The sequence below is a fragment of the Triticum urartu genome, chromosome 1 (genome assembly GCF_003073215.2).
Source record: "Triticum urartu cultivar G1812 chromosome 1, Tu2.1, whole genome shotgun sequence".
In the NCBI taxonomy this organism is placed as follows: domain Eukaryota; kingdom Viridiplantae; phylum Streptophyta; class Magnoliopsida; order Poales; family Poaceae; genus Triticum; species Triticum urartu.
The window spans coordinates 89,592,397-89,648,468 of record NC_053022.1 but is presented as its reverse complement, the minus strand read 5'-3'; the positions used below and the strand labels follow the sequence as shown (position 1 = coordinate 89,648,468).

At 45.8% G+C, this 56,072-nt stretch overlaps 2 pseudogenes; both read right to left on the bottom strand.

Annotated features, from left to right (window-relative positions):
• Positions 1 to 3,156: 3,156 nt before the first annotated feature.
• On the bottom strand, positions 3,157 to 4,932 carry LOC125512503 (annotated as a pseudogene).
• A 4,393-nt stretch (positions 4,933 to 9,325) lies between these two features.
• Positions 9,326 to 24,673, bottom strand: LOC125532736 (annotated as a pseudogene).
• Positions 24,674 to 56,072: the final 31,399 nt, after the last annotated feature.

The following is a 56,072-nucleotide window of genomic DNA, read 5'->3' as shown; positions in this document are numbered from 1 at the left end:
GGTTGACGAATAAATAAAAAAACTAACTAAAAATGCATCAAGTAAGTTCTGAGAGGGATTAATATTCATGCAAGTCTTCTTTGCCCAATTTTCTACCTGGCCTCGCCGCATCACCGCAAAATTCAGGTCAAACCCTACTATTCGCCGTCGATGGTGAGCCGCCTGCGATGGCTGGCGGCGGCGCTGGATCCGTGGTGAATTGGTCGCTGCGCAGGCACGACCGTGCCACCGTCCCCGCCCCCTCCCTGACGAGGATCACTGATGGATCACTAGCCAACCTATACTAAGTAGTTTAGGATAAACAGGCAAGGTACAATAGTAGGTTACAAAAGTAGACTATGCATCATAATATGAGTAATCAATTATAGTAGCAAAAATCTAATGAAAGCATGGGAGAGAAGGAACTGGACGATATCGGGATGATCAAGGAGGGTTTGCTTGCCTGGAAGCTCTGCTGAAAGGGAAGGAGGGTCGGCGGTGACGTTGTCGATCACAGTTGCATTAGCAGTGGTCTCGGGGTCTACCGGAGGAGAAGAGGGGGAAGAAACAGTAAATATAAAGCACACAGTTGCATCACTAAGCCTGACATGACGAAACATGGTGCTAGGGGTGTTCTAACGTAGTCTTACACGATACCGGCAAAGGGGGAAAACATCCGGGAATGTTTTCCTGAAGTTTGCCATTTTTGGACAGATGAAACGGAGGGGCGGTTCCATGTTAGCTATACTAGGGACGTGTGACAGATGAATGGAGGGCGTATTCGGATTCGTCATATTTTTCTGAGCAACTTTCATGTATAAAACTTTTTCATCCGAGTTACGGTTTATTTTCTACGAATTTTCAAAGTTTTAGCAATTTTTTGAAATCATTATTAATTCGAAAATTAAATAGCTAAATGCTAGGGGTACCTAGAAATGTACCCATCATTGTGTATAAGAGGCTGACAGTGGGTCCAGGAGGTCCCAGTTGACCAGTCAAAGTTTGATTGGTCAACAAGGGGTGGGGCCCCTTGTCATTGTCTCATCTAACTAATTACAGATTAAATAGTTAATTAGCAGGTTAACTACTGTTAAGTTAATTAAGCAAACTGTATTTAAGTTAATTAACTGATTAATTAATCAATTAATTTTATTTATTTTTAATCTCTTTTTTTTGTTCTGTGGGCAGGGCCTCACTTCCCGGGGGGCATAACGGGTGGCGGGCAAACGGGCGCTGGGCACCAGCCCGCTTGGGCGCATGCCCAAGGGCGTGACAGCGGCCACAACAGGGGTGGCCGGCGAGGACGGCCGTCGGCACGGGGCAAACGGCGGACGGGCGCGACCAGTGATGAGTGCGCGCGTGGGGCCGGCGTGCAGCCGCACGGCGAGGGGAGCAGGGAGCGCGGGCGACGGGGCGGCGCGAGGGCCGGCGAGTGCGGCAGGGCGCCGCCGGGGGCAGGCGAGCCGCGGGGCGAGCGAGGTGCAGCGACAGCGCAGGCGAGGGCCGAGCAGCGGTGGGGCACATCGTGCAGCTGGCGAGGTCTGCGGCGACGAGGCTCGGGCGCAGGCGAGCATCGGCGCGCGGCAGCCGACGAGCGTGGGAGCAAGCGAGCGCGCGAACGAGAGTGGTCGCGGCAAGCAGGGGCTCGTGCGGGCGGCTGCGTGCGACGATGGCACGACGGTGGTGCGGCCAAGCGCGGGCGGCACATGCTGAGGGAAAAGGGGCTCGACCAGGGGAGCAAGGGGCAGCGACGGCGCAGGTGTTAAGCAGCGAGCAGCAGGAGATAGGCAGCAACAACAGGAAAAAGTTGGAGCAGTAGGGGCGCGAAGCAGCAGCAGCGCGCGCGACATGAGTCAAGCCCGGGCGAGCTTCGGCTGCGGTGGCGTGGCCACGGTGGTGCGGAGCTCGCGGGAAAAGGCAGCTACGGCACGAGATTGAGCAAATGAGGACGCGGGAAGGGGGGTGGGGGAGGACAAGAGCTCATAGTGGGGCACACGAAAGTCCGGCGACAAATTAGGAGCAGCAGGACGGTCGCAGCGGACGGAGCTAGCCGGCGATCGCGGGTGGGGGAAAAAGCTCGATCCCGACGATGGAGGGGGGGTCCGAGCTCGATCTTGTGGACGGGGAAGACGCAATCGACGATGTCGGAGCGTCTTGACACCAAGAGGCGGCGAGAGGAGCTCGGTGGTCGTGCCTACGGCGGGGGCATGGTGACGGTGGGTGCGGGTGCGGGCGGATCTGAGCGAGGGGGATGAGGGGGAGGGGAATGGGGCAGCTATGGTTCGGGGCGCGGACCGACGTGGTTTTGTAGTTGAGGGCGGAGCCGGCCGATGGCTGCCACCGCGGCAAGGCGCCATGGATGGCTGCCACGGCCCCCTCCCCGTGAACAGGAGGTGGGAGGAGGGTGGCTGGGCTTGGCCTTTTCGGCTAAATGGGCCAAGTGGCCGGAGGTCTTCTCCTGTTCTTTTTATTTCTCTGTTTTATTTTTTAAACTTTTCTGTTTATTGCTTTCTATTTAATTTTCATTTTATTTTAGTTTTATAAAATACAAAACAATTCCTAAATTAGTATTATTAAATATACCTCTTCCACAAAAGTTTGGTACTCAAATAAAATAGCTCAACATTTTATAAACTATAAAAGGCATTTAATTAATTATTAAAGCCACTGTTTTATTTATTCGAGTGTATTTAAATATTTTATAAAAGTGTGGTTTCTTCACCAATATTATCTATGAATTATTTGTCACAGTGTGCACTTTTTAGTTTTAATATTTTGAAAACTTTAAATTTTTACTTTAGTTTAAATTGATTTTGAATCGGTTTTGAACCCAAACGAGATTAGCAACAGTAATAGTGGTGACATGATACTATTAACAAGAGATTACTGTAGCTTAAATTATCCGGGCGTTACAATACCGATCAGCCGCAGCGAGTAGATCCTGAAACATCTCAGCGGAATAGTCCTCAAGATCGTTTTCTCCTGGCAATTCATCTGTGTAAATGAACCTAAGCATAATGTTGCAGGTTCGAGGTCGTGTAGCCTGATGGATGACGTATTGATCATATAGCACCATGGAGTTAACATTACATATAGCTGGAGAGTTGTGCACAAACATGCAAAACTGAATACATTAAAAGGTTCATGACACCACATGTACAAAAGAACAAAGAGAAAAACAGAGAAATGAATTGCTAATTTGACCATTATATGATTTATCGGTATCAATACTCGATAGCAACTAAGCCCAACACTTCATGAATAAGATTCTACAGTTTCTAGCTTCCAGGCTCCCTCCTCAGCAAATACAGATTATATGCTTCACAAGATGTCAGACACCACTCACTAAATCCAAAACACCATACTAAAACTATGCTTAAACGCCTGAAGTATACATGTGCTTATGCCCGAATCCTCCTTTTGAGCTCAGCGGTAATCGATGGGAATTTTAGAAGCAACAATGCATAACCATCAGTGAACATGGCCTCCTTAAAATTTGCTTCCACCGCGAAGAAGTCAATGCAGTTGTTCTTCAACTCCTGACAGTTATAGGTTTCGGCACAAGCTAACATTGTTGCAACTGTATCTACTGAAACTTTATCCCATAACTTGTGGGCACAAATAACCTTCAGCCGATCAAATGCGTATAGATCGGCCGCGGCGAGTAGATTCTACACTCGTCTTCTCCGGGCAGTTCATCCATGTATATGAACCCAAGCATAACTTTGAACGTTGCAGGCGCGATGTCGTGCAACCTGATGGATAGCATTGTAGCCTCGGACATGGAACCGAAGAGCTGTGCTCTGAAGACCGGTGAGCATGGAATGTCTCATCGCCAACGATGAATGACACATCTGTCCCGTCAGTATGATCAAGCAGGCGGCCGAGATGAGCCCCTATATCTGAAGGCGGGACAAGAATAGCAGGTTTGTCATCAATGAGTATGATGGTGCATACAAACGTGACGTTCCTCTCTGCTAAGAAAATTTTCTCCAGAATAGTCCCCTTGGCAAACCGATTCCGTCCCCAGGAGTCACGGCGGCCTTTATCTCCGTTGATTTCAAAGGTTTGAAATGTCCTTTGCAGTATGTCCGGCGAAGATGGTTTACCGTCGCTACCAATGACGAAGGCCTCGATGATGGCTCTGATCCTTCTGGTTTTGCTCATGTGCCTGAAGAAGATGGAGACATACTCGCCCTTGTCGGCCTCGGTCTGGCCACGCGGGAAGAACTCGATCCTCCAGTGGTGTCCACCGGCGGAGACGACGTCGGTGTGGATGGCCTTGCCGACGGGAAGCTTCTTGCTTTGCTCGTAGTCCACTCTGAACCGGAAGGCCGAAGAACCCACGGTGGTGATCCGCGCCTCTGGCTTTGCCATCTCGCCAGCTTGATGAACAAATTTTAAGCATCAGTAGTCACAAACTACCACCAAGAAGATTGAGCAAGCAGAAGAAATCACCACAAAGATTGGCACACGCCACACAGGCTCGACGGACCGAACAAGAACACAAGAGGTGAGTCAAGAGATGGGCGCTTACTGGCTTGCTCGCCGGCGACCGGAGGTTGGCCTACTGGCGGCGGCGATAGGTCGGACCGAGGCTGTTCTTGGCGGCCTGCTCTCGTGGCCGCTGGCCCTTGCGAGACCTCCACGCTAAATTTGGCCGGGGAACCTTGAGCCGAACAGTCGAACCGGCGGCTTTGTTCGTGCAGGCTTCTAACCACCAACTGTACCAACGACTTTTGTTACCCCTTTCTCTAGTCTTCTCGGGAGACCAACGCCTCACGGATTTTTTGTTCAAAAGGACCACCTGTCCAACGAAATTGACAAAAAACAACCATCTTCAAATGAAATTGACAGAAGAGATCACCCCAGCCGTGGCGGTAGGCGTGGCAGCCGACCCGTGGCACCTGCCGCCACACCGGCAGGCGGCAGCCCCTGCCGCCATAAGGCCAGGCGCATAACAGCCAGCCAACGCCCAAAACAGAACGTGAGGCTGCATGTGATCCCTGCCGCCTAGTGGCGTGGTGGCATGACTATTTGCCTACGTTTCGTGACGAATAATGATGTTTGTATGTGTTTTGTTTTGTCTGTGTTTTGTTTCGTCTGACGAATAATGCCATAGATTCGTATGTCTCTACTGTTGATTCCTATACATATAGTGCACTGTTTTTACAAATAATAATCATTTATTTACAAATAATAATGCAAGCCTCCGTCGCGGGTCTCATCATCGGCCTCCTCTCACCGGCCTCAACGCCCGGCGAAACATCACCGTCGCAAGCCTCATTGTTGGCCTCCTCACGTCGGGATTCACCCGGCGGACTTTCACCGCCACGGTCTCATCATCGGCCTCCTCGTCTGACAGAACTACTCCGCCGCGGGCCTCATTGTCGGCCTCATCACCTGGTTGACCTTCGTCGCCGCAGGCCTCATCGCCGACCTCCTCGCGTCGACATCATCGCCAGGCGGACCTTCACCGCCGCGGGCCTCATCGTCTGGCAGACCTGCTCCATCGCAGGCCTCATCATCGGCCTTCTCACGCCAGCCTCAACGCCCATCTCCATCCTCGTGTACCTTCCTCGCCGCAGGCCTCATTGTGGGCCTCCTCGCACCGACATCATCGCCCGGCAGACCTTCACCGCCGCGGGCCTCGTTGCCGGCCTCCTCACGCTAGCCTCATCGCCAAGCGGACCTGCTCCGTCGTGGGGCTCATCGCCGGCCTCCGGTGGCGAAGGTCCGCTGGGCGATGAGACCGACGATGAGGCATGCGGCAGCGAAGATCCGCCAGGCGATGAGGCCTGTGCGAAGAGGCCGACGATGAGGCCCGCGGCGGAGTAGGTCCGCTGGGCGATGAGGCTAGGGCGAGGAGGCCGACGATGAGGCCTGCGGCGGCGAAGGTCCGCCAGGCGACGAGGCCGGTGCGAAGAGGCCGACGATGAGGCCCGCGGTGGAGCAGGTCCGCCGGGCGAGGAGGTCGGCGCGATGAGGCCGACGATGAAACCCGCGGCGGTGAAGGTCCGCCGGGTGAATCGCCCGACGCAAGGAGGCCGACAGTGAGGCTTACAGCGGTGATGTTCCGCGGGGTGTTGAGGCCGGTGCAAGAAGGCCGATGATGAGGCCCGCGACGGAGGCTTGTATTATTATTTATAAATAAATGATTATTATTTGTAAAAATAGTGCACTGTATATCTAGCAATCAATAGCAGAAACATACGAATATGTGGTATTATTCGTCAGACGAAACGAAACGCAGACGAAACAAAACATAGATGAAACTAGCAGCTGACAAACAGTCCTGTCGCCACCCACTAAGCGGCAGGGAGCACATGCAGCCCCCCGTTCCGTTCTTGGGGCTTGCTGGCTGTTATGCGCCTGCTGCAGCCAGGCCCATTTGGTGGCAGGGGCTGCCGCCTGCCGGCGTGACGGCAGGTGCCACGCGTCGGCTGGCGCGCGTGCCGCCATGGCTGGGCTGGTTTTTTCTGTCAATTTCATTCGAAGGTAGTCTTTTTTGTTAATTTTGCTGGGCAGGCAGTCTTTTTGAACAAAAATTCATGCCTCACGTCCCAGCATCCGGCAGCTCTCACCATCGAGGAACTTGACTACTAAATTGTATCCACTTTGATTATGTGTAAGAATTGATCTGGTCTTAGTATAATATTCAAAGTTTGTGACAAAATGATTTTCCCTAGGAAAAACAATTCAATTGGACTTCTAACAATGCGATGATTTTTTTGTAAGGTGATAAATTCTCTAATCATATTTCTTGCTAATTAGCCTGAGCAAATGATTTTGATCATCTTTGCAGCTTTTGAGCTATGATAGACGAATTGGTTATGCATACTAGAATGGTTGAACGCGCTTTGTTGCGTTGTTGGTGTTGTTGGGTTTCTTCAAAAAATAATCACTGTTTTATATTATGGTGTATTACTTTTTCGGAAAGTCAAACATTTAAAGTTCAATAAAATTTGTAGACAAATATATCAAAACCCATAATATCAAATTGATATTTTAAATTTCATCATGAAATGAATTTCAATACGTTTTTTGTTTAATATTGTGGATGTCGATATTTTTGCTTTGAACTTGGTCAAAGTTGAAAAAAATTGACTTTCTACAAAACTAATACCCCTTATATTTTGGAACTGATGGAATATTTAGTTTGGCGGGTGCTGGAGATGATAGGATGTGTTTTATTTTTATTTATAATGCGGTGATTTGGTGGGGCTTTCGTGATATGATTCGGTGTTTACTATTTATAATGTGGAAATTTCGGTGTCGGCGATCGCATGTACTACTATATTGATGCTACAATATCACATGGTGACGCTTTTTTTTTCCAGGTATGGGAGGGTGCGGGATTGATATGCTTTTATAGGCAGTTGCTGCTGATTGATTTGAAAAATCATTGGCCCGGTCAAAATAGTAAACCAAATCTAAAATTGAATACCTCAATTGAATGAAAAAACTTTAAAATTAAGGAACACAATGAATTAAAAGAATTAAATGAGAGAGCTTGAGAAAGTGTTGACCGGGTCAAAATCAATTGACTCAATTCTAAATTGAATACATTAATTAATTGTGAGGCCTTAAAATTTCAAAAGCATAATACATAGTATAAAAGAATTGAATGAGAGAGCTTTGAGAAATTATTGACTCGGTCAAAATTCTAATTGGAGACCCTAATTAAATATGAGCTCTTTAAAAATAGGAAGCTTAGTGTTATAGAGGATTTCTCGGCTGGTTAGCCATTCTTAGAAAATTCTGCCATAGGCTTCATGTCAAGCAGGTGACACTTGGTTGCTGCCTACGAGCCGCCGCCTTCTCCTCCTCCACAAAAAAGTTAGGGTTTCTGCCTCCCGCCGGCGCCGCCGCAGGTCCGCCTTCTCTTCGGTAGCCCTAGCTAGGGTCATGGAGGCGTGATGGATCTCGGCAAGGGCCGGCGGGAGGGCTTCGTTTTTAATCTTTTTTTTCTTTCAGTATTGCTAGGGTTTGTGTCCTGCTCAGGAAGACGAGGCGGCGGCGCCTCCCTGAAGATGGAATAAAGGTCTCCCTGCCTAGGCCCCGTTCTGGCTGTGTGTCAAGCATCGTTGGTGGGCGTGTGGAGGTGTGTCTCCGGCGAATCTATCTTTGATGGATTTGCTCGGATCCCATCGTTGTTCGTCTACGTTTGTGCGTCTTCGGATTGGATCTTTCTGATCTACGTTATTCTTCCTCTGCGGCGGTTGCTGTTATGGTGTGCTTGGTCTTACGAGGCCTTAGCACGACGACTTCCCGACTGTCTACTACAACAAGTTGTGCCCGATTCCAGTGATGGAGGGGCAATGACGGCGGCGCGCCTTCGGCTCGCTTCAGTGCTGGTAGTCGTTGCTAGGTGGTCTATGGATCTGGATATAATTTCTATTATTTCTGTTATTCGTTGTACTGCCACGACTGAAGATGAATAAATCGAAAATTTTCTCGCAAAAAAAGCAGGTGACACTTGCTCTGATTAGTCTGCCTTAGGAATTCTGCCACCCAGGCCGAATTCCACTCACACTTCCTAGACAGGACAACAATTTCAATCCTATCATCAAGCAAGCGAATACATAGAGGTGTAGGTCAAACTGTTTCACTTCTAGAAGAACGAAATAGGCCTTTCTCTTATACTCCCTCAGTCCAAAAAAAATTGTCTCCCAAATAGATGTATCTAGCATTTTGAGGTTAAATTTTTTTCAGACGAAAGACGTACTATAAATGATTTGTTGTATGCAAGGATAATGAACCATTCGTATGATGCTCTTTTCTTCTCTCAAACAAGGACCTCCATTCATTAGAAAATTTATTTAGAAACAGGCCTCCATTCTAGCTAGTACTCCCCCTGTAAACTAATGCAAGATGTTTTTGCAGTTTAAACTAAACTGCAAAAACGTCTTATATTAGTGTACAGAGGTAGTACTAGCACAACCATGTTTCCATGTTTTTTGGTTTTGGATATTCCTTGTTTGATTTCTTCCAGTTATATCAGATGGACCAAGGAACGGAAATTCACACTGAACTACGCAAACACTAATCCTCCAGAAGATTGCCACTAGATAGTTATTCCCTAGAGTAGCAAAAGTAGCTTCAGGGCACGACATGGCAAAAAGAACAGAGAAGTAAAAACATAAACGAGCTGCTCATTTGGCGACTTTGCATCTCAGTTATCTTATTACAACCCCCACCTCACCTCATTTATCTCTATCAGTGCTCAGTAGCAATTAAGCCCAATACTGCTAACTGCTAAGAAGAAGATTCTGCAATCTCAGGACCCCAGTTCTGCTTGAACACCTGAACTATACACATGGAGACGATATCACTATGTTATGTCCTAAACTCTCTTCCTTAGCTCAGCAATAATAGCTGGGAATTTCAAAAGCAACAGCCCATAACCATCAGTGAACATGACCTTCCTGAAGTTTTCCTGCACCACAAAGAAGTCAATGCACTTATTCTTCAACTCCTGACAGTTGTAGGTTTCAGCCCACACTAGTAGAAAAGGGGGCAATGGTCCAGGCCTGGTCAGCCCATTAGTCCCGGTTCAGTCTAGAACCGGGACCCATGGGGGCATTGGACCCGGTTCATGAGCCCAGGGGGCCGGCCGGGCCACGTGGGCCATTGGTCCCGGTTCGTCTGGACCTTTTGGTCCCGGTTGGTGGGACGAACCGGGACCAATGGCCTCGCTCCTGGCCCACCATCATTGGTCCCGGTTGGTGACTTGAACCGGGACCAAAGGCTCCCCTTTAGTCCCGGTTCATGCCACCAACCGGGACCAATGAGGTGCCTATATATACCCCCCTGCGTAAGAGCAGAGCACACTGCTCTGTTTTTTCTGGCCGAGGGGGAGAGGGCTTGGTGGTGCTCTAGCTCACCTCCTATGCACACAAGGTGTTCGATGGAATGCCTGAGCCACACTACTTAAGCTTTCTCCTCTTCAAGCTCGACCTTCAAGCTCCATTTTCCTTAATATTTGTCTAGGTTTAGCGGTCCGTCACGCCCCGTCCTCGTCTTCACCGCCTTCGATCACCCGCGCCGAGCTCATCGCCGGCCCCACCGTGGTGAGCCTCTTGTTCTTATCTTCTTTTTGAAAGGAAAAAATATTCTTACTTGTATGTTTACATAGATACTTGTATTATTTTCTTACTTTTATTATTGCATCTTATATAGTGCGATGGTTTTGGTATCCGCCCCCGTCGGCCCTCGTCCTGTCTATGATTCGGATGTGGTATATATATTATCTTTATAACTATTGGTTCATTTATTGTTTATGAAAATTATGCCGACCAATGTGACATAGATTTTATTTATGTAGGATGTATGTGAATCGAAAATTCCAACCGACCCTATTGTCGAGAGGTTAAATTTAGTTGAAGAAGAAAATAATTTGTTGAAGGAAAAAATAAAAAAAATTGAGGAGGAGAAGATGATATTGGAGTTGCATGTTGCAGATGTCGTCGATGATCACAAGATCAAGATGGATGCAATGCGCTTGAAGATTAAAAAGATTAGAAAATATGCCATTCATACCGAGGCTTGGTATTATTATGCCGTTGAATCAATTGTTACCTTGGTTGCGATTATGATCGCATTTGTTTTCGCATTGAAATGTTTTACATAGTTTCAATGTATGGTTTAATTAATTAGATGCTCTGGAGAGCTATATGTTGTTAGATGAGAACTATGTATGTACTTTGATTTTAATGTGATGATGAACTTCTATTAATTTGGACACTTAATTATATATAACGCACGCAGATGAACCGACAATGGATGTACGGTGACAGACACACCTCCGAGTACATTAAGGGCGTGCATGAGTTTCTCGATGCGGCTGAGGCAAACAAGCAGAATGGTTTTATGTGTTGTCCATGCACTGAATGTGGGAGTACGAGGTCTTACTCTAACCGGAAAATCCTTCACTCCCACCTGCTTTACAAGGGTTTCATGCCACACTATAATGTTTGGACGAGGCACGGAGAAATAGGGGTTATGATGAAAGACGGCGAAGAAGAAGGGTACGATGACAACTATGTGCCCCCTGAATACGGTGATGCTGCAACGGGGGGAGCTGGTGAAGATCAAGAGGAACTAGCTGATGTGCCCAATGATGCTGCAACGGGTGAAGCTGCTGAAGATCAAGAGGAACCAGACGATGTGCCCGATGATGATGATCTCCGCCGGGTCATTGTCGATGCAAGGACGCAATGCGAAAGTCAAAAGGAGAAGCTGAAGTTCGATCGCATGTTAGAGGATCACAAAAGGGTTATACCCCAATTGCGAAGATGGCAACACAAAGCTCGGTACCGTACTGGAATTGCTGCAGTGGAAGGCAGAGAATGCTGTGGCTGAAAAAGGATTTGAGAAGCTGCTGAAAATATTGAAGAAGAAGCTTCCAAAGGATAACGAATTGCCCGAAAGTACATACGCAACAAAGAAGGTCATATGCCCTCTAGGATTGGAGGTGGAGAAGATACATGCATGCCCTAATGACTGCATCCTCTACCGCGGTGCATACAAGGATCTGAACGCATGTCCGGTATGCGATGCATTGCGGTATAAGATCAGACGAGATGACCCTGGTGATGTTGACGGCGAGCCCCCCAGGAAGAGGGTTCCTGCGAAGGTGATGTGATATGCTCCTATAATACCACGGTTGAAACGTCTGTTCAGAAACGAAGAGCATGCCAAGTTGATGCGATGTCACAGTGAGGACCGGAAGAAAGACGGGAAGTTGAGAGCACCCGCTGACGGGTCGCAGTGGAGAAAAATCGAGAGAAAGTACTGGGATGAGTTTGCAAAGGACCCAAGGAACGTATGGTTTGCTTTAAGCGCGGATGGCATTAATCCTTTTGGGGATTAGAACAGCAATCACAGCACCTGGCCCGTGACTCTATGTATGTATAACCTTCCTCCTTGGATGTGCATGAAGCGGAAGTTCATTATGATGCCAGTTCTCATCCAAGGCCCTAAGCAACCCGGCAACGACATTGATGTGTACCTAAGGCCATTAGTTGAAGAACTTTTACAGCTGTGGAATGGAAATGGTGTACGTACGTGGGATGAGCACAGACATGAGGAATTTAACCTAAAGGCGTTGCTGTTCGTGACCATCAACGATTGGCCCGCTCTCAGTAATCTTTCAGGACAGACAAACAAAGGATACCACGCATGCACGCACTGTTTAGATGACACTGAAAGTATATACCTGGACAAATGCAGGAAGAATGTGTACCTGGGACATCGTCGATTTCTTCCGACCAACCATCAATGTCGAAAGAAAGGCAAGCATTTCAAAGGCGAGGCAGATCACCAGAAGAAGCCCGCCATGCGTACCGGTGATCACGTACTTGCTATGGTTAATGATTTACACGTAATCTTTGGAAAGGGTCCCGGCGGACTAGCTGTTCCGAATGACGCTGAGGGACACGCACCCATGTGGAAGAAGAAATCTATATTTTGGGACCTACCCTACTGGAAAGACCTAGAGGTCCGCTCTTCAATCGACGTGATGCACGTGACGAAGAACCTTTGCGTGAACCTGCTAGGCTTCTTGGGCGTGTATGGGAAGACAAAAGATACACCTGAGGCACGGGAGGACCTGCAATGTTTGCATGAAAAAGACGGCATGCCTCCGAAGCAGTATAAAGGTCCTACCAGCTACGCTCTTACGAAAGAAGAGAAAGAAATCTTCTTTGAATGCCTGCTCAGCATGAAGGTCACGACTGGCTTCTCGTCGAATATAAAGGGAATAATAAATATGCCATCAAAAAAGTTTCAGAACCTAAAGTCTCATGACTGCCACGTGATTATGACGCAACTGCTTCCGGTTGCATTGAGGGGGCTTCTACTGGAAAACGTCCGATTAGCCATTGTGAAGCTATGTGCATTCCTCAATGCAATCTCTCAGAAGGTGATCGATCCAGAAATCATACCAAGGCTAAGGAGTGATATGGCGCAATGTCTTGTCAGTTTCGAGCTAGTGTTCCCACCATCCTTCTACAATATCATGACGCACGTCCTAGTTCATCTAGTCGACGAGATTGTCATCCTAGGGCCCGTATTTCTACACAATATGTTCCCCTTTAAGAGGTTCATGGGAGTCCTAAAGAAATATGTCCATAACCGCGCTAGGCCAGAAGGAAGCATCTCCATGGGCCATCAAACAGAGGATGTTATCGGGTTTTGTGTTGACTTCATTCCTGGCCTTAAGAATATAGGTATCCCTAAATCGCGGTATGCGGGGAGACTGACTGGAAAAGGCACTCTTGGAAGTGACTCAATAATACGCAGTGACGGATATTTTTGGTCTCAAGCACACTACACAGTTCTACAGAACTCTACCTTGGTGACCCCGTATGTCGATGAACACAAGAACAGTCTGTGCTCCAAACACCCGGAGCAGTGCGGCGACTGGATTACATGTGAACACATCAGGACTTTCAGTAGTTGGTTGGAAACACGTCTCAGAGGTGACAAAACTGTTTGTGATGAGTTGTACTTGTTGTCCAGGGGACCATCTTTGACTGTATTGACTTACAAAGGATACGAGATAAATGGAAATACATTTTACACGATCGCCCAAGATCAAAAGAGCACAAACCAAAACAGCGGTGTCCGCTTTGATGCATCAACCGAGAGCGGAAATGACACATATTATGGTTACATAGTGGACATATGGGAACTTGACTACGGACATGATTTTAAGGTCCCTTTGTTTAAGTGCAAATGGGTCAATCTATCAGGAGGCGGGGTACAGGTAGACCCACAGTACGGAATGACAACAGTGGATCTGAAAAATCTTGGGTATACTGACGAACCGTTTGTCCTAGCCAATGATGTGGCACATGTTATCTATGTGAAGGACATGTCTACCAAATCGAGAAAAAAAAGATAAGGAAGCGAATACATCATACGATGAGCGAAAGCGCCACATAGTTCTTTCAGGAAAAAGGAATATCCTAGGAGTGGAGGGCAAGACAGACATGTCTGAAGATTATGAAAAGTTTCATGAAATTCCTCCCTTCAATGTCAAGGCTGACCCAAGCATCCTGATAAACGATGAAGATTATCCATGGTTACGGCGCAATAAGCAAATGACACAAGCGAAAAAAAAGTGAAGACTTTCTCCCGCAACTATTATGATGATACCATGCCAACTTTGTAATACACGAGTATGCTATGCCAACTTTTTCAGAGTTCATTTGAAAACTATGAATTTAGGTCGAATTTTCTCTATAGGTGCATCTATGTTCATTTTTTTAGTAAAGTTAATCACAAACTTGTGATTCACACAAATTTCAAAGAATTCAAATTTTAACTATTCAAATTTGAAAACTAATGGCACTAACAGAAAATTTATATTTTTTCTAAAACTAATGGCATTAACAGAAAGTTTATAATTTTGCTGACCTAAAAGCAAAAATAATTAAAAAATAAAGCAAAAAACAAAAGAAAATAAATAATACAAAAAACAAAACAAAAAAACTGGAAAAAAATAAAAATAACAACAATAAGTATTTTGTTGTAAATAGAAACAAAATAAAATAAATAAAGTAACAAAGAAAACAAAAAAAACTAAAAACGTGTTTTCAAATTTGAAAACTAATGGCACTAACAGAAAGTTTATAATTTTTGTGACCTAAAAGAAAAAAATCACTAAAAAACTATAAGTATTTAGTTCTAAGTAGAAATGAAAAAATAAATAGCAAAAACGAAAGAAATGCCTATAATATTTGTTATGACTAACTAAAATTACCAAATTGAGTATAATGATAAAACACAGTAATATTAAATAGCAGGAAAAAGAATGACTCAAAAATCAATTTTTATAGTAAAGTTATTCATAAATTAGTGATTCACACAAATTTTAAAAAATTCAAATTTAAACTATTCAAATTTTAAAACTAATGGCACTAACAGAAAGTTTATAATTTTTGTGACCTAAAAGAAAAAAATCACTAAAAAACTATAAGTATTTAGTTCTAAGTAGAAATGAAAAAATAAATAGCAAAAAAATGCCACCTACTGGGCCACCACAGCCTGAATACGACTAGAAACCCATCCATGGGCCAGGATTCAGGACCGCAGAAGGCCCAGCAGGCCCACAGGCATAGCAGTGCGAGATTAGGCCTAAAGGCCTGCAATTCAGAGGAGTTCAATGAAGATGGCGGGGCAGGGCTTATAAACAGGTCCTGCCGCTCCTCAGCTAGCAAGGTGGGACTAAACATCCCACCGCACCATGGCTTTGGCAGGCGTAGGCCATTGGTCCCGGTTGGTGCCACCAACCGGGACCAAAGGCCGCCGCTTCCCGCCCTTTGGGCTACTGAAAAAGGCCTTTCGTCCCGGTTGGTGCCACCAACCGGGACTAATGCCCACCTTTAGTCTCGGTTTGTGCCACGAACCGGGACTAAAGGCTTTGCTATATAAGTTCACACTTCGGAAATTTTCACTCTCATCTCTCGCAGTTGCCGCCCCGACCCCGACGCCGCCAGGCTGCCCCGCCGTCGCCGTCGCCTCGCCCGTGCCCGTCGTCGCCCCCGCCCTCGTCGTTGCCCGCCGTCGCCCGCGCCCTCGCTGTCGCCCGCGCCCCTGCCCCGACGCGCGCCGCCCCACCCCGGCCCGCCCCCGTCGCCGTCGCCCGCACCCCTGCCCCGACGCGCGCCGCCCCGGCCCGCCCTCGCCGTTGCCCGCGCCCCTGCCCCGACGCCATCCTCGCCGCCGACCTCAGCTTAGTCCGGCCGCCGGCGCCCTCCCTTCCAATTTTTTTTCATATATATATGCTTGTTATATATATATATGCTTGTTTATATATATATGTAATCAATTTTTTATAGAATATGATGTTTTTTTCATAGATGATCACATATATGATGTATGCACGAATGTGGATGAAATATGATGTTTTTTTGTTAATAGAACATGATGTTTTTTTTAATTCATAGATTTTTTTTGTTCATGAGAGAGGCGGGGACGTTGAGGGATCATAGATGTATTTTTTCAGAATTTTCTATCGTGCATAGACGGATTTTAGACCACGGGAGCACCCCCTCCCTATCGTTGCAAAATTTGCTAAGTGATATTAATAAGGAAGGAAAAGAAGGATAGGAAAGAAAGAAAATAAGAAGAGGAAAGAAAGAAGAAGAAGAGGAGAGGAAGAAGAGGAGAAATAAATAAGAAGAAGAAAAAAGAAGAAAAAGAAGAGGAGAAGAAGAAAGGAATAGTGGAGAAGAAGAGAAAATAGAATTCTTCTTCTTTTTTTCTTCGATCTTCTCCTCTAGCCATTCCTTTCTTCTTCTCCTCTTTTTATTTTTCTTCGTTTTCTTATGTCTTATTGTGTATATTGCTTCTTTGTGTATATTATGTATATATGTCAATATATATATTGTGTATATTGCTTCTTTTCAGAATTTTTTTCATATATATGTTTGTATTTTGTATTTTATCGGGTCTGTCGTCGTCGATATACCCCTCCCGATAACTTCAACATGAGGGGGGGGGTCGATATACCCTAAATAGTAAGTATTGTCGGTGTGAGATACATGTGGCCGTCGGTGTCAGACACTACATCCATGTCCCACAAGTGACGCGGGCTTCGACGCCCACGTCACTTGTGGGACGTGGATGTAGTGTCCGACACGGACGGCCACATGTATCTCACACCCACGATACTTGCTATTTAGGGTTTCCTCTACCGCTCGGCGACCCTGACCCTCGACGACCCTCGTTCCCGATAAAAAAAGAGGAAGAAGAAGAAAAAAAGAGGAGAAGAAATCTATTCTTTCTTCTCCTCTTTTTTTCTTCTTCCTCTTCTTTTTTTATCCTTGAAGCGTTGTCGAGGCCACCCCAAACTCTAGAGAAGCAGCGTCGAGGCCACCCCAAACCCTAGAGAAGCAGCGTCGAGGCCACTAATTAATATTAGTTCTACGTTTGCCACTAATATACCCATCTGTCATGTTTGAATAATAATTGCCATGTTGTAAATATTTGTAGAAACTATGGACACCGCCCGAGACGAAGTACAAGAAGAGTTGTTGGGGGACATAATCGCACGAGGAAGTGATGCCGTCTGCTTGTTGTTTCTCAAGGACACCGATGGTCTGGAAGCAGCTGGCTATGATTATGATGGCTCCGGTGACCTAATGCCGGTGCAAGAAGGAGACCATGAGGACGGCTCCGGTGACCCAATGCCGGTGCAAGAAGGAGACCGTGATGACGTCTCCGGTGACCGAACCGAGTCCGGCCAGGTATATATATTAGTTAAGCTTGTGCTGACTAGCTAATTGATGCATTCATTGTTTTGGTATGTACACATATTAATTAAGTCTTTGTTCTTTTTTCTAGCCCTCCGGATCGAGCACAACTTCGGTAAAGAGACGAGGCCCGAAGAAAAAGTTGAGCTCGGATGAAAAGTTTGAGATCATAGCAATCGCGCCCGACGGCCAACCGATTGAACCCCTCCGGATAAAGAGCGCATTTGTTGCTCAGTGCGGGGTTCTGGTTAGGGACAAGATCCCGATCAGCATCCAGCAATGGTTAAAGCCGGCTATAGAAGACCCTGAGGTGTCTTATGTCAATGATATGCAGAAAAATGATCTTTGGACTGAGCTGAAGTCAAATTTCACCCTACCGCCAGAGGATGATCCGGAGAAGCCAGTTAAAGAGCAATTAATCAAGTCTTTTGCTCTTAAGAGGATGGCAGAACTATTCAGGAGGTGGAAGAAAGAGATGAATAAGTTTGTCGAAAATAAAGAGACACCAGAATTCAAGGGCAGATATGAGAAGATCAGAGATCACTGGCCCGCATTTGTGGCCCACAAGACATCGAAAAAGAGTAAGAAGATGTCGGCGACGAACAAGCAAAATGCTGCGAAGAAGAAGCATCACCATCGCATGGGGTCAGGTGGCTACCTCGCAGCCCGGCCTAAGTGGGCCAAGACTGAGAATGATCTGGTTGATAAAGGGATCGAACCAGAGACAATTAACTGGCCAGACCATTGCCGGACTTGGTTCTTCGGGGCTGGCGGAACCTTGGACCTTGTATCAGGGAAGTGCATTTGGACGAATGATCAAATGGACATACCAGTCAAGAAGCTTCAGCAGTATATCGAAGCAGCGCAGCAAGGGACGTTCGTTCCAGACAGAGAGAGTGACGAGCTCACAATGGCTCTCGGGAATCCTGAGCACCCTGGACGGACACGAGGCACGCCAGGCTCCATTCCATGGAAGGTTGGGTTTCCGGACGCAGGCGGTTACAAATGCCACGAGAGGAGGAACAAAGTGGAGTAGACCCAACTGCAGGCGCTGCACGCTAGGGTACAAGCAATAGAGGAACGAGAAGCAAATCGCAGCAAACGAACTGCCGAAGCTACCCCGCCATCTCAGTGGAGAAGCAGCGTGGCTTCCACCGAGCTGCTTTAGCCGGAGCATGTCTTGACGGCTCCTGCCAGCTATCCCGTGGATGCTATCACAGAGTCTCAAAATTGCCACCTTATGACGCAATGGATTAATATGAAGGTCAAGGTGGCTGTTGGCTCTGTTTTTCCTACTGAACCCGGCACAACTTTTCACTGCCGGCCGATTCCAGAAGGATATGCTAGGGTGATGGTGGATGAAATAACGGAGGGATTTGAGGACCTCCAGCTTGACCACCCTACCGGTGAAGGGGAGACTCGGCTGGGTTCTGCTCCGAGGACTCCATGCCTATGGCGGAAGGAGCTCATCAACCTTCCGAACTGGACACCTCCTCCTCCTCCGGTGAGTCAGGGCACTCCGCCTCCTCCACCGCCTCCTTTTCCGCCTGCGCGTGGCCGGCTCCTTCTCCGGCGCGTGGCGACACTCCGCCTCCTTTTCCGCCTGCGCCAGCGCGCCCGAGCAGCCAGCCTCCTCCTCCGCCTTGTCAGCAAGGGCGGAAGAGACCTGCCACCCCTCCGGCTGCTCCGGCGTGTCGTAGTCCTTCTCCTCCGCCTCGTAAGCAAGTAAAGAAGACAACCGCTCCGTCTGCTTTGCCGGCGTCTAGCAGTACAACCAGAGGCGGGAGGACATACAGATTCGGTCCTTCTCTGAAGACTCCAGAGAAGTTACCATAAGAGAGGACCCCGGAGGAGAACGCCGAGATCGCGCGAGAAGAAGTGAGGAACTTCTTTGAAGGGGTGAAATCAAAGAAACATCCACCTCCGGAGGAGAAGGTAGATCCGGTGAAAGCGAAGCGCACTCTGGCTGCCCTGACAAAACCACCCAAGTCTTCGCCGAAACGAAACTATGAGCGCATTATTGGAAAGGAATTTGTCGAAGCGGAGCGGTCGGGAAGTACTGTCAGTGATCAAAGGCTGAAAGAACGATGAGATGGGAAACAAATTGCCCAGCTCGGCGAACAAGCGAAGCAATCGCGCCCCCCGCTCAAGGTGCCTAGCGACATCGTCGCTAATGATCCTAGGATGGTGCCCGGTTATAGCAATCTTGGAGATTACCTGCCCGACGATGTACATTATGATTTCATGGAGGTGAAGATACAAAGATACGAGTAGGGAAGCCTCTCATCAAAGATGAAAGATCTCTATCAACGATGATGCGAAGATTGCATGATTGGTACTTGAAAATCTGCAGAGAGTCTGGGGGGAGGAGTACTTTGTATGTGAGAGTTAAAAAGGAGCATGACCTCGTTGGAATTGAATTGTTGCCTGTTCCATTTGAGGAGTTCTTTCAGTTTTTCAATCAATTGGCCCTCGATAAAGCAACGGTCACCTGCTACTGTCTGTAAGTAGTACTACTTCTGTCATTAAGTCTCTCTATATAGCTCAGCTCTTTCATTGCATGTATTTATAATTATCCTCACTATATTATGCAGATTGAAGATCGTCGAATTGAAGAAAAGACAAATCAGTGATATTGGGTTCATTAACACAAATCTCATAGATGCAACTCAGATTAAATTTCATGTCGCAGATACCGAGGCCAACTTGCTACGATAGTTGGTAATAAATGAAAACAAAGATATAATACTCTTTCCTTACAACTTCAAGTGAGTGTTACTGTGTTGTGCATATTCGGTTTCCCTTATATATTAGTCAAGGTTATAGTAATGTAATTGATGAGTTATGCATGCGTGTGCAGTTTCCACTATATTCTCCTAGATATTAAGCTTGAGCAGGGACTAGTAACCGTCTTAGACTCAAGACGAAAAGATCCCTAGGACTATGCGGACATGACTCAAATGCTCGAGAAGTAAGTTAAATCGATCATTATCCACCATATCAGCTACTTTGTTCATTTCCTGATATATCAAGTAATTATTTTGTTTGTCTGGCAGGGTTTGGAGAAAATTTACCAAAAAAGCTCCGGGACTCCCGAAGAAGCTGCAATTTAGACACCCGAAAGTAAGTACTATAGTAGCATGTTCCGCGCATCTCCTAGTGATTCAAGCGCTAGTTTCATCAATACCATTTGACATTCTTGCTTATCAGTTTGATTGACCTCTATTTCTTGTAAAGTGGTTGTGGCAAGAACAAGGGAATGATTTCTGTGGATACTACGTTTGCGAGTCCATCCACCACACGACCTGTGAGCGGGGCTACTCTGACGAACAATATGAAGTGCGTAAATAACAACATTCATAATTTTATTTTATTACCATCATTTGTGTTGAGTTTCATTCATTCATATATATATGTATTGACCCCCTTCTTCAAATTAGATGTTTCGGAAGCGGGATGAACTCCTAACACCAGCTCGCATGCGAGCAATTCAAGAGGAATTGGCGGCATTCTTTCTTGACCACGTGATCGCTGAAGACGGAGAATACTATGTGGACTATGAGTCCGTATGTTAGGAGATTATATTTGTAAGAGATAATTATTGTATATATGTAGCCGGTAGTGTCGGATAGATATACGAGAACTTGTTGTTCGACCAATCTCTCGGAGAAGGAGAGGTGGTCGATATCACTTCTCTCTGTATGCATATATATTCATGACGATCTTCTGTTTCCTTCGTTTGCTTACTAGCTAGCTAGCGTGTCTAGTCCTCTCTATACGTATGTATAGTACGTAGCGTCGACCAAGCACATACATAAGAGAGGACACTTCTCTCTATTAATTATAGCTAGCTAACACAATATATGAAACATCTAAATTAACCCCCCAAAACCCACAACCCCCCCCCCCCTTCAAAAAAAACAAAAACCCCAGCCACAGAAATGCTGACGCGTGGATGCCTATTGGTCCCGGTTGGTGCCACCAACCGGAACCAAAGGCCCTCCTGTCTGGGCTCCGCGCACAGGCCACGTGGAGGCCCATCTATCCCGGTTCTGGATTGAACCGGGACTAAAGGGACAGGGCATTAGTACCGACCCTTTAGTCCCGGTTCAGGAACCGGGACAAAAGGCCCTTACGAACCGGGACAATAGGCCCTTTTTCTACTAATGCCAAGCCAAGATAGTTGCAACTGTCTCAACGGACACTTTCTGCCATAGCTTCTGAGCACAAATAATCTTCAGTCGGTCCAGTGCATACCGATCGGCCGCAGCGAGTAGATCTTGAAACATCTGGGCAGAAGAGTCCTCAAGCTCGTCTTCCTCGGGTAATTCATCCGTGTAAATAAACCGAAGTATAATTTCTGGTTTGATGTCGTGCAGCGTGATGGATGGCATTGTAGCCTCAGACATGGCATCGAAGAGCTCTGCTCTAAACACCGGCGAGCGGGCAGCAAGCACCGCTCGGTGTACACGGAATGTCTCATCGTCGACGACGAATGACATGTCTGTCCCGTCAGCATGATCTAGCAGACGGCCAAGATGGGTCCCGATGTCTGAAGATGGGACGAGAATAGGACTGTCATCCACAACCATGATCGCGCACAGAAACGTGACGTGTCTCCCTGTCAAGTAATCTTTCTCCACAACAGTCCCTTCACGAACTGATGCCATCCAAAGGTGTCGCCGTCTTCCGTGATCTCAAAGGTTTCAAATGCCCTACGTATATACGATAGGCATGGTTTGCCGTCCCTGCCCATCATCAATACCTCGAAGAACGCCCCGACACTTTTGGATTTGCTCATGTGCTCGAGGAAGATAGAAACATGCTCCCTGTCGGCCTCGTTCATCCCACGTGGGAAGCACTCAATCCTCCACAAGTGTCCCCCGGTGGAGACGGCATCGGAGAAGACGGACTTGCCGGTGGGAAGCTGCTTAACTTGCTCGTAGTCTATTTTGAATTGGAAGACGGAAGAGCCCACAATGGTGGTCCTCGACTCAGGCTCTGCCGTCTTAGCCCGCTTGCTCAATGAAGAATGTTCAAGCAAACGTAAGAAAGAAAGCACTCCATAGAATTGAGTTGCTTGAACAGAAGGATTCAAGCAAACCGTAAAGGAGTAGTACAAGCTAGCGAATCCTTCTGTTCAACGGACCAACCAAGGGCACTCACTGGCTTGCTAGCTGCCGGAGGTGGCGGCGATTGGCCTGCTGGCGGTGGCAACCGGTGCTGAGGTGCCAAAGGCCGCACCTCGGACCTCCGCCGTATGTCGTTTGTCGTCGCCGCCGCCGCCGCTACTACTCGTCGCTCACTAGTAGAAAGAGGGGCTTTCGTTCGGGTCTGGCCAGCCCATTAGTCTCGGTTCTATCACGAACCGGGACCAATGGATGCATTTGTCTCAGTTCGTGAGCCCAAGGGGCCGGCCGGGGTCTCGTGGGCATTGGTTCCAGTTTGTATGGACCCATTTGTCTCGGTTCCAGGCACGAATTGAGACCAATGGGCCTCGCTTCTGGCCCACAAACATAGGTCCCGGTTCTTGGCTCGAACCGGGACAGAAGGCTAGGCTTTAGTCCCGGTTCCAGCCACGAACCGGAATAAATGAGCTTCCTATATATACCCCATCGCCGGCGAGCAAAGCACTCCACAGTGCTCTGTTTTTTGCTGGCCAGCGAGGAAGGGCCTTTGGGTGCTCTAGCTCACCTCTTATGCATGTGAGGTGTTCGATGAAATGACTGAGCCACATTATTTAAGCTTTCTCCTCTCAAAGCTCGACCTCGGAGCTCCATTTTTTCCAAGATTTGTCTAGGTTTAGCAGTCTGTCATGCCCCGTCCTCGTCTTCACCGCTGTCGATCGCCCGTGCCGATCTCGTCGCCGGCACCACCGTGGTGAGCCTCTTGTTCTTATCTTCTTTCTGAAAGAAAAAAAATCTTACTTTAGATAGATACTTGTCTAATTTTCTTACTTTTGACTCACATAATTATATATAATGCACGCAGATGAACCGGCAATGGATGTACGGTGACAGACACACCTCCGAGTACATTAAGGGTGTGCGTAAATTTCTCGAAGTGGCTGGGGCAAACAAGCAGAATGTTTTTATGTGTTGTCCATGCCCTGATTGTGGGAATACGAGGTCTTACTCTGACAAGAAAATCCTTCACACCCACCTGCTTTATAAAGGTTTCATGGCACACTATAATGTTTGGATGATGTACGGAGAAATAGGGGTTATGATGGAAGACAACAAAGAAGAAGAGGACGATGACAACTATGTGCCCCCTGAATACAGTGTTGCTGCAACAGGGGAAGCTGAAAAGAGGAAGCTGAAGATCAAGAGGAACCAGACGATGTGCCCGATGATGATCTCCGTCGGGTCATTGTTGATGCAAGGGAAAAGTGCGAAAGTGAAAAGGAGAAACTGAAGTTCGATCGCATGTTAGAGGATCACAAAAAAGGGTTGTACCCCAATTGAGAAGATGGCAACACAAAGATCGGTACCGTACTGGAATTGCTGCAGTGGAAAGCAGAGAATGCTGTGCCTGACAAATGATTTGAGAAGCTACTGAAAATATTGAAGAAGAAGCTTCCAAAGGATAACGAATTGCCCGACAGTACGTACGCAGCAAAGAAGGTCGTATGCCCTCTAGGATTGGAGGTGGAGAAGATACATGCATGCCCTAATGACTGCATCCTCTACTGCGGTGCGTACAAGGATTTGAACGCATGCCCGGTATGCGGTGCATTGCGGTATAAGATCAGACGAGATGACCCTGGTGATGTTGAGGGCGAGCCCCCCAGGAAGAGGGTTCCTGCGTAAGTGATGTGGTATGCTCCTATAATACCACGGTTGAAACGACTGTTCAGAAACAAAGACCATGCCAAGTTTATGTGATGGCACAGTGAGGACCGTAAGAAAGACGGAAAGTTGAGAGCACCCGCTGACGGGTCGCAGTGGAGAAAAATCGAGAGAAAGTACTGGGCTCAGTTTGCAGGTGACCCAAGGAACGTATGGTTTGGTTTAAACGTGGATGGCATTAATCCTTTCGGGGAGCAGAGCAGCAATCACAACACCTGGCCCGTGACTCTATGTATGTATAACCTTCCTCCTTGGATGTGCATGAAGCGGAAGTTCATTATGATGCCAATTCTCATCCAAGGCCCTAAGCAACCCGGCAACAACATTGATGTGTACCTAAGGCCATTAGTTGAAGAACTTTTACAGCTATGGAATGGAAACGGTGTACGTGCGTGGGATGAGCACAAACATGTGGAATTTAACTTCCATGCGTTGCTGTTTGTAACTATCAACGATTGGCCCGCTCTCAGTAACCTTTCAGGACAGACAAATAAGGGATACCACGCATGCACACACTGTTTAGCTGACACCGAAAGTATATACCTGGACAGATGCTGGAAGAATGTGTATCTGGGCCATCGTCGATTTATCCCGACCAACCATCAATGTCGAAAGAAAGGCAAGCATTTCAAAGGCGAGGCAGATCACTGGAAGAAGCCCGCCATGCGTACCGGTGATCACGTACTTGATATGGTCTCTGATTTACACATGATATTTGGAAAGGGTCCCGGGAGACTAGCTGTTCCGAATGACGCTGAGGGACCTACCCTACTGGAAAGAGCTAGAGGTATGCTCTTCAATCGACGTGATGCACGTGATGAAGAACCTTTGCGTGAACTTGTTAGGATTCTTGGGCGTGTATGGGAAGACAAAAGATACACCTGAGGCACGGGACGACCTGCAACGTTTGCACGAAAAAGACGGCATGCCTTAAAAGCAGTATGAAGGTCCTGCCAGCTACGCTCTTACCAAAGAAGAGAAGGAAATCTTTTTTGAATGCCTGCTCAGTATGAAGGTCCCGAATGGCTTCTCGTTGAATATAAAGGGAATAATAAATATTCAAGAGAAAAAGTTTCAGAACCTAAAGTCTCATGACTGCCACGTGATTATGACGCAACTGCTTCCGGTTGCATTGAGGGGGCTTCTACCGGAAAACGTCCGATTAGCCATTGTGAAGCTATGTGTATTTATCAATGCAATCTCTCAAAAGGTGATCGATCCAGAAATCATACCAAGGTTAAGGAGTGATGTGACGCAATGTCTTGTCAGTTTCGAGCTGGTGTTCCCACCATCCTTCAATATCATGACGCACGTCCTACTTCATCTAGTCGACGAGATTGTCACTCTGGGCCCTATATTTCTACACAATATGTTCCCCTTTGAGAGGTTCATGGGAGTCCTAAAGAAATATGTCTGTAACCGTGCTAGGCCAGAAGGAAGCATCTCCATGGGCCATCAAACAGAGGATGTCATTGGGTTTTGTGTTGACTTCATTCCTGGCCTTAATAAGATAGGTCTCCCTAAATCGCGGTATGATGGGAGATTGACTGGAAAAGGCACTCTAGGAGCGGACACAATAATATGCAGGACAGTCATTCTTGGTCTCAAGCACACTACACAGTTCTACAGAACTCTACCTTGGTGACCCCGTATGTCGATGAACACAAGAACAGTGTGCGCTCCAAACACCCAGAGCAGTGTGACGACTGGATTACATGTGAACACATCATGACTTTCAGTAGTTGGTTGGAAACACGTCTCAGAGGCGACAATACTGTTTGTGATGAGCTGTACTCGTTGTCCAGGGGACCATCTTCGACTGTATTGACTTAGAAAGGATACGAGATAAATGGGAATACATTTTACACGATCGCCCAATATCAAAAGAGCACCAACCAAAACAGCGGTGTCCGCTTTGATGCAGCAACCGAGAGGGGAAAGGACACATATTATGGTTACATAGTGGACATATGGGAACTTGACTACGAACATGATTTTAAGGTCCCTTTGTTTAGGTGCAAATGGGTCAATCTATCAGGAGGCGGGGTAGAGGTAGACCCACAGTACGGAATGACAACAGTGGATCTAAACAATCTTGGGTACACTGACGAACCGTTCGTCCTAGCCAATGATGTGGCACAGGTTATCTTTGTGTAGGACATGTCTACCAAACCGAGAAAAAGAAAAGATGAGGAAGCGAATATATCATACGATGAGCCAAAGCACCACATAGTTTTTTCAGGAAAACGGGACATCATGGGAGTGGAGGGCAAGATAGACATGTCCGAAGATTATGAAAAGTTTCATGAAATTCCTCCCTTCAAAGTCAAGGCTGGCCCAAGCATACTGATAAACGATGAAGATTATCCATGGTTACAGCACAATAAGCAAAGCACACAAGTGAAGAAAAAGTGAAGACTTTATGTCCACAACTATTATGATGATACCATGCCAACTTTCAACCTTTTCCTAGTTCATTTGAAATGCATGTTGTAACAGACGAGTTTCTGCCGTTTTGTACACAAAGTGCATCCAGTTTCTGCCGTTGTCAATATACCCCCTCCCCTATAACTTCGACATGAGAGGGGGGGGGTCAATAAATAATATAACTAGCTAGTTAAACTAGTTTATTTATAGTAAGTACTACTTTATTTTATTTATAGTAAGTGCTTAGTAGTTGAACTAGTTGATTTAATAAAACTACTTTATTTTACTATAGAAGTAGTTTATTTTTAGTAAGTACTACTTTATTTTATTTATAGTAAGCGCTTAGTAGTTGAACTAGTTGATTTAATAAAACTACTTTATTTTACTATATATAGAAGTAGTTTATTTTTAGTAAGTACTACTTTATTTTATTTATAGTAAGTGCTTAGTACTTGAACTAGTTGATTTAATAAAACTACTTTATTTACTATAGAAGTAGTTTATTTTTTGTAAGTACTACTTTATTTTATTTATAGTAAGTGTTTAGTAGTCGAACTAGTTGATTTAATAAAACTACTTTATTTTACTATAGAAGTAGTTTATTTTTAGCAAGAAAATTAATAGAACTAGTTTATTTTTTTAGTTCAAGCAATTATTCCCGCATCGACGTCGACGATGCCTATCTCGCATCCTCGTCGTCGACTCGGCGGAGGAGGCCGGCTTGATCAGAGGGGCCATGTCCGGGACTGGGCTCCGCCGGGCTGGTATTGGGAGGTGCTACCTTCCAGGGGGCGTAGGTTGGTGAGGAGCCAGCCCGTCGTTGACCCGATCCTTGTTTGGTGGCGGTCGCGTGGGCCAGTGACGGTGCCTAGCTTCCGGACACCGCGGAGGTGATACGTCACCGTGTCAGCGAGGAGGACGAGCACGTCCGTCGCTACATGGTTGCGTTGGAGGGCAGGTTCGACAATACCTGGCAGGTTCTTCAGGGATCTCACTAGAGCGATCCTGTGATGGTTCCTTCTCTTTGGGTGTCCACCGCCCGTACCGATACCCGTCGGACGCTACGGTTCTAGCTGTACCAGCAATGTTATATGTATGATAGTATTTGAGGTGTATTAGTGATAATATTCAATGATGTATGGACGCAAGAGATGATGTAGTTTTGCTTATAATTGAATGCATCCTAATTTGAATACTACTTTATTTTGCGATGTGATTTTTGTTATTGAATGCTCAAATTGGAAAACTACTCCTACTTTGAATGCTAAAATTGGAGAGCACTATGCACGGCGTATGCATATGATTAGTTGATAGCTTATAGGGTTTTTGTTTTTGCAGAAATCTAGGAGCCCTCCTCCATCATCCCCGCCGTCGTCCCCGTCACCGACCCCCTCCGACCTCGAGGTGAGACCAGCCAAATCCTTTTTTAGAAAGATAATTAAACGATATTTCAGGTTGACTTTAAGTCTGTCGAGTCTCCACCATATATGAGAGGACGAAGAAGCCCGACTGTTGTTGTGGGAGTCGTTTCTCCTTCTTCTCCGGGTGCTATACCTTTGTTATGCACCAGGGGAAGAAGGAGTAACGACCATCACCAACGGTCGCAAATGTCAAAAAGGAATCAGCGAGGGGGAGTTCCACCATATATATATATATATGAGAGGACGTAAAATCCCGATTGTTGTCATGGGGGTCGCTTCTCCTTCGTTCCTGTGTGCTAGACATTTTGGTGTAATGCACTCAGGGAAAAAGTGAGGAGCGACCATCACCGAGAGTCGAATATATACACCACGTGAGCTGAGAGTTTTCAAAAAAATACTCGACAGACCGATAGTCAACCCATGATGAATAATAATGATCTAATTTAGTTTTTGTAGTACATATATTTAAGTGTACAAGTTTAATCTTTGAATTATGAACGTAGGAAATGTCGTCATCAGACGACGAAAGTCTCCTGGGGGAGTGCAACTGGTGCCACGAAGATCGAGGTCTGTGCGACATGCCTCACCTGGACGATAATCGGCGCTTCAGCATTAAGCTCGAGGAGACCTTCGATGTTGAAACGGTACGCAATGACGACAAGTGTTTTTTCGTAATTAAGCATGACTACAACTATTTCAACGTGTAATTTTCATCTTTTACAATTCGAGTAGCTTATCCCATGCCATGCAACACTACTAGGGAAAACCCTAGCAGTAGCGCTGGTTTTGTGCTCACTAGTAGCACGGGTAGGCGTGCTACTAATAAGGCGCTATAGCTATTGCTTAGCAGTAACGCGTGTCGCACGCGCTACTACTAGGACAAATAGCTGTAGCGCTTGTTCACTCCCACGCTACTGCTAATGTAACTACTGGCAGCGTGTTTTCTTTCCATCGCTACTAGTATTGTTTTTTATTTTTTTTATTTTTAGTGTATTTATGCGCCATCGTACAAATATTGGTACAATACCAGTTATGAGGTTTACATCATTATGTCCATAACTGTGTGTCAAATGAAGGTGGATTAGGTTCAAGTGGAGGCAATATGTGGTGCATGTCAAAAGTATACTACTAATCCAAACTTGATCTAGTTTGGACTAGTAGTACTTTCGATGTGCACCACATGTTGCCTCCACTTGAATCTAATCCGCCAGCACAAGCTATTTAATCATCATCATAATCATTAGCACCAACAATATTTATTTAATCACCACTAACACTAGCTAATAATAATCATCAGTCATTACCACCAACACTAGCTATTTTATCATCATAGTAATAGTGTAGCACATCATCATCCTCAAACTCATTTCTAGCTAATCACTCCTGCTGCTCTCTCTTAGGTAAAACAACATAAAACATGTGTAGCTCTCCTCCTTGATCAAGTTGGAGCATGCAGATGAACCTGTCTCCTAATTTTGGGTAGCACATCTGTTTGCTGCCCCCTAGTACTTGTCTGCGCTCCCCCATCACATATCTGGTCCAGTCTTGCACTATTAAGCATTCATCGCTGATCTTGAATGCACTAAAGTAACATGTAGGATATCTTGGCCGTAAGCTAATAATACTCATGGTACCTTTAGTCTCGATCCCATAAGGCACAACATTCATCGGGAGTCCCTGTTGAAGAACATCGTATGGTCACATACTTAGCAATGAAGTTTAGCTTCACAAATAATGTATGGAAAAGATGCACTGAGGACAAATAGTAAAAATCTTACCATCCTTCCTAAATAGATGTGACCGTAGTTCATGACGAACACTATTGGTCGCACATTTTCAGTACTAAGATTTCTAAGTCCAGGAAGAAAATTGGTCTTGACGGTATCAAGAACCTCAAGCCATGAAACATAATGACTTAGCTCCTCGCAGTTTAGTTCAGCCCCGGGACAGTAGTAGGTCCTGTCTACCAAGCGCTGGACATGTTTGCTTGCACCGAAATAAGCTGACAATACAAATTAGTTGTCAACTATTTTTGAATAAACAATATCAAAGACATAAATATGGTTGAGAAACTTACATTTTGATGTAACTAAAGGCGTCTGCACATCAACCCAGATGTCGGTATTACCTTCAATATCATCTTCCGGACGAATATCAAAGGTGATAACCATATCAGGCTGAAATGCATAAGTCTTGCATAGTGCTTGCCATGTTTTGCATCCAAAATAGGTGTAGTCGTCTGAATTGTATAATTTTGTAGCGACCCGACCCGAATGGATCAAGTCTACTGTGCTCCGGTGTCATCCCTGGATCAGTAATGCTGACACCACATAGTACTTCGAAGGATTTATAGCAGAGTTGCAATCACACACTTATTACGTCGATGTCTCAAAGAGAACTTATTACAATAAATATGGCTTAAGGCCATTTAATAACGATAACAGCGGAAGACTCGGAAGATAAATGGGTCCATCAACTCCAACGGCATCACTGAGTATAGAACCACGACCTAAAAGCACCTTACTCATCGTCGAATGAGTCTGCAACATGAGAAGTTGCAGCCCGAAAACGGGTCAGCACATGGAATATGCTGGCAATGTAACACATAGAGAGTAATGGAATGAAACAGCTATACTATATGCATATATGGCTGGTGGAAAGCTCTATGGTTATAGTTTTGCGTAAAGCGAGTTTTTCCCTACTGCAAAGGAATAAATTTATTTAACTATCATGGTAGTTGTTAAACATCGAGAATGGTTGACAGCATTCCGATCCCAATTAAGTAATTAAAACCCATTAATATTAATTAGAGTAACATGTTGAGATTCACATGATATTCAAGTACTAGATACTCAAGTTGTCCATAATCGGGGACACGGCTAATCATGATTAGTTTGTTACACTCTGCAGAGGTTTGCGCACTTTTCCCCACAAGACTCGATCGCCTCCGTTTGGTTTCTCGCACTACAGGGTGTTTGAGAAGACGAATGACCGAGACACAGTCTTTCAGAAGCGCTAGCACCTTACGATGGATAGACCGGTACACCTACTTTCCCCTACATCTGCTAGTCTACCCTGTAAGAGTTCGCACGACTTAGTCAACTATGCCAGAGCCCATAATGGCTTGTGGCTGCACACGAAAGTTACTAGCATGAATGATCTTATGATCCCTTTGAGCCTGGGTGGCGGTCCGAAATAAAAACAGGCAAGTCCTGATAGACATCAGGTGCCTCAATCCACCCAGATGTGTGTTTAAGTTGCCACCTTAGGTAAACCATTAAAATTAACAAGCTCACATCTATCATGGATATCACTCACCCAATCCACGTCTACTAGCATAGCATGGCATAATAAGCAAACGTAGAAGTAACTCCCAAAGGTTTCATAATAATACAGGTGATAGGTACTACCTCATCTACCTCCCATCCCACAATTTAATTAGATCCTAATCATGCAATGTGAGAGGATTGATCTAATGCAATAAAACTGGGTTGTAGAAAAGGTATGATCAAAGTGTTACTTGCCTTGCTGAAAATCCGCGAGTCCAAGGGTTTCGAAGTAACAAGCGGTGCAATCCGGGTGATCTATCGCAGACAAACAACAAGCACACAATAAGTACTCATCTAATGCACAGGAAAAACTCGAACAAGAGAACGAACAAGAAAGTTCAACTTAAGAACTCCGGTTGCAAAGAAAGAACGAACCGAACAAAGAAACGGAAAACAAACGGCGGAAGAAAACAACTTGGTTCTAGCAGGTTGAAACTAGGTCAAATTTTATCGTGGCAAAAACTTGTTCAAGTTGATTAGTCGGAACGGCGGTTTCGAAACGAAACTCCAGGCGCTTGAATCACCTGATTCCGATAAATGAGCGGGAAGAAAGACTAGAACGAAGATCGGATCTGAGATCGCGATCGCGGAATAAATCCGACGAAAAGAAAGAGATGAACGGTTAAATGAACGGGCGTCGTTAACCGGGAAAAATCGGTGATCACGTTCGTTGAGACGAACGGTCCGAAAGAAGAATGAAAACGGATCTAGGGTTTCGGAAGAAAACCGAAACCAAGCCGGAAGAAGAACCGGAAGAAAAAAAAGAAGAACCGGAACGGTTTTCTAGAAGAAAAACCGAACCGAGAAAAAGAAGAGGCGGCACGGCTACCTCGGGAGGCGGGGCTCCGGGCGGCGGCTTAAGGTGGCGGCGGCTTGGGTGGTGGAGGAAAAGAGAGGGGGGTGAGTATATATACTAGGAGGGGGGGTGTGACTTGGCCAAGGGGCAAAAGGGGGGGCCGGCGGCCTAGAGTCCCGCTGGGACTCGGATTCGCGCGAGGGGCTGGGGGCGGTGGCGGCTGGCTGGGCCTTGGCCCGGCTGGCCTGGCGCGCGGGAGCTGCTCCTTTTTTTTTTAAATTGGTTTCGCGCGCAGAAAAACAAAAGAAAAACTATCTAAACGAACTCCGAAAAATCTAAAGTAAATTTTCCCTGACTCCTAAAAATGAGTCAAACAAAATGAACTTTTCTCCGGGCCTAAAATGCAATTTTTGAAAACGTGCATTTTTCCCTATCCAAAAAAACGCATAAGAACTTCGGCAAAACCAAAACTTGACTTATTCATTAAATCTTCATTTTTCCTAACTTTGGGAAAGTCATATTATTCCCTCTCTCATTTTTTTTGATATTGGAAAAATAATTGAAGATGAAATAAATAAATCAAATGATCCTCTTTTCCAAAATTTGAGAGAACTCAAATATGAAAATAACGAAATCTCCAACTCTCTCCGTGGGTCCTTGAGTTGCGTGAAATTTCTAGGATCAACCAAAATGCATGAAAATATGATATGCATGATGATCTAGTGTATAACATTCCAAATTGCAAATTTGGGATGTTACAAACCTACCCCCCTTAAGATGAATCTCGCCCTCGAGATTCGGGTTGGCTAGAAAATAGGTGAGGGTGGTCCTTGAGCAAATCTTCTTCTCTTTCCCAGGTGGCTTCATCCTCTGAGTGGTGGTTCCACTGAACTTTGCAAAACTTGATAACCTTGCTGCGGGTAACTCTGCTGGCATAATCGAGAATCTTGACTGGCTTCTCCTCATACGTTAAGTCGTCCTTCAACTGAATCGCTTCGAGTGGCACGGTATCTCTTAGCGGTACCTCCGCCATCTCGGCATGACATTTCTTCAGCTGAGAAACATGGAATACATCATGAACTCCTGACAGCTCCTCTGGTAATTCCAACTTATAAGCGACTTCTCCCATACGTTGCAAGATCTTGTACGGTCCAACGAAGCGCGGTGCTAATTTTCCCTTAACTCCAAAGCGCTTAACTCCTCGAAGTGGGGATACTCGAAGGTAAACTCTGTCTCCAGTTTCGTAAACTGTCTCCTTGCGTTTTGAATCTGCGTAGCTCTTCTGCCTGGACTGGGCTACCTTGAGCCTATCGCGAATCAACTTAACTTTCCATTCAGACTCCTTAATTAAATCTGGTCCAAAGAATTGACGGTCTCCAACTTCGTCCCATGACAACGGTGTCCTGCACCTCCTTCCGTATAAAGCTTCGAAAGGTGCCATCTTCAAACTGGTTTGGTAACTGTTGTTATAAGAAAACTCCGCATACGGCAAGTTATCGTCCCAGCTAGATCCATAATCTAGTGCACAAGCTCTCAGCATATCTTCCAAAATCTGATTGACTCTCTCGGTCTGTCCATCTGTCTGCGGATGAAAAGCTGTGCTGAACTCTAGTCTGGTCCCTAAAGTTTCATGCAACTGATTCCAAAATTTTGAGGTAAATTGAGTTCCTCTATCTGATACGATACTCCTCGGAACTCCTTGCAAACAAATGATCCTAGTCATGTATATCTTTGCCAACTTAGCACTAGTGTAAGTGGTCTTAACTGGAATGAAATGTGCTACCTTTGTCAAACGATCAACTACTACCCATATCGAGTCATAGCCTGCTTTCGTCCTGGGTAGTCCTGTGATAAAATCCATGCCTATCTTATCCCACTTCCATTCGGGTATCGGCAATGGTTGTAACAATCCTGCTGGCTTCTGATGCTCTGCCTTTACTCTCTGACATACATCACAAACTGCTACATATGCTGCAATATCATTCTTCATTCCGGTCCACCAGAATGTTTCCTTCAAATCCAAATACATCTTGGTATTCCCTGGGTGAATCGAATACGGTGAATCATGTGCCTCTTGCAAAATCACATTTGGCACATAAACACGGTCCTCAAACCATAGGGTATCGTGTTCATCCTCACGAAATCCCTTTCCTTTTCCTTCGCTCAATTTCTCTTTTGTAGCAGCAATCTCCTTGTCAGATTTCTGAGCTTCTCTGATCTTATCCATCAACGTTGACTGAATCTCCAATGTTGCTACATAGCCTCTCGGAACTATTTCCAAACATAGCTCACGAAGGTTTTCTGCTAACTCCTTTGGTACTTCTCCCGTCACTAGGGTGTTGACATGGCTCTTACGGCTCAATGCGTCAGCTACCACATTAGCTTTTCCGGGATGGTAATGCAATCTCATGTCATAACCCTTGATGAGCTCCAACCATCTCCTTTGTCTGAGGTTCAACTCCTTCTGAGTGAAAATATACTTCAAACTCTTGTGATCCGTGTACACCTCACAATGATTTCCAATGAGGAATGTCTCCATGTTTTTAATGCATGCACTATGGCTGCTAACTACAAATCATGCGTGGCATAATTCAACTCATGAGGCTTCAGTTGCCGTGAAGCATACGAAACAACTCTCCCTTCCTGCATAAGCACTGCTCCAAGTCCTCGACGTGAAGCGTCGCAATACACCTCATAATCCTTGGTCTAATCTGGCAAAATCAATACTGGTGAGGTAACCAAGCGTTTCTTCAATTCTTGGAAACTAGCCTCACATTCCTCGGTCCAATTGAACTTAGTATCCTTCTTCAACAATTCAGTCATAGGCTTTGCAATCTTTGAAAAGTTCTCAATGAATCTCCGGTAGTACCCTGCGAGTCCAAGAAAACTCCGGATCTCTCCAACTGTTGTTGGTGCTTACCATTCGGTTACGATCTCAACCTTTGTGGGGTCAACTGCTATACCTTCTCCAGATATAACGTGTCCGAGGAATCCAACTTCCTTCAACCAAAACTCACATTTGCTGAATTTGGCGTATAACTGATGTTCCCTTAGTTTCTCCAAAACCAAACGCAAATGTTCCTTATGCTCCTCTTCATTCTTTGAATAAACCAGGATGTCATCAATGAACACTACGACGAACTTATCCAAAAACTCCATAAACACTTTGTTCATTAGGTTCATAAAATAGGCAGGTGCGTTAGTCAATCCAATTGACATAACGGTATACTCATACAGTCCATATCTCGTGGTGAATGCTGTCTTAGGTATGTCTTGCTCCCGAATCTTCAATTGATGGTACCCTGATCGCAAATCGATCTTGGAAAACACTTTAGCTCCTTGCAACCGATCAAACAGATCGTTGATCATTGGCAGTGGGTACTTGTTCTTGATGGTTACTTCATCCAATCCCCGATAATCTACAACCATCCTTAATGATCCATCCTTCTTTTCCACTAGAAGTACGGGTGATCCCCAAGGCGAAGAACTTGGGCGAATGTAACCTTTATCCAATAACTCCTTAATCTGATTCTTAATTTCCACCAAATCCTTTGCTGGCATCCGGTATGGTTGCTTCGATATTGGGCCTGTACCTGGAAATAACTCAATCAAAAACTCAATGTCTCTATCCGGTGGCATGCCTGGTAATTCCTCAGGAAATACATCAGGAAAATCTTTTACCACTGGTACTTCTTCTTGCACAACTCCTGTTAGGCAGTTTACTTGTGTCCTGTTTGGCACATGCCGGGATACATACTTGATCCTTCTTCCTTCTGGCGTGGTAAGCAAAATTGTCTTACTAGCGCAATCGATGTTTCCTCCATACATCGACAGCCAATCCATACCAAGAATCACATCCAGACCTTGGGACTCCAGAATAATTAAATCCGTTGGGAAAACATGCCTTCCTATACTTAATGGCACTTGGAAACATCCTTGTCTGGCCATGTACTCTGCTCCTGGCGAGCTTACTAGCATAGGTGTTTTAAGAATCCTAGTGGGCAGGCTATACTTTTCCACAAATCCCCTTGATATGTATGAATGCGATGCACCAGTATCAAAAAGAACGAGTGCGGTAAATGTCTTAACCAAAAACTTACCGATTACTGCATCAGGCTGATCTTCAACCTCCTCCACATTAACGTGGTTCACCTGTCCCCTATTGAAAGGGTTCGGCTTTTTCCCAGAGCTTCCATTGCCATTTCCATTCTGGCCTTCAGGACATTCATTGGCATAATGTCCGGTCTTGGAACACTTGAAACAAGTGACTTGACTCAGGTCTCTCTTGGTTGGGGTCGATGGGGTGGTACGGTTCTGGCCGTTGCTTCCTCCATTCCCATTACCATTCTTGTGGCCATTATGGTTGTGCGAGCTACCTCCTCCATGGGTGTGCTAAAACTGAAATCCCGGTTTAGGGGCAAAACGGGGCTTCTGCTGGGCTCCAGAGTTATACTTCCCCTGTCCATACTTCCTCTTACGGTTCTCAATCTGCTGTTGCTTTCCTTCAATCATGATGGCACGATCTACCAACTCCTGGTAGTTGTTGAAACTCGCTACCATCAACTGCATACTTAGTTCATCATTCAGTCCTTCCAGAAACTTCTCCTGCTTAGCTGCATCCGTAGCAACGTCATCTGGGGCATAACGTGCTAACTTGCTGAAATCGTCAACGTACTGGCCAACTGTCCTTCCTCCTTGGCGTAAGTTGCGAAACTCACGCTTCTTCATGGCCATAGCTCCTGCTGAAACATGGGCAGTGCAGAAAGCTTGCTGAAACTGATCCCATGTGACAGTGTCAACTGGATAAGTGGCTGTGAAATTCTCCCACCATGCTGCCGCGGGTCCGTCAAGCTGGTGAGCGGCAAACTTCACTTTCTCACCATCCGTGCATCCTGCAGTGGTCAACTCCCTTCCTATCTTGCGGAGCCAATCGTCTGCTACTATTGGCTCGGTGCTACTGGAAAACACCGGCGGATTCAGCCTAAGGAAACGGGCTAAGTGGTCAACAGGTGGTGGTGGTGGTGGTGGGTTGTTGTTGTTGTTGTTGTTCTGCTGGTTCTGGACTAACATCTGCATCAATTGATTCTGCTGCTGGATCAACTGAGTGAGCTCCGGTGGGAATCCATTGTCACGTCTCGGAGGCATCTGAGGGTTTAGAAAAGACGAGAATTAAGAATAGAGTGAGGTCTAAAGGGAAAACACTACCCCAATGCACATGAGCAAATGCACACAAAATCACTTCATTCAATCAAACAAGGGCTTACAATCGGTCTAAAACTATCGCAAAAGTGCTCGACTATAATGTTTACAGGGGGGAAATGCTACTACTATCTGGTGGTCATCTAGAAATTTGAACCGGTGGAAGACTCCATGATATCTGCTCCAGCTTCGTCTTCAAAGTCGGGTTCACTTGGATCCGAATCGGTGTCGTTGATGATGATGTAGTTGTCCGGACAGGCGATTTACTCGTCTTCCTCCTTGGATGCTAACTTCCTCTTGAGTTCTTCAATCTCCTGCTTAAGATCGCCATTGTGCCTCGCTAGAGCTACGATCTCGTCCATGTAGTCCTTGCGTGTAGACTTCAGTTCTCCTTCTAGCTCGATGATCCTTGCCTTCACATTCTTCAACTCTATCATATCATTGCACATTTGGTTCTCATGGCGTCGAATGTGCTGGTTTAATTCCTAGATGAAAGATGCAATGGATCTATCCTTCTTGGTGCTGACTAACTCCCATTGTTTGTCTCGGCGTCCGCAAATCTGGTAGATAGTGTCCTTGAGGTCTTCTTGATAAACTTCTCCAATGCGTCCCATGGTGATATGAGCTGCCATGCTCCTTCCCAGACTCCAGGTTGGTGCATTGAAAACACTATCTATAGGCTTCGTGATTGACGCGAATGTCCTTCCCGGAACGTGAGCTTGAATCTTCCAGCGCTCCTCTTCAGGCAGAGTGGCGTTGAAGGTTCCCGTGAAGCTTGGTAATCCAATGTTCAGGTACTTGGTGACTTCCTTCAGGTGAAATCCAAAAGGTGTGCCTTCATCCGGTTGAGCGTACTTAATCTTCGCGTTCGTCATCCTAAAAGGGTAGAAAAGATGAGGAGTTAGAAAATGAGAAGAGAATGGTGATCTATGGCTTTAACTTAGTGGTCGTGTCCTACAGTCAGCATGTGCTCTGATACCATCTCTGTAGCGACCCGACCCGAATGGATCAAGTCTATTGTGCTCCGGTGTCATCCCTAGATCAGTAATGCTGACACCACACAGTACTTCGAAGGATTTATAGCAGAGTTGCAATCACACACTTATTACATCGATGTCTCAAAGAGAACTTATTACAATAAATATGGCTTAAGGCCATCTAATAACGATAACAGCGGAAGACTCGGAAGATAAATGGGTCCATCAACTCCAACGGCATCACCGAGTATAGAACCACGACCTAAAAGCACCTTACTCGTCGTCGAATGAGTCTGCAACATGAGAAGTTGCAGCCCGAAAACGGGTCAGCACATGGAATATGCTGGCAATGTAACACATAGAGAGTAATGGAATGAAACAGCTATACTATATGCATATATGGCTGGTGGAAAGCTCTATGGTTACAGTTTTGCGTAAAGCCAGTTTTTCCCTACTGCAAAGGAATAAATTTATTTAACTATCATGGTAGTTGTTAAACATCGAGAATGGTTGACAACATTCCGATCCCAATTAAGTAATTAAAACCCATTAATATTAATTAGAGTAACATGTTGAGATTCACATGATATTCAAGTACTAGATACTCAAGTTGTCCATAATCGGGGACACGGCTAATCATGATTAGTTTGTTACACTCTGCAGAGGTTTGCGCACTTTTCCCCACAAGACTCGATCGCCTCCGTTTGGTTTCTCGCACTACAGGGTGTTTGAGAAGACGAATGACCGAGACACAGTCTTTCAGAAGCGCTAGCACCTTACGATGGATAGACCGGTACACCTACTTTCCCCTACATCTGCTAGTCTACCCTGTAAGAGTTCGCACGACTTAGTCAACTATGCCAGAGCCCATAATGGCTTGTGGCTGCACACGGAAGTTACTAGCATGAATGATCTTATGATCCCTTTGAGCCTGGGTGGCGGTCCGAAATAAAAACAGGCAAGTCCTGATAGACATCAGGTGCCTCAATCCACCCAGATGTGTGTTTAAGTTGCCACCTTAGGTAAACCATTAAAATTAACAAGCTCACATCTGTCATGGATATCACTCACCCAATCCACGTCTACTATCATAGCATGGCATAATAAGCAAACGTAGAAGTAACTCCCAAAGGTTTCATAATAATACAGGTGATAGGTACTACCTCATCTACCTCCCATCCCACAATTTAATTAGATCCTAATCATGCAATGTGAGAGGATTGATCTAATGCAATAAAACTGGGTTGTAGAAAAGGTATGATCAAAGTGTTACTTGCCTTGCTGAAAATCCGCGAGTCCTAGGGTTTCGAAGTAACAAGCGGCGCAATCCGGGTGATCTATCGCAGACAAACAACAAGCATAGAATAAGTACTCATCTAATGCACAGGAAAAACTCGAACAAGAGAACGAACCAGAAAGTTCAACTTAAGAACTCCGGTTGCAAAGAAAGAACGAACCGAACAAAGAAATGGAAAACAAACGGCGGAAGAAAACAACTCGGTTCTAGCAGGTTGAAACTAGGTCAAATTTTATTGTGGCAAAAACTTGTTCAAGTTGATTAGTCGGAACGGCGGTTTCGAAACGAAACTCCAGGTGCTTGAATCACCTGATTCCGATAAACGAGCGGGAAGAAAGACTAGAACGAAGATCGGATCTGAGATCGCGATCGCGGAATAAATCCGACGAAAAGAAAGAGATGAACGGTTAAACGAACGGGCGTCGTTAACCGGGAAAAATCGGTGATCACGTTCGTTGAGATGAATGGTCCGAAAGAAGAATGAAAACCAATCTAGGGTTTCGGAAGAAAACCGAAACCAAGCCGGAAGAAAAACCGGAAGAAAAAAAAGAAGAACCGGAACGGTTTTCTAGAAGAAAAACCGAACCGAGAAAAAGAAGAGGCGGCACGGCTACCTCGGGAGGCGGGGCTCCGGGCGGCGGCTTAAGGTGGCGGCGGCTTGGGTGGTGGAGGAAAAGAGAGGGGGGTGAGTATATATACTAGGAGGGGGGGTGTGACTTGGCCAAGGGGCAAAAGGGGGGGCCGGTGGCCTAGAGTCCCGCTGGGACTCGGCGTCGCGCGAGGGGCTGGGGGCGGTGGCGGCTGGCTGGGCCTTGGCCCGGCTGGCCTGGCGCGCGGGAGCTGCTCCTTTTTTTGAAATCGATTTCACGCGCAGAAAAACAAAAGAAAAACTATCTAAACGAACTCCGAAAAATCTAAAGTAAATTTTCCCCGACTCCTAAAAATGAGTCGAACAAAATGAACTTTTCTCCGGGCCTAAAATGCAATTTTTGAAAACGCGCATTTTTCCCTATCCAAAAAAACGCATAAGAACTCCGGCAAAACCAAAACTTGACTTATTCATTAAATCTTCATTTTTCCTAACTTTGGGAAAGTCATATTATTCCCTCTCTCATTTTTTTTGATATTGGAAAAATAATTGAAGATGAAATAAATAAATCAAATGATCCTCTTTTCCAAAATTTGAGAGAACTCAAATATGAAAATAACGAAATCTCCAACTCTCTCCGTGGGTCCTTGAGTTGCGTGAAATTTCTAGGATCAACCAAAATGCATGAAAATATGATATGCATGATGATCTAGTGTATAACATTCCAAATTGCAAATTTGGGATGTTACAAATTTTGCTGGAAAATATAATCATGCTCAGTCTTCAAATAAACTTTCTTTACCTCCATAGTATGACTGAAACCTATCTTATCCAATACAAAAACTCTTGCATCGCAGGGGATACGCTAGTAGAATAGTAAAAAAATATAAGTTGAAGCAAATGAAGCAGATGTCATGCTTAATTACGAAAAAAGACTTGTCGTTGTGACTTACTGTATCCACTTCAAAGTTCTCGTCCAGCTTGATGCTGAAGCACCTATCATCATCTAGGAAGATTCTGTCGCACAGGCCGCGCTCGTCTTCGCAGTATTTGCAAATACCGAAATCCTTTTTGTCGTCAGACATTTCCTATGTTCATAGTTAAAACATTAATTGAAAATCGATAGAAGACAACTACCAGGATACTCAACACACAAATCCGGGGCACTCGATATTTCCTACATATTCTGGCAAAAGTCAGGCCAAAATTCACAGAAAAATCTGGCATGACCTTTGCTAAAATAGGATATATCGAGCGCCTGAAATTTGCTGGAACGGAAATGAATCAACACTCCGGCAAAACATAGGCCACTCGGAGGTGTAACCTGCAAACATGACCGACCACTTGGATTTTGAGCAACACAAGATATACATTTCAAAATATCTTATAAGACTCAAATTAGCATGCATTCAATAAGCAAAAGTAAATCATCTCATGCGTCCGTACATCGTTGAATATTATCACTAATACATCCCGAATAGTGTCATACATATAACATCACTAGTACAACTAAAACCCTAGCACACGACGGGTATCGGCGCGGGCGGTGGACACCCATAGAGAAGGAACCATCACGGGATCATAGCTCCAGTGAGATCCCTGGAGAACCTGCCAGGTATTGGAGCCTGTGCTCCAACGCAAACAAGTAGCGACGGACGTGCGTGTCCTCCTCACTGACACGGTGACGCACCACCTCCGCGGAGTCCTCGAGCCTCTGGACTGTCACTGGCCCACGCGACCGCCACCAAAGAAGGTTCGGGTCAACGACATGCTGGCTCCTCACCAACCTGCGCCCCCCGGTAGGTAGCGCCTCCCAGTACCACCCCGGCGGAGCCCAGTCCCGGACATGGCCCATCTGGTCAAGCAGGTGTCGTCCTCCGCCGACTCGACGACGAGGATGCGGGATAGGCATCGTCCACGTCGATGCGGGAAAATTGCTTTAACTAAAAAAATAGCAACAAGTTCTTACTAACTAGTTCTATTAATTCAACTAGTTCTTACTAAAAATAAACTTACTATAAATAAAAATATTCTAGTACCTAATTAGTACCTAGTTCTTACTAACTAATTAGCACCTAAGAACTACTGCCCTAATTACCATCTAATTTGATGAACCTATAGGGGTGGAAAGTGGTAGCGGATATTCCAATTATCCAACTATAAAGTGAAATAAGTGGTCAAATTTTACTCGTTTTATGATTCATTTAGAAATTTGATTCGTTTCCACCCTTACATGAACCCTAACTCATTTGAGCCGCATCCGCATCCGATTCGTTTCCACCCTCACTAATTTAATGAGGTAGAAACCCTAGGCAGAGGTAGGGGAGAGGGAGGAGCAGGCGTGCTCACCTCGGGTGCCTGCGACGAGGGAGGGGCAGGCGGCGTCGAGGTCGTGGTCAGGGCTCCGGGGCGGCGTTGAGGTCGGGGGTCGGGGGCGGCGTCCCGGGCGGCGTTGAGGTCGGGGGCGGAGCCGGCGTTGAATCTGGGGTCGGGGGCGGCGTGGGGAGAGCGCGCGGCGGCCGATGGGCGACGGCGGCAGCGAGAGTGGAGTTGATTTGGGGGATGAAGTGGCCGTGGGGAAGGACGAACCGCGTGGTTAAGTCAGAAGTACCAGTAGCGCGTTTCAGAAAGGGCGCTACTGCTACGTTAGCTACAACGCGTTCTGGAATACACGCTGCAGCTATAGCGATTTTCTGCAGAACCCGCTACTGCTATTCCTTTCTCTTTTTCCCCTTTTTCTTTTATTTTTCTTTACATTTTATTTTTTTCCTTTCTCCTTTTTCTATGTCTTTCATTTTCATTTACTTTTCTACTTGTTTTTCACTTTATTTTATTTCCGTTAGCAGCAGCGCTTTACACGTAAGCGCACTGCAGCTAAGGAGATTAGCAGTAGCGCTGGGCCATTATACGCGCTATTGCTAGGTTGGGCTAGCCATGTGCGCCCAGTTCAAACGTAGCAGCAGCGCTTTTCGCTAGTACGCGCTATTGCTAAAGTCATAGCAGTAGCATGGTTTATTTATGCACGCTGCTACTAAGTAGCAGCAGCGCTTGATTTTGTACAGCGCTACTGGTAAAATTCTGTGTATAGGCTTTTCCCTAGTAGTGCAAGGCGCTATGTCTTGGAGAGGATGGGTTTTGAAGACCATGAAAGTTTATAAACAAAGAAAATTCACCTAAGGACTCATCATGATGTGGATTTTGAAGTAAAGCTGTACAATTCTGAGAGCGTAACCCATTTTGGTTGCAAAAAATGGGAAGCACTTTGCAAAATGTATGGTTTTGATGAGGGTATGCTTGTCACCATGGATCTTGGTGATCCTAAAATCGAGCAAGACAATATGGACATTTGGGTCCTTGTTGATACGCCTCCAATTCTACCGCTATGTGAGTTTCTCAAACATAGTTATTAGCTAATTTATATTGTTTATTTCAAAATAGTTGACAACTTATTTCCATTGACAGCTTATTTTCATTCTTCAAAGAATGTGTGGGAGATGGTAGACAAAACCCACTACACCGATGGCTCCGAATTAACTTACAAGGAGAAAAATCATCTGGTCGGATTTTGTACTGACATTGAGAATTACAATATCTACAATCAAACTCCTCAACATTATGGTCAATACGCGCCACTAGTGCATGTGTTCAACTACAGTAACTACCATGGATATACCCTGGTATGATTTTTTACTATTACGACATCCATGCATCTTTTGCATACTTCTAAAACCAGTACATCATTGCTAACTATGAAGTTATTACTATGTTTTTCAACAGATAATCCCAGAGAGTTGTGTGCCTCATTTGATGTATCAGAAAGGTAGCCTTAATGTTTTGAACATACAGCCAGGTCATCCTACGAATCTCAACTGTCCATACCAGATTTCTAAAAGAAGTGGAGACATGCAAATCAAAGGACGAAAAAAATGTATGGACAGTTGTAAGGAGGTTCTTGGAAGCAAAAGGAAGCGAAGTGGAAGAATTGGAGACATGATGATCTCCATTCTCCATAATGGAGAGCCAGGGTCTATTTTGTTTTATGTTATTTTATCTTAAAGAGGGTATTTAGGTCCTACCTAATACTGATGATCATGTGCTAAGAACAATTAAGTAGGGTTGGTTCGATGACTATGAGGATGATGATCGTATGACTTGTTATTAATAACGAGTAGAAGTTGTATGATGATGATTAGTAGGACTTGTTATTATGATGATGCATGATGCGAGCATGAAGAGTTATTATATACCTGTAGGTGAAATGAATATGGATTGAATTGAAGTGAAGGCAACATGCATGTGGTGCATGTCAAAAGTAGTACAATCCAAACTTGATCAAGTTAGGATTAGAATTACTTTCGACATGCACCACATGTTGCCTCACTTCAATCTAAGTCATGTTTAGGCATAGTAGTAGCAGTAGCATGGAGATAAGAGAGGACACATCTCTCTAATAGGTACCTATACGAACCTAAATTAACCCCCAAAACCCCTAAACCACCTCCTTTAAAAAAACCAGCCCCTGAAATGCTGACGCGTGGAAGCTTATTGGTCCCGGTTGGTGCTACCAACCGGGACCAAAGGCCCTCGTGCCTGGGCTCGCCGGAGCGGCCACGTGGAGGCCCATCTGTCCTGGTTGGTATAAGAAGTGGGACTAAAGGCCTAGGGCATTAGTAACGACCCTTTAGTCCTGGTTCCTCAACCGGGACAGATGGGTCTTATGAACCGGGACAAATGGGCCTTTTTCTACTAGTGGCCTGCGCTCGTGGCCGCCGCTCCTCAGAGCAAAACCCTTAAGCACACAACCGTTCTTTGACAAATCACTAATTAAGGAGTACTCGTTGCAAAGAACACTCCACTTTCTCAGGTCACGACAAGTGGCGCTCATGCAACGCGCCATTTATCGCAACCTGGGAGTTTTCCCTTTTTTTGTGGATTCGTTTATTCAAAACGTTTTATCTTTTAAACCGTGCGTCCAAATCTCGAACCGTTTTCACCATTGGATTCCTCGCGTCATGAGCTTCAAAACTAGATCCCATGTTGATAGGTTTTGACGAACTTTTTTTTCACAAAAAAAAACCAGACGAAAAAACTGAACTGGGAACATGGTTTTTTTCCTTTCCGAAAAAGGCACGCCCGTGCCTCTCGCAAAAATCACACCCGTGCCTCTTGTGGAAGCAAAACCGTAAATCTTGTGGAAGAAAAAAAACAGAAAACACATTTTTTCCGTTTCCGAGAGGCACGACCGTGACTCTCGCGAAAGCACAATCGTGCCTCTGGCGAAAGCAAAACCGTGACTCTCGCGAAAGGAAAAAAACAGAAAACACGTATTTTTTCTCTTTCTGAGAGGCACGGCCATGACTCTCGCGAAAGCACAACCGTGCCTCTCGCGGAAAGAAAACAGAAAACGTGTTTTGTTTTTTCCTTTCCGAGAGGCACGGCCATGACTCTCGCGAAAGCACAACCGTGCCTCTCGCGGAAGTAAAACCGTGACTCTCGCGAAAGAAAAAAAACCAAAAAACATGTTTTTTTCCGTTTCCAAAAGGCACGACCGTGACTCTTGCTAAAGCACAACCATGCCTCTCGCGGAAAAAAACCGTGACTTTCACGGAATAAAAGAAAACGCGTTTTTTCCTGCAAATTTTTTTTTTGAAATTTTTTCGATCGAAAAGCTAAAAAGACCGGGGAAAAACCAAAACGTCGAAAACCCCTGGAAAAAACCATTTAAAAAGCCGAAAACGGGTGCAGAAAAATAAAAAAATAAAATCCGAAGGAAGCGTACAGAGCGCGACACGTGTCGAATGGCTAAGGGCGCGCCAAGTGGCGCTGATCGTTGCGAGGCTCCCGAATGAGCGCTCGTTAACTAGTTGCTCCCGTTCTTTGAGGGCTTCGCAACACCGCACGGGTGTATATGGGCTGCGCTGAGAATTTATCGAGTGCTCATCCTGGTAAAAATATTTATTCGACGCACATGGCGAACAGTAATGGGCTTGCCCAATTATATTGGGTTTTTTTCGTACCGCAATACGCATTTTCTCTGCCAGTTTTCCATATCGTTTTTTTTCCAGTTTTCAGCAGTTTAATTTTAGGGCAGTAATCTGCGCCGGTGCGCCGACCGAAAGTTTTGGCCGGTCGCACCGCAGCCGCCCGATACATGCGCGCAGAGCCGTCCGATCAGATCCCATCTTCTTTCTTCATGTCATCTTCAATCTGGGTCAACATGCTTCCCCGTGATTAGCCCTGTCCGCCATACCCCGGCCACGCATGCTCCGTGTCCTCGTCGCTGGTCGCCATTGCTGCCGCCAATCGTCGTCCTTGCAACACCCGTGCTCGATGGTTCCAGCGAAAGACCTCATCGCAGCACTCCGCCCTCGTCTGTAGCAACGCCGTCGTCGTAAGACGCCCGACCCCTTCGTCGTTGCAGCAATTAACCACCACCGTCGTAGCACCGCCATGCCGTCAGCCGCGTCTCACTGCTCGCATGTCGTCATCATGTCGTCGCCTGGTGGAAGCTTTTTTCCTTGTCGGTTGAAGCCTTTTCTTTCCCGGTTGAAACCTTTTCCACGTTTGAAGCTTTTCTTCCAGGCCCATTGAAGCTTTTCCATGGTTGAAGCTTCTTCATTCAACGGTTGAAGCTTTTTCACACAACGGTTAAAGCTTTTTCGGACGTTGCTCATAAGATATTTTCCATGGTTGAAACTGTTTTCCCACCCGATTGAAGCTTTTCCCCATGGTTGAAGCTTTGTCCTTTGCCTGTTGAAGCTTTTTTACACACCGATTGAAGCTTTTGCCGCGTAAGTCAAAGATTTTTTGCACGGGTTGAAGCTTTTTTTTTGTTTATGATTTTTCCTGGTTGAAGCTTTTTTTATGTCGGTTGAAGCATTTTTCCTTGCCGCTTGAAGCTTTCAGCATTATGCCTGTTGCCGGTCGGAACACGCCTTGTTTCTGGTAGCAAAAATCCACGCTGGATGCAGCTATTTTGTCGGCCGGTTCCAACTCAAATCCACGCTGGTTGCAACACCGGTCGCCTCTCATTTGAAGCTCGTCGTTGAGCTCCACCTCGCCGCTCGTAGCATCTAGTCTCGCTGGTTTTCAGCTTCTGAGCTGGCCGGTTCCAGCGTTTTGGCCGGCAGGTTGCAGCAAAAATAGATGATGGTTCCGGCATCGCAGCAGCGCAGGGCTCCCCCCTGTCGTCGTGTCCATCTCCGATGAGAGATGGTCGTGGGGGATCGCATGATTCAGGGCGAGCGTTGGCCATCATAGAGAAAAGGAGAAGGAGGAGGAAATTGGGGGCGAAGGGGGGAGGGGGGAAGGAGGAGGAGGAGGGTCGCAACAGTGAAAGCAGTGGTGCGGGACAGGGGACTAGAGTTGCGGCGACGCCGGTGGTGCAGGACGGGGAACATAGTTGTGGGGATGGGGTGGGGGAGCTGAGCGATGGAGCTGAGCGATGGAGAAGGAAGAAGGATATGTGCTGCAGATAAGGAAAGGTGTGCGTTGTATCTGGCCGCATGATTACGATCCATCTCGCAGCTTGCGTGAGTCCGGCGTAACGGTTCGTCCGGTACCCCCGCTGGAAACGTTTCCCTTAATTTTACTAGCAAAAAAGTCCGTGCGTTGAAACGGAAGAGGAAAAAACACACGCTCTTAACCCAATAACCATGACTCAAGACCCTAATAGGTACACGTCCTTTATTTTCACATGGCATCATATTTGTGTTGCTGACGATGGCCTCAGTGCCCACACAACGAAAACACGTTTGAATGCGGTTAGTCCTAACGCGTCCCTCTCTTGCGCGCGCACGCACACTCGCTCGGAATAAGATGGAAAAATATGTTGTTCAGAGGTGTACATGTGTGGTTATTGATATTTTCTTTCCTCTGAATCTTGTGTTAATGGGTGTTTATTTGCAATTCGGATTGTCGCCAGTACAAAAAAATGGACCGTGCACTATAGATTAAATGTGCATCAAAATAATATTTTAGAAATATGTAACAGCTAAAAATAATATTATATTTAGATTCTACACATTTTGTAATCAAATTTAATATATAACATGTTAAAATCAGAGTTACGGTTTAAAAGATACGAATAATTTTGTTTTAGATAAACTGCGGATTGATTAACTAAAAAGTCAGAGGGGTTTCTGTTAAAAAAAAACAATTCGGCTGATTTAAATATGGATGACGGGTTGATTACCTGAAACGTTAGGGGCTTTTCTATGAAAATGCAAAAAAAACGGTCTGGTTGTGATTTAAACGTGTACTGTGGGTTAATTTACAGAAAACAGAGGGGGGGTTTTCAAAAGTGCGTGACAGACGACCAGAAGCACTCCGTGCTTTATTATTAGGTAAAAGATTTTTTATTATCTTATATTTTCTCTGCATGTTACGTTTGTTCTAGTTTTAAAGGGTTTTTATTTCATTTTATCTTTTCATTTTTCTATTTTTTGAATTTTCAGAAATAGTGAATGTTTTGCTAAATTATGATAATTTTTTGAAAATCATAAGCATATTTAGTCCATTCTTATTTTTTAAATATGTAAAAACACTTCAACACAACGAGCGACAACTAATTCCGGACGAAGGGAAGACGTCTTTAACTCGTGAACAATTTTATAAATTCATTAACATGTTTCATATTTTGTGCACTTTTATTATTTTAAAAGGATGAATAAAAATATACGCTGCAAGACGGTCCGGACGCACTTTCTCCCGCAAACTGGGGACAAACATGAGGGGCTTGATATGGAGGAGGTTTCCCCTCCCCCTCCCGCGACGCTCTAACGAGCGCTAGGGGGTGGGGGAGCCTAGCGCCCGCTCAAAGGCCCCCTTCATCTCACCCCTTCCTTCCCTGCCGCCTCGACGTGTTGTCGGGCAAAGCCCAGCCAGTGCTGGCTATGGTGGGGTGCTCCCCCCTCCGCTCGACACTGGAGGACGCTAACCTTCTGGGTCGGGCGGCGGCACAACATTGGCTCAGGGCATGGCGGCAGCACCTAACGGTGGAGGCACAGGCTATGAGCGGCAGCGTGGAAGGGCTGCAGCGGTGGGGGTGCGTGGTGGGCTCCGGCGGCAGTGGACCTGGTGATGAGTGACATTTTTACACTCATTCACCCTTTGTTTAAACCGAGATATTTTCATCAAAACTTATTCGTTTTGATATTGCTACTAATGATTGATGAATGCAAATGATTCCACAAATTCTGTCTTTGGAGTGTTTCCATAGAAAATGGCTAAATATGAAAAAAAAAATCACGTGTGAACATGGAAATGGGTGGAAATGAAGATAGAAGAAATCATCAGGAAGCGCACCAACAAAGACAGCACAAAAGACGACGTTTCATACGCCCGCAAGTGCTCGTATTAGCAGTCGTATGGCATGAAAAATCCATGGCGTCTCGTCCACCCGAACAACTTTTATAAAGTGGACTACGCCAAAATGTCAACTGAACATCGTCGAGCGAAGTCAGAACAGAACCATCTTCATCCCCTCTTATCAACCCTAGCCGCCGCTATTTCCATCATAACCTCCATCACCACCATAGTCCAACTCCCTCTAGTTCATACTTGTAATCATGCATCGCACAAGGCAGCCATTGTAAGACATATTTGCAATCAATCAATCTTCAAGATCTGGTCTTCAATGTTTTCTTCATGCGATCTGATCTCCATGTGTGAGTAGCTCGGTAAGGTATGGCTTGAGGTATATGCTTTGCAACCCTCTGTATTTGAAGGATCAATGGAAGGGCACTGAATTAACATCCCGTATGTGTGAAATAAAATTGTTTCGTAGATGCCTCTTGTCTTATCCGCAATCTTCATCCCTGGAGGTACCCAGAATCATGAAGATCGAGTAACGGCGAGGCTAAGTGCAGGGAGAACGTGAAGTGTTATACTGAGCTCCAGTGACAGATGGGTTTAATACGGTAACACGGATCAAATTCTTGGGGATTCATGACGTTGAAGGAAATATGCCCTAGAGGCAATAATAAAGTTTTTATTTTATATTTCCTTATATCATGATAAATGTTTATTATTCATACTAGAATTGTATTAACCGGAAACTTGATATATGTGTGGATACATAGATAAAACACCGTGTCCCTAGTAAGCCACTACTAGAGTAGCTCGTTAAACAAAGATGGTTAAGTTTCCTAACCATAGACATGTGTTGTCATTTGACGAACGAGATCACATCATTAGGAGAATGATGTGATGGACAAGACCCATCCGTTAGCTTAGCATATTGATCGTTCAATTTTATTGCTATTGCTTTCTTCATGTCATATACATATTCCTTTGACTATGAGATTGTGCAACTCCCGGATACTGGAGGAATACCTTGTGTGCTATCAAATGTCACAACATAACTGGGTGATTATAAAGATGCTCTACAGGTATCTCCGATGGTGTTTGTTGGGTTGGCATAGATCGAGATTAGGATTTGTCACTCCGAGTATCAAAGAGGTATCTTTGGGCCCTCTCGGTAATGCACATCATAATAAGACATGCAAGCAATGTGATTAATGAGTTAGTTGCGGCATGATGTATTACGGAACGAGTAAAGAGACTTGTCGGTAACGAGATTGAACTAGGTATGTGGATACTGACGATCGAATCTCGGGCAAGTAACATACCGATGACAAAAGGAATAAAGTATGTTGTCATTATGGTACGACCGATAAAGATCTTTGTATAATATGCAGGAACCAATATGAGCATCTAGGTTCCACTGTTGGTTATTGACCGGAGAGGTCTCTCGTTCATGTCTACATAGTTCTCGAACCCGCAGGGTCCGTACGCTTAACGTTCGATGATGATTTTGTATTATATGTGTTATGTGATTTGGTGACCGAATGTTGTTCGAAGTCCCGGATGATATCACAGACATGACGAGGAGTCTCAAAATGGTCGAGACGTAAAGATTCATATGTATGAAGATGATATTCGGCCACCGGAAGTGTTCAGGGGTACCGGGTACATATCGGGTCACCGGAAGTGGTTCCGGGCACCCCCCGACAACTATATGGGCCTAATGGGCAAAGAGGGGGACAGACCAGCCCCTAAAGGGCAGGTGCACCCCCATATAGGCTGAAATAGAAGGAGAAGGAAAGAGGAGAAGAGAGAAGGAAGGGGAGGGATTCGGCCTCCCCCTTCCTTCCCTCCTCCCTCCTCCTTCCTTTCCTCTCCAGAACTTACGGAATGGGGGAGGCCGAATTGGGAGGCGCGCAAGTAGGATTCCTCCTAGTTGGGGCGCCCCCTTGGCTACCTCTCTATTGGGGAACATAGTATTTCAAAAAATTCCTATGATCACGCAAGATCTATCTAGGAGATGCATAGCAACGAGACGGGGATAGTGTGTCCACGTACCCTCGTAGACCTAAAGCGGAAGCGTTTAGTAACATGGTTGATGTAGTCGAACGTCTTCATGATCCAACCGATCCAAGTACCGAACATACGGCACCTCCGTGTTCAGCACATGTTCAGCACGATGACGTCCCTCGAGCTCTTGATCCAGTTGAGGACGAGGGAGAGTTCCGTCAGCATGATGGCGTGGTGACAGTGATGATGAATTTACTAGTGCAGGGCTTCACCTAAGCACTATGACAATATGACCGAGGTGTTAAACTATGGAGGGGGCACCGCACACGGCTAAGATTGTCTGTTGTGCTTTAGGGTGCCCCTTGCCCACGTATATAAAGGAGGGGGAGGAGGAGGCCGGCCAAGGGGGGGCGCGCTCCATAGGGGAGTCCAATTAGGATTCCCAATCCTAGTTGGAGTCCCCTTCCTTTTCCAAGAGGGGAGAGAGAGGGAAGGAGGAGGAGAGGGAGAAGGAAAGAGGGGGCGCCGCCCCCTCCCTAGTCCAATTCGGACTTGCCATGGGGGGGGGCACGGACACCCCTTGTGGCCCCTCTCTCCTTTCCACTAAAGCTCATTAAGGCCCAATACATCCCCGGTGGGTTCCGGTAACTGAGGGAGTCCTGGGTTAGGGGGTCCTCAGGCGTCCGAACTATGGTACGTGGGCCGGACTGATGGACTGTGAAGGTGCAAGACTGAAGACTCTCACTCGTGTCCGGATGGGACTCTCCTTGGCGTGGAAGGCAAGCTTGGTGTCCCAATATGAAGATCCCTTTCTCTATAACCGACTTTGTACAACCCTAGTCCCCCCCGGTGTCTATATAAACCGGAGGGCTTAGTCCATAGAGATGGAGAATCATATTCATAGTCATACAGGCTAGACTTCTAGGGTTTTAGCCATTACGATCTCGTGGTAGATCAACTCTTGTAACCCCCCATACTCATCCATATTAATCTAGCAGGACGTAGGGTTTTACCTCCATCGAGAGGTCCCGAACCTGGGTAAACATTGTGTTCCCTGTCTCATGTTACCATCAAACTCAGACGCACAGTTCGGGACCCCCTACCCGAGATCCGCCGGTTTTGACACCGACATTGGTGCTTTCATTGAGAGTTCCAATTTGTTGTCGTCAAGAGGTTCGATGGCCCCATCAATCATCCACAACAACATTGCCCAGGGTGAAACTTTCCTCCCCGAATAGATCTTCGTGTTCGGCGGCTTCGTACTGCGAGCCAACTCGCTTGGCCATCTAGAGCAGATCGATAGCTATGCCCCTGGCCATCAGGTCAGATTTGGAAACTTGAACTATGTTGCGGACATCCGCGGAGACTTGATCTTCAACGGATTCGAGACCGCGGCAGTAGCCGCTCCCTGTCACCATGATGAACATGACTTAAATCTGTCATCGAACCACACCCAGGAGATAGAACCTGCAACTGCTCCGGCTCTAGATCCGGAGCATATCACGCATCCAAGGACGAGAGGCTCAACCCTGCCATGGAGGCCGCAGACTCAACGGTGTTGGAGCCGCACACAGACCTAACCTCAAGTGAGATCTGCGTTACCAGAGCTGAAGGAAATATGCCCTAGAGGCAATAATAAAGTTATTATTTATTTCCTTATATCATGATAAATGTTTATTATTCATGCTAGAATTGTATTAACCGGAAACATAATACATGTGTGAATACATAGACAAACAGAGTGTCACTAGTATGCCTCTACTTGACTAGCTCATTGATCAAAGATGGTTAAGTTTCCTAACCATAGACATGAGTTGTCATTTGATTAACGGGATCACATCATTAGGAGAATGATATGATTGACATGACCCATTCCGTTAGCTTAGCACACGATCGTTTAGTTTGTTGCTATTGCTTTCTTCATGACTTATACATGTTCCTATGACTATGAGATTATGCAACTCCCGTTTACCAGAGGAACACTTTGTGTGCTACCAAACGTCACAACGTAACTGGGTGATTATAAAGGTGCTCTACAGGTGTCTCCGAAGGTACTTGTTGGGTTGGCATATTTCGAGATTAGGATTTGTCACTCCAATTGTCGGAGAGGTATCTCTGGGCCCTCTCGATAATGCACATCACTTAAGCCTTGCAAGCATTGCAACTAATGAGTTAGTTGCAGGATGATGTATTACGGAACGAGTAAAGAGACTTGCCGGTAACGAGATTGAACTAGGTATTGAGATACCAACGATCGAATCTCGGGCAAGTAACATACCGATGGCAAAGGGAACAACGTATGTTGTTATGCGGTCTGACCGATAAAATATCTTCGTAGAATATGTGGAGCCAATATGAACATCCAGGTTCTGCTATTGGTTATTGACCTGAGACGTGTCTCGGTCATGTCTACATAGTTCTCAAACCCGTAGGGTCCGCACGCTTAAAGCTTCGATGACGGTTATATTATGAGTTTATATGTGTTGATGTACCGAAGGTTGTTCAGAGTCCCGGATATGATCCCGGACATGACGAGGAGTCTCGAAATGGTCGAGACATGAAGATCGAAATATTGGAAGCCTATGTTTGGATATCGGAAGTGTTCCGGGTGAAATCGGGATTTTACCGGAGTACCGGGAGGTTACCGGAACCCGCTGGGAGGTAAATGGGCCTTTACGGAGAAGAGGAGAAGCGGCCAGGGCTGGGCCGCGCTCCCCTCCCCCTAGTACGAATAGGACAAGGAGAGGGGGGCGGCGCCCCCCTTCCTTCTCTCCCTCCTCTTTCCCCCTCCCGAATCCTATTCCAACTAGGAAGGGGGGGGGAGTCCTACTCCCGGTGGGAGTAGGACTCCTCCTGGCGCACCCTCTCCCTGGTCGGCCGCACCCCCCTTGCTCCTTTATATACGGGGGCAGGGGGCACCTCATAGACACAATAATTGATCGTTTGATCTTTTAGCCGTGTGCGGTTCCCCCCTCCACTATAGTCCACCTCGATATTACTGTAGCGGTGCTTAGGCGAAGCCCTGCGTCGGTAGAACATCAACATCGTCACCACGCCGTCGTGCTGACGAAACTCTCCCTTAACACTCGGCTAGATCGGAGTTCGGGGGACATCATCGGGCTGAATGTGTGCTGAACTCGGAGGTGCCGTACGTTCGGTACTTGATCGGCCGGATCGTGAAGACGTACAACTACATCAACCGCATTGTGCTAATGCTTCCGCTTTCAGTCTACGAGGGTACATGGACAACACTCTCCCCTCTCGTTGCTATGCATCACCATGATCTTGCGTGTGCGTAGGAAAATGTTGAAATTACTACGTTACCCAACAGTGGCATCCGAGCATGGTTTTATGCGTAGATGTCATGTGCACGAGTAGAACACAAGTGAGTTGTGGGCAATATAAGTCATACTGCTTACCAGCATGTCATACTTTGGTTCGGCGGTATTGTTGGATGAAGCGGCCCAGACCGATGCTACCTCTTGAGCACTACGTTGGATTTCCCCGAAGAGGAGAGGATGATGCAGCAAAGTAGCGTAAGTATTTCCCTCAGTTTTTGAGAACCAAGGTATCAATCTAGTAGGAGGCTACGCGCGAGTCCCTCATACCTACACAAAAACAATAGCTCAACGCAACCAACGCGCTTAGGGGTTGTCAATCCCTTCACCATCACTTACGAAAGTGAGATCTGATAGAGATGATAAATAATATTTTTGGTATTTTTGATATAGAGATGCAAAGTATAAAGTAAAAGCAAAGTAAAAGCAAATCAATAATAAAGTGATGGAGATTGATATGATGAGAAAGAGACCCGGGGCCATAGGTTTCACTAGTGGCTTCTCTCAAGAGCATAAGTATTCTACGGCGGGTGAACAAATTACTGTTGAGCAATTGACAGAACTGAGCATAGTTATGAGAATATCTAGGTATGATCATGTATATAGGCATCACGTCCGAGACAAGTAGACCGAAATGATTCTGCATCTACTACTATTACTCCACTCATAGACCGCTATCCAACATGCATCTAGAGTATTCAGTTAAAAACAGAGTAACGCCTTAAGCAAGATGACATGATGTAGAGGGATAGTTTCATGCAATATCATAAAAACCCCATCTTGTTAACCTCGATGGCAACGATACAATACGTGCCTTGCTGCCCCTTCTATCACTGGGAAAGGACACCGCAAGATTGAACCCAAACTAAGCACTTCTCCCATGGCAAGAACAACCAATCTAGTAGGCCAAACCAAGCTGATAATTCGAAGAGACTTGCAAAGATAACCAATCATACATAAAAGAATTCAGATAAGATTCAAATATTATTCATAGATAGACTTGATCATAAACCCACAATTCATTGATCTCAACAAACACACCGCAAAAATAAGATTACATCGAATAGATCTCCACGAGAGAGGGGGAGAACATTGTATTGCGATCCAAAAAGAGAGAAGAAGCCATCTAGCTACTAGATATGGACCCGTAGGTCTGAAGTAAACTACTCACACTTCATCGGAGAGGCTTGGATGATGATGTAGAAGCCCTCCGTTATCGATGCCCCCTCCGGCGGAGCTCCGGAACAGGCCCCAAGATGGGATCTCGTGGATACAGAAAGTTGCGGCGG